The sequence below is a fragment of the Pseudophryne corroboree genome, chromosome 6 (assembly GCF_028390025.1).
Source record: "Pseudophryne corroboree isolate aPseCor3 chromosome 6, aPseCor3.hap2, whole genome shotgun sequence".
NCBI classification, from domain to species: Eukaryota; Metazoa; Chordata; class Amphibia; order Anura; family Myobatrachidae; genus Pseudophryne; species Pseudophryne corroboree.
Genome location: NC_086449.1, coordinates 754,286,625 through 754,358,713, shown reverse-complemented (window position 1 = coordinate 754,358,713; position 72,089 = coordinate 754,286,625). Strand labels below are relative to the sequence as shown.

Below are 72,089 nucleotides of genomic sequence, written 5' to 3'. Positions count from 1 at the left end.
CACATTTTTCATGGCTATTTTTGGGATTTAGCAAGTACTTCTGATTGGAAGCAGCAGTTCAGTTTTGGTCAATCTAGGCCAGGCACCCGATTTTTGTGCGTTTTTAGGACGTGTTAATGGTGCATTTGGGGAGTTTAGTACCTTCAGAAAGTTGGGAGGAGGGACACAAACGCATGACTTCACGCGTCCAAAATTAATAATAATTTTAAGGTATATGGGAAAGATGATTTCAAATTGGTTGAATTCTGAGTGATAGCTAGTGTAGGACAGGACGGAATGGAAAGGCTTTGGCAGAAGTTGGTCAGCAAAACATACTGTATTTGGCAATGGGTGGAAGTAACATTCCCTGTGTTTAGCATAACATATAACTTTAACTGAGCCAACAGGATACCCACTGCATATACTTCAATGAATAGTTCACCCTGCCCTTGGAAGTACCAGGCGAGGTAGCCATCTAGGTCACACTACATAGGCTACAGTGGGCAGGATGAGCAGTTCATGAAAGTATAACATGCGGTGGGAAATTACAGAGAAAGGGAAAAGCTAAAGTGAAGTCCATGATACAGCAGCAGTGGTGCAAGTATGCGGGTACGCTCGGGGTATGGAGTACTCTTAAGAATTTGGCAGAGGGTACTCAGTACCACCTGCCACACACTTTGCACCCGTGACCGCCATTGCCACAATTATAATGCGCCACAAAGCAACAAGACCATGGTGCTTGGCAGCATGACGGCGCCTCCCACTTTGTCAGGGTTACTGGGAGCGCAACGGTGATGTCATGATGTCACATCACGCTTCCTCCTCTCTCGGCTGTGGCTGGCGTGAAGAGAGGAGCCTGGGTGCACCTTCCCACAGTGTCCCTTGCTGGGAGCAGCAGTGCAGCTGTTTCCATTCACTCGACCCGTGTGACGCATCAGCACTGAGCGGCTTTTGTTCTTCACAGGCTGGGCTGCTGAGCCTGTCTCTGGCTTCACTGTGTGGGGTAATTACTTTCTAATGTAATATGGACACTACTATATATTTCTATTGTTATGGGGGGTATTACTATATATTTCTGTTATTATGAAGGCAATACTATATATTTCTATTGTGATGTGAGACACTACTATATATTTCTATTATTATGAGGGCAATACTATAAATTTCTATTGTAATGTGGGACACTACTATATATTTCTATTATACCAGGGGCACTACTACAGTACATTTTCCTGTTATAATGGAGACATTACTATATATTGATATTAAATTGGAGGCATTACTATATATATTTAATATACTGGGGGCATTACTATATATTTAAATTATACTGGGGGTATCACTGTATATTTCTATTCTACTACTGGAAGCATTACTATATACTTATAGCCTTGCCTCCAGAGTGCAAAGAAAAGGGGCTATGTTGTGTGGCCATGCCGCTAGTGGCATGTAGCCACTCCCACTAGTGGCATGTGGCCACGCCCCATCACAAGACATGACCACGCCCATTTTTGCCACTTAGTACTACTAGGAAAATATTTCTATTTGCGCCACTGTACAGAAGTAAGGAGAGACAGTGCTAAATATACATTTGCATGTAACAGACAGATGGCGGAAAATCGGGATAACACAGACTGTTGTAACATAGTGATAAATAAATGTTCTGATCCCATGGGAACAGTCCAGGCGGTATGAGAACATGTGGAGCCAACTAGTATTCTGTTGAAATATCCCTGCTGACCAGCGGTCATGGTAGATTTTACCTATGGATGCCCCCCCTCTTCCCCCCGCCACCACCACCTCTACCACCATCATCAGTGTACTGTTGTGTTGCTTTCTGTATCTGACGATTTGCATTGATAGATTATGAACAAAAAAATTCCAGTAATAAAAATAGTATATAAAAAAACCAACATATAACTGCATAATAAATATATAATTGCCAAATAAAAATGAGTTCTGAAGCTTTCTTTTAATTTAATACAAATTAATAGCATGCAATAATTGGAGTCCATTTGCACAAAGTGCATTTGCATGACACATGGTCAACAATGCTAAATGCAAAATGAGATTAGAGTTGCGCAGGTTATAAACAGTATGAAAATTAGTTTTCTTTAATACAAAAAAAGTATACAGGCTCCAATATTGTTCTTTATAATAATTACTGTCCGTACCCTTCTCCCATTTCCTAGCTATTGCATGGTAACTATATTTAATTAGTCAACTGAAAAGCAAAATCAACAGTGGCTTTGTATCTACAAGTTTAGTGAAAGTTACCACAAGCTTAGTAAATATTATTATTCTGTGTTACATTATAGCTATTGATATCTCTTTAATAAGAGGCATAGCCAGAGTTTTGTGGGTCCTATAGCAACATTTTGTAGGCGTTCCTGTCCCATTGCTCCTAGAGAGACACTTCTCCGCAGCAGGTGTTAATTTTATGTCCCATAACAGTGCCCTTGTTCATTTTCTGAGCCATAGTAGTGCCTTAGGTAATGTTACAGTATGTCACATTGTAGGGCTGCCAGTACATGTTATGCAACACAGTACCCCCAATATACAGTATATTATGGCATACAGTGCCCCCATTTCATATTATGCCATACTATAGTGCCTCCACTTCATGTTGTGCCATATTACACTGCCCCAGTTCATATTATGTAACATTATAAATTACGATTTCATTTTATACCACTTTACAATGAGCAGGTCCAGAGGCATAACTAGATACTGTATATTGTAGACCCCAAGACAAAAGCGTATAAGGGACCCTATGTACCACTCAGTGGTGAAAAATGTATATAATACATGTAACTGTGATAGGGAAGGTGGGGCCCTCTCAGCTCTGGGCCCCATAGCAGCTGCACTCCCTACACCTATGGTACCTACGCCCTTGTCTTCAATGCCTTTCATACAGTGCATGGGTGCTGCCTTAAGGGGGTGAATGGACAGTGCCGTTTTGAAAAAAAAACACCTGTGGAGGGGCAGCAATGAGGTTGCCAGGGGCATCACCAGAAAATCTTTTTCAGAATAATGCCTCCATAGGGACAAAGCTGCTAACGCCACCTGAAACAACCTTTACATAATACAGTCCTTATTGTGAATAATGTGGTATAATGTGAATAATGTAGTACTTAGCTGAAAGCAGGAGATACAGAGGAATATTTATCAAAGCTTGAAGAGAGAGATCATTTATCAAAGTGGAGATATAAATATAGTATTACAGGTTGAGTATCCCATATCCAAATATTCCGAAATACGGAATATTCCGAAATACAAACTTTTTTGAGTGAGAGTGAGATAGTGAAACTTTTGCTTTCTGATGGCTCAATGTACACAAACTTTGTTTTATACACAAAGTTATTAAAAATATTGTATTTAATGACCTTCAGGCTTTGTGTATAAGGTGTATATGAAACATAAATGAATTGTGTGAATGTAAACACACTTTGTTTAATGCACAAAGTTTAAAAAAAATATTGGCTAAAATTACCTTCAGGCTGTGTGTATAAGGCGTATATGTAACATAAATGCATTCTGTGCTTAGGTTTAGGTCCCATCACCATGATATCTCATTATGGTATGCAATTATTCCAAAATACGGAAAAATCCCATATCCAAAATACCTCTGGTCCCAAGCATTTTGTATAAGGGATACTCAACCTGTACTAACCAATCAGCTCCCAAATGTCATTTTTTCAAACATAGCCTTTAACATGACAGATGCTGATTGGTCAGTACTTTATAATGTATCCACTTTGATAAATCTCCCCTATAGGGGGGAATTCAAATGTTTGAAAAGTCGGTTGGGTGTCTGTTTTTTCCTGTCTATTAGATAGGAAAAAACAGACACCCAACTGACTTTTCAAACATTTGAATTCCACCCATAATATCTTTGCTTTTATCCTTTGGTATATAGTGGGGATAATCTTGTAGTAACTGCTGTTTCTGCATGATATATGGGGTCAATAATTTTGATAAACAGGCCCCTTAAGATTTTATTTATCAAACAGCGGAAAGCCCTATGCTGGTGAAAATGGATGCCTTTGCCAGCTAAAGGTCTTTTCCCAAATTATAAGTAGCATTTAACAACTGATTGCCATGACAACCCTTTCATTGATAAATATGTGTATATACTGTAAATATACACTAACAGGGCCATAAACATCTGCAGCATATCACCAGTACTAACATTACCAGTACCACTTTCAAAACATTTTTTTAGCGGAGTGAAACATAATGTGTAAGGTATGAAGTAAAATTTTTCGACTGTGACAGTAATGTAACAGGAATAACAAGCCATTTGCAGATGCAATTTCTTAAGAAGGGAGGCAGATCTATGGTACCAATAAATAACATATTATTTCATTGATTGAAATTTTATGTTTCTGTTAATGGTGTGCACATTATCTGGCATATAACAGAGTATGGGATTTGGGGGAGCAGATAGATATTTAATTAAATAAGGACTGCAGCATGTGAGCTATCAAAGAATGTTAGCTTACAGATTGAGAGCGTGATTTAAGATTTGTTTTAAATGCAGTAAGAAGAGGGATATAAAACACTGTTCGATACTCCCCCCCTTCCCACCTAACTAATTATCTGTTACTAGCCGTGTTCTCATTACGTGTTGGTGCAGAAAAACATAGGACGGTGCGGGGGGGATCCGGTCTCTAGGTCGACCACTATTGGTCGACAGTAACTAGGTCGACAGGGTTTCTAGGTCGACATGTTCTAGGTTGACAGATCAAAAGGTCTAAGCAAGGGAAAGGGGAAGAGGAAGGGAACTGTTGCACTGGAATAATAATATCTATCTCATGTAGTATATAGTTCGATACCCCTAATCTAAATACCATAACAATCAATAATACGGAAAGTGGGGGTGCTACCACAGATCAGGTAAGAGTACCTATATTGGAAAATAGAGGAAAAAAGAGAGAAAGGATCTGTTTCCGGTACAGGTCAAAAGGTCGACATGAGTTTTTCACGATTTTTTTCTTTTTCTGAACCTTTTCATACTTAACGATCCACGTGGACTACGATTGGAACTGTAATCTTGCCCGAAGCATGGCAAGCGAAGCGAGCCTTGTGAGGGGACGCCGTGCACTAATTGGGGTTACTGGTCACTCTGCAAAGAAAATGACACCAAAAAAACATAAAACACTCATGTTGACCTTTTGACCTGTTGACCTAGACCATGTCGACCTAAAGGCCCTATCGACCTAGATACCCTGTCGACCTAGTTACTGTCGACCAATAGTGGTCTACCTAGACACTGTCGACCTAGTTACTGTCAACCTAGAGACCGTATCCCTCCCGCACCGTCCTGTGTATTTCTGCACCAACACGCAATGAGAACTATCTACCTTCCATACCACACCCGGTGCAGGGACACCAGGGTGAGCGTCAGTACTTGAGTCATGGAGAATGTGTATTTAATGAATTCTTTAAAAAGATTGTTGTGTGATTTACTACTTATATTTATTGATACTGATACAGTATACTTGTGCAGTGGTGGGCATTCCTATCCAGTGCTTATAGTTTCATTTTAGTTTCTGCAGGGCTGCCCTCAGAAATTGTGGGGCCCGGGACTGACAAATTAGGTTGGCCCTCCTCTCTGTCCGGGCCTGGGTCTCCAATCCCAGCAGTCCCCCCCGATGGTGGCACTGTTTGGTAGCATATGCGCCCAATTTCCTTCCAACTCTTTGCATCTGTTGAATAGATCTGTAATTCTGTATATATATATATATATATATAGAGAGAGAGAGAGAGAGAGAGAGAGACCAAAATTATACTCTTCCCTTAGGCTCCATAAATGTCTAAAAACAAAGTTGGCAATTTCCATCCACACAGCATGCTAAGGTAAACAGTGGAAGAAAACGTGACACTGAAATGTTATTTTTAGTAGAACGACACCACCAAGCAAGGTGCTAATGAATAATACCCCCCAGCCCACATTACTAGCATGTAGCTCTCTCCTTCTCGGTAGTAGGGAGGTTGCTGCCTAATAGCTGCCCTGGAAACACGCACCCGCCCCCTTCTTCCTGGAGACGCCAGTGACAACAAATCAGTCAGGACATGAGGGGGCCGCAGCTATAGGGGGGACGGTACCCCCCCTCTGTCCGGGACCAGGATTACTGTCTTGGTAGTCCCCCCCCACTCCCTCCGATGGCAGCCATGAGCTTGTCTCCAGCAAGTTACCATAACTGTTCTTGATTCCAGCAGCAAGCTCACACTCCCTGAGTTTCCCCTGTAGGAACATGTTTAACGTTACGATGCTTGCGGTTAAAATGCTGTAAATATTATTTTAACCATATTGGGATCCCGCCGCCAGCTTTCTGGTGTCTACAGAGTTACTGTTGACATACTGTAGTGACTGCAGAAATTCTATACCAAACCCTTCACTTACTGATTCATATAAGTTGTTCCCATATTGATTTGAAACATTAATACAGGACCTCTGATTGGCCATCTCTACTACACATGAACCATTAATGGATTGCAATTCACTTCTCCAGCACTGGCTTATTATCACTGTAATACTGATCTGCCTTTCTGTGCAGAATCTCTGGGGGAAATTCAGAGTTGATCGCAGCAGCAAATTTGTTACGAGTTGGGCAAAACCATGGGGGTCATTCCGACCCATTTGCACGCATCGGTTCATGGCTGCAGTGCGAACGGGTCAGAAATGCACATGCGCGGCTCCCGCAATGCGCATCGTTGCCCAGCGACAGCCATCGCCCAGCGACAGTCGTCGCCGGGCAACGCCCAGAAGAAAGTGATCGCTAGCGCGATCGCAAGAAGATTGATAGCGGGGAAGCGTTCCGGGGGCGGATACTCAACAGTTTCTGGGAGTGGTGAGTTCAACGCAGGCGTGTCCAGGCTTTTGGAGGGCGGTTGTCTGACGTCAATTCCGGGACCTTCATCGCTGGATCCATCGCACAAGGTAAGTAACTGCAGGGCTAGTCTTGTTCTGCACAAAACTTTTTTAAGCATAGCAGGGCTGCACAAGCGATCACAGCCCCGCTATGCTAAAATACACTCCCCCATAGGCGGCGTCTACTTGATCGCACGAGCAGCAAAATGTTGCTACGTGCGCTCAACTCGGAATGACCCCCCTATGTACACTGCTGGTGTGGAAGATATAACATGTGCAGAGAGAGTTAGATTTGGATGGGTTATTTTTCGTTTCTGTGCAGGGTAAATAAATACTGGATGCTTTATTTTTACACTGCAATTTAGATTTCAGTTTGAACACTCTCTCTGCACATGTTATATCCCCCCCCCCCTCCCTGCAGTGCACATGGGGGGTAATTCTGAGTTGATCGCAGCAGCAAGTTTGTTAGCAATTGGGCAAAACCATGTGCACTGCAAGGGGGGGGGGGGGGGATATAACATTTGCAGAGACAGTTAGATTTGGGTGGGTTCTTTTGTTTCTGTGCAGGGTAAATACTGGCTGCTTTATTTTTACACTGCAAATTAGATTGCAGATTGAACACACCACACCCAAATCTAACTCTTTCTGCACATGTTATATCTGCCTCCCCTGCAGTGCACATGGTTTTGCCCAATTGCTATCAAAAATCCTGCTGCGATCAAATTGGAATTACCCCCCATGGTTTTGCCCAACTGCTAACGAATTTGCTGCTGCGATCAACTCTGAATTAGGCCCTCTGACCATTCTTTCTTCTAGTTAGCCTACAGTATTTTAGTCAGCCTCTAGGTGGAATCCATTACAAACAGAGCTTTATCAAATATAATGTATCACTGTTATTAATCTATGGGATTAGCAGCCACTGTGTTCACTATGGCTGGCATAGATATTAACAGTTTATGTATATAGTTGAAAGTGTAATAAAGAACAAGTGGAAATATGCAATGAGAGACCTAAGAAGCATAGACGTGGAGGTATTTCCATCTGTCATGGAAACAGACTGGCGTTAGGAACAGACGTGTGACTCCTTAGCTGTCCAGATGCTTGGTTAGCATAAACATGGCCTGTCAACAGTATCTCAAAGATGGTGTGAATATTGTTATTCTATTTTATTGTTATGAGTCATTTTTGGTACTTTTTTTTTTTTTTAAACAAGTTATGTTTTGCTACAAGATTTATCATTTGAACCCTCTAATAACTGCTGGCGCTTTATCTTAGGGAATCTAAACCATGAAGAAGGAGTATGAAAAACTCTGTGCCAGTAAAAGAATAAAATGAACAGGCTCTGCATAAAAAGCGGTTACATAGGAGGCCGTATTCAGACGGAGAAACTTCACGTGTGAGGCAGATGCTGGTTTCGATGGTGCAACTGGGAGTTTTGACCCACTGTCAAAAACGGAGACCTCTTCATATGCTGAGCCACCTTGAAGGGGGAATGAACACACTAAGTGGGGGAGAAATTGTAGCTCCTTGGCCAGGGGCAGATTTACACAACACCTTCTAATTTCAGTCACATGCATAAGTCGCTCTTTCGTTGGACACAAAGTTGGGAGGTACGCATAACACTTATTTAAAAGGCCTGCTGATGCGTTATTACAGGTAGGTGTCTCTTTAATTGAATACATTTATTAATTTAACTTACCACTGGATAGAGTAATATGCGAACAGTTTGAAAGTTTGAGGCCGCCCAAAATGGCCTATGTAATGTATCAGATTCCTTTTATTGCACTAGATTGAAGAGCAATAAGCAAGGGCATAGCCAGACCTTTGTGAACCCCATAGCAACATTTCGAAGGGACCCCTGTCCCAATGCTTCTAAATAGACACCTCTCTGCAGCAGTTCAGTTGGTGTCCTGGTTTATTTTATGCCCCATAGTAGTGCCTTAGTTCACATTAGGTCACTTTGTAGGGCTGCCAGTACACATTATTTAACATGGTACCACCAATTCACAGTGTCCCCAGTTCATATTATGCCACAATATAGTTAAACATGTAACTGTGAAAGGGAGAGTGGCCCCTGTCAGCTTTGGGCCCCATAGAAGCTGCATTCCCAGCACCTGTGGTAGCTATGCCCTTGTATATAACACATGTATCAGTGACAGGGACGGTTGGCCCCTCTCAGATTAGGGCCCCATAGAAGCTGCACTCCCTGCACCTGTGGTAGCTACACCCTTGTATATAACACATGTATTGGTGACAGGGTGGTTGTCCCCTCTCAGCTCTGGGCCCCTTAGCAGCTGCATTCCCTGCACCTGTGGTAGCTACACCCTTGTATATAACACATGTATTGGTGACAGGGAGGTTGTCCCCTCTCAGCTCTGGGCCCCATAGCAGCTGCACTCCCTACACCTATGGTGGCTATGCCCTTGACATTAAAGCAATATAACAAACATATTTATTAGAGTCCAGATTTAACTGGATGATCTGGTCACTTAAAAGTCCTTTGGATTATGACACTGTAACTCCAGGAACTTGAAAGAAGTTTCACATAACACAGAGATTCACAGACGAATGGTTGGGAAGAAATTATCTATTCTGGTATTCCTATTTTTACTTCATCCTTCTGAAGTAATGTGTACGTATCAGATTTAACCCATCTTCAGCAAAATCAGGTAAATAATTCATGCAATCAGGTAAGAGACTTCTTTCCACTCTACAGGGGACATCATCTTTTCGCTGTTTCCAAAAACATCAATGGGCCTTGAGTGTCAAAAAATGGTCCAGTCATGACAGGGGGCGTGGCCTGATGGGCTAGGGAGAAGGACGTGCCTTGGAACTGCTCCTACATGGCGTCCTAATAAAAACAAAACTACAACACCAAATAGCCCACCGGGTCTCCCCATACCCTCTACTATACCTCTGCTGCTGAAAGGGGGTCGGAGGAAGCGGGCTGCGGAGCCGGAGGACGCTCAGAGCGCCCTTGCAGGTTGCGGCCCACTTCATCCCCCTGAGCCGGGACCTCAATTTCACTAGGTGCCTGCCGCGGATCTCCAGGGCAACGGAACGGAGCCTCCCGTTCCGCTCGTTGCCGCGGCTACAGCGCTGCCTCTCCTGCTCCCCGGAGACTGTGACCTGGTGGTCCGGGTCCTGGCCTCCCCCTGCATCCACGCCAGCACTCACCCCTCACACGGAGCTCACTGGCCGGATGCTCCTGGACACTTCCCCGGGCTGTACACCACCCGGCGGCCATCTTTAGTGTGGGCAAACCTGCACTTCCAGCCAGCTCCTGCGGCTCCTACATGCTGATCGACTGGCCTGGTCTGGGAAGTTACACTGAACACTCCTGTCAACAACCTTACATGCCTTGTGATAGGGGTATGCTGGAAAGGGCATAAAGGTGCTCTAGCTCCCCATTCTAATACTTTCTTTGATTTATATTTCTGTTTATATTTTTTTTTCCTTTGTTTTATTTTATTTTATTTTAATTGGTTTTTTTTTTTGTTTGTTTTTTATATACCCATTTGGCTATTTTTATTTTTTCTTAATATTTGTCTCTCCTCTGGAAAATCCGTTTCCATATATACGCAACCGTCACTGCTGGGTGCTCGACATTATTGGTCACCTAACCTATACACAGTGAAGCCAGCTCTCTTGGAGTACATTTCTATACATTAAATAATCTGTAATGTCATAGGAACAGCTTTGGAGCTCCCCCAGCTGGTGAGAAATCATATTGCAGAGCATTTATTTCTATATACATTTTTTTTTTAATTCTTTTTTATTTATTTATTTATTTTATTTTCTCTCTCTACGTCTCTTACACCTTGTCATACGCTATTGCTATTTCAACACCACAAGTTCCTAAATATGGATAAGTACATGGCTAAAACTCCTAGAAACCCCCGAGGCTCACAAGCGAATAAAGGTTGGGGTCGGGACAACATTCCTGCAGATAGCCCTCAGTCACTGGCATCTGGTCTCAGCAATAGTCCTTTGGAACGCTCATCACTTACTACAACAAAGGATCCCACCAAATCTTTTACTACGCATGAGATTACTGACATACTGGCTTTGCTTCTGGATCAAAAATTGGCTCCCTTGAAGGATTCATTGGACTCCGCTCTTACCCAATTGAATCATCATGATCAACGTATATCGGAGGCGGAGCAAAGAATCTCAGACCTTGAGGATGATTTAACGACGGCCAGAACGGCGCTCACTGAACAGGATAAAATAGTGACGTCCATGCAAGAGAAACTTGAAGATTTAGAGAACAGAAATAGAAGAAGTAATGTGCGCCTTATAGGACTCCCGGAAACGGTGAAACCTTACGAACTTATGAACTTGGTCTCTCAGTGGTTGCCAAGGGAATTGGGATGTATATCTGATTCTGAATCACTGCTGATTGAACGTGTTCACCGTATCGGTCCGGATCGACAATCTACCAAGGATAGGCCTAGACCGGTTATCATGAAGTTTTTAAATTACGCTGATAAGGTCCGCCTGCTTGATGCTTATAGAAAACGTTCCACTCTCAAGTACCAAGAGTCCAAGATCCTACTTTTTCAGGACTTCTCATATATGGTGGCTGCAAAGAGACGAGAGTTTTCCCCGATATGCAAACGCATGTTCGAGATGGAGCTCCGGTTTGCTCTACTTTATCCGGCTAGGCTGAGGGTCACATACTCAGGAAAATCCTATTTCTTTGATACTCCGCAAGCTGCAAAAAACTTTGTGGACTAATTGGCTTCTTCACGTCCATCTAGGATGGATGATGCGGATTGACACTACAGAATTTCATCTTGTGGACATCTTTAAATTCATTGAACATTCAGGTTATGGATGACGGTTTATAGTTTGGAATGTTTTTGGTTTCTTGCAGGCTGTTTAATGCTTAGCTATGCTGTGATATTTCAAGGGTGTTGCTGGAGTCTTACAAGGACCAAACTTCTTGTTGAAAATCTCATATCTAGGTGTACCTTTACCTTTACCTCTTTCTTCTACGGCTCGCTCGCCCTCTTTTTCTTATTCTCTTTCTGCATCTCACTGATTTCCCTTCTTTTTTTTCTTCTTTTTCTTGTTCTTATCCTATTTTCTCAGCTTTTAAAATGCTCTAGTACTAAATGTCCGTCTAGTTCGAAATCCGTATTGTCACACGAGTATGATTGTGTCCTGCAATGTTCTGCAGGGCTGCTGCTCAGTCGGACATACTACTGGGTTCTTATAAGGTTAAAATGGTTTATGATGATTGTTGAAAATTTAATTGTGGTTAACACACATGATTTTTTCCTACTACATGTGATATGTTTACATTTCCCCCCATTGGGCCGGTATTCACCTCCCCCTTGTCCACTCGCTGGGACGGGTAAGGATTTTCCAAAGGAAGTTTATACTGTTATGACTTGGCCTAGGGTGGGTATTGGTTAAATGACAGCGACTGTAAATCCTTCTAAAACGATAAAAACGGCCCTTAAATTAGTAACATGGAATGTGGAGGGCTTAAATTCCCCTATAAAGAGGAAGAAGATTCTGACCCACCTAAAACGTTTACGACCGGATATAGTTTTATTACAAGAGACACACTGGAAGATTTCTGATCCCAATGTGGTAAGAGATACATGGATAGGAGATTTCAAAACAGCATCCTATACATCAAAACAAAGAGGGGTTATGATTATTTTTAGCAAATTTCTTGTTTATAATATTAGTGACAGCTTGGTAGACCCTGAGGGAAGGTATCTATTTTTAAAACTGACTATACATGGTATATCTTACACGATTGCTAATATTTATGCTCCCACGGGACCTAATGCCCTCTTTTTCACGGATATTTATAAAAAGTTGCAGGACTGGGCAGAAGGTGCTATTATTCTGGGTGGGGACTTTAACTGTGTTCAATTGACAGGACTGGACAGATCCACAGCTGCCACTACCCATGGCTCAGCTGCTCCCCTATCGCTTTCGTTGCTGAGTAATACGATGGGATTGTGTGATCCCTGGAGGTGCCAACATCCAGATTCTCGTGAGTATACGTTTTACTCACACCCTCATCATTCCTCGTCCAGATTAGATTATTGGCTGATCACGGATACTCTTTTGCAACAGGTAGTACACTCCCAGATAGATCCAATTCTCCTTTCTGACCATGCTCCGGTGTGGTTCACTATAAAGTTAAACACTCCAATACCACGTTCTTATAATTGGAAGTTTCCAGCTTATATGGAAAAATCTTTAGATTTCCGCCTACATCTTGAACAGTCATTTCTAAATTATAAAACTGATAATATGGAACATATCGGGGACATCAACCTATTTTGGTCCGCCTCGAAGCCGGTAATACGGGGTCAGATCATGGAGTATGTCTCCAGGAGACGCAAGGCACTGAATAATCAATTAAATGATCTTAGTCAAAATTTAACTAGAACTTATGATATACTCTCTTCACATTATTCACTTGAAAACCGCCAGGCTTATCTTACTGCTAAACAACAATACGATGCCCTATGCACTGAGCGGGCAAGCTTTTCTCATGATATTCGTAAAAACAAGTTTTTTAGAACTGGCAATAAATCGGGCAGGTTGTTGGCAAATTTGGTTCGGTCGTACTCTGCTCCTTCACGCATCACTCAACTGTCAACTGATCTCACCTCTAACGTTTTGGATACTCCTGCTATCTCGGAGGAATTCTTACATTACTACCAAATTTTGTATAAATCTCCTCCTGAGCATCCAATGGAGGGCCAGAGATTTTTGGATAAGGCAGGACTTCCGGTGTTGACGGAGGAAGAGAGAGAATCTCTGACGACGCCAATTCAGGAACCTGAAATATTATCTCTAATCAAATTGTTGAAAAAGGGGAAGTCCCCTGGGCCGGATGGTTTTGGGGCGGAGTATTACCGAATGCTGGCTCCTCACTTAATGCCTTATATGCTAGCTCTTTTTAATTCTATATTACAAGGGAATTCAGCCCCGACCGGGTTTGATGAGGCTAGAATAGTGGTCTTTCCGAAACCGGGAAAAGATCCCAAGTATGTCCAATCTTATAGGCCGATCTCCTTACTAAACCAGGACTTGAAATTATTTACCAAATTACTAGCGTTTAGACTTCAGCCCATTTTACAGCTAATTTTACACCCAGCTCAAAATGGGTTTGTTAGAAACAGAACTTCAGTACATAATATCCGTACTTTAATGGCAGCGATACATAGCTCGAGACAATCAAAGTCTCACAAAGCCCTTATAGTCAGTTGTGATGCAGACAAGGCATTTGACCGTGTCTCCTGGGCTCATATATTGCGAGTCCTACATGCCCAACATTTTGGTACTAAGTTTATTGATGTTTTTAAAACACTATATGCCACTCCACAAGCGTATATCACGATCAATGGATTAAACACAAAATCGTTTCAGTTATATAGGGGTACAAGACAGGGGTGCCCCCTCTCCCCCTTGTTATTTAATCTGGCTTTAGACCCGCTCATATGCACGTTCATAAGTGATGTATCTTGGAAAGGTATCGAAGTGGGCTCTCACACTATAAAGGTCTCCGCTTTTGCGGATGATCTTCTACTATATTTCAGTGACCCCATGACATCCTTTCCCTCACTATTGACCGCACTAGAGAATTTTAACTAAATATCAGGATTTTTAATTAATTTTGACAAGACTGAGGCACTGGCACTGGGTGGAGACGCGAGGGTGGGATAGGATGATGCGTTCCCATTTAAATGGGCGCATAACTACATAACATATCTTGGTATACGTGTATCATCTGATCCCTCAGAATTATACTCTTTAAACTTTTCTTATTATATTAATAGGATGATCGAGGACTTTACGAGATGGCAACATCTGCCAATTTCTTACTTGGGTAGGTGTCACTTGTATAAAATGGTGTCTTTTCCTCGCCTACTTTACCCGATACAGATGCTTCCGTTTTTGCTATTAAAAAAATAAGATTTTACTCACCGGTAAATCTAGTCCGTAGTGGATGCTGGGAACTCCGAAAGGACTATGGGGAATAGCGGCTCCGCAGGAGTCTGGGCACAACTAAAAGAAAGCTTTTAGACTACCTGGTGTGCACTGGCTCCTCCCACTATGACCCTCCTCCAAGTCTCAGTTAGGATACTGTGCCCGGAAGAGCTGACACAATAAGGAAGGATTTTAAATCCCGGGTAAGACTCATACCAGCCACACCAATCACACCGTACAACTCGTGATAACTATACCCAGTTAACAGTATGAATAACAACTGAGCCTCACTGAACAGATGGCTCAGAACAATAACCATTTAGTTAGGCAATAACTATATACAAGTATTGCAGACAATCCGCACTTGGGATGGGCGCCCAGCATCCACTACGGACTACGAGAAATAGAATTACCGGTGAGTAAATTCTTATTTTCTCTGACGTCCTAGTGGATGCTGGGAACTCCTTAAGGACCATGGGGATTATACCAAAGCTCCCAAACGGGCGGGAGAGTGCGGATGACTCTGCAGCACCGAATGAGCAAACTCAAGGTCCTCCTCAGCCAGGGTATCAAACTTGTAGAATTTTGCAAACGTGTTTGATCCCGACCAGGTAGCAGCTCGGCAAAGTTGTAAAGCCGAGACCCCTCGGGCAGCCGCCCAAGAAGAGCCCACCTTCCTCGTGGAATGGGTCTTCACAGATTTAGGATGCGGCAGTCCAGCCGCAGAATGTGCAAGTTGAATCGTGGAGAAGATCCAGCGAGCAATAGTCTGCTTAGAAGCAGGAGCACCCAGCTTGTTGGGTGCATGCAGGATAAACAGCGAGTCAGTCTTTCTGACTCTAGCCATCCTGGAAACATAGATTTTCAGGGCCCGGACTACATCCAGCAACTTGGAGGCCTCCAAGTCCCCAGTAGCCGCAGGCACCACAATAGGTTAGTTCAAATGAAACGCTGATACCACCTTAGGGAGGAATTGGGGACGCGTCCTCAATTCTGCTCTGTCCATATGGAAGATCAGATAGGGGCTTTTACAGGACAAAGCCGCCAATTCTGACACCCGCCTAGCCGAAGCCAAGGCCAATAACATGACCACTTTCCACGTGAGATATTTTAGATCCACGGTCTTTAGTGGCTCAAACCAATGTGATTTTAGGAAATTCAACACCACGTTGAGATCCCAGGGTGCCACTGGAGGCACAAAAGGGGGCTGAATATGCAGCACTCCTTTTACAAATGTCTGAACTTCAGGTAGTGAAGCTAGTTCTTTTTGTAAGAAAATCGACAGAGCCGATATCTGTACCTTAATGGAGCCTAATTTTAGGCCCATAGTCACTCCTGCCTGTAGGAAATGCATAAATCGACCCAGCTGAAATTCCTCTGTTGGGGCCTTATTGGCCTCACACCAAGCAACATATTTCCGCCATATGCGGTGATAATGTTTTACAGTTACATCTTTCCTGGCTTTAATCAGCGTAGGAATGACATCCTCCGGAATGCCCTTTTCCTTTAGGATCCGGTGTTCAACCGCCATGCCGTCAAACGCAGCCGCGGTAAGTCTTGGAACAGACAGGGCCCCTGCTGCAGCAGGTCCTGTCTGAGCGGCAGAGGCCATGGGTCCTATGAGATCATCTCTTGAAGTTCCGGGTACCACGCTCTTCTTGGCCAATCCGGAACCACGAGTATTGTCCTTACTCCTCGTTTTCTTATTATTCTCAGTACCTTTGGTATGAGAGGCAGAGGAGGGAACACATAAACCGACTGGTACACCCACGGTGTCACTAGAGCGTCCACCGCTATCGCCTGAGGGTCCCTTGACCTGGCGCAATATCTCTCTAGTTTTTTGTTTAGGCGGGACGCCATCATGTCCACCTGTGGCCGTTCCCAACGATTTACAATCAGTGTGAAGACTTCTGGATGAAGTCCCCACTCTCCCGGGTGGAGGTCGTGCCTGCTGAGGAAGTCTGCTTCCCAGTCCACTCCCGGAATGAACACTGCTGACAGTGCTAGCACGTGATTTTACGCCCATCGGAGAATCCTTGTGGCTACTGCCATTGCCGTCCTGCTTCTTGTGCCGCCCTATCGGTTTACATGGGTGACCGCCGTGATGTTGTCTGACTGGATCAGTACCGGCTGGTGTAGAAGCAGGGGTTTTGCCTGACTTAGGGCATTGTAAATGGCCCTTAGTTCTAGAATATTTATGTGTAGGGCAGTCTCCTGACTCGACCATAGTCCTTGGAAGTTTCTTCCCTGTGTGACTGCCCCCCAGCCTCGAAGGCTGGCATCCGTGGTCACCAGGACCCAGTCCTGTATGCCGAATCTGCAGCCCTCTAGAATATGAGCACTCTGCAGCCACCACAGCAGAGACACCCTGGTTCTTGGAGACAGGGTTATCAGCCGATGCATCTGAAGATGCGATCCGGACCATTGGTCCAACAGGTCCCACTGAAAGATTCTGGCATGGAACCTGCCGAAAGGAATTGCTTCGTAAGAAGCCACCATCTTTCCCAGGACTCGCGTGCAGTGATGCACCGACACCTGTTTTGGTTTCAGGAGGTTTCTGACTAGAGATGACAGCTCCTTGGCTTTTTCCTCCGGGAGAAACACTTTTTTCTGGACTGTGTCCAGAATCATTCCCAGGAACAGTAGACGTGTCGTCGGAACCAGCTGTGACTTTGGAATATTCAGAATCCAACCATGCTGGTGTAGCACCTCCTGAGATAGTGCTACTCCTACCAACAACTGCTCCCTGGATCTCGCCTTTATTAGGAGATCGTCCAAGTACGGGATAATTAAAACTCCCTTTTTTCGAAGGAGTATCATCATTTCCGCCATTACCTTGGTAAACACCCTCGGTGCCGTGGACAGACCAAACGGCAGCGTCTGGAATTGGTAATGGCAATTCTGTACCGCAAATCTGAGGTACTCCTGGTGAGGATTATAAATGGGGACATGCAGGTAAGCATCCTTGATGTCCAGGGATACCATGTAATCCCCCTCGTCTAGACTTGCAATAACCGCCCTGAGCGATTCCATCTTGAACTTGAATTTTTTTATGTATGTGTTCAAGGATTTCAAATTTAAAATGGGTCTCACCGAACCGTCCGGTTTCGGTACCACAAACAGTGTGGAATAGTAACCCCGTCCTTGTTGAAGTAGGGGCACCTTGACTATCACCTGCTGGGAATACAGCTTGTGAATTGCCTCTAGCACAGCCTCCCTCTCCGAGGGAGTTGTTGGCAAGGCAGATTTGAGGAAACGGCGTGGGGGAGACGCCTCGAATTCCAGCTTGTACCCCTGAGATACTACTTGAAAGATCCAGGGATCCACCTGTGAGCGAGCCCACTGATCGCTGAAATTTTTGAGGCGGCCCCCCACCGTACCTGGCTCCGCCTGTGGAGCCCCACCGTCATGCGGCGGACTTGGAAGAAGCGGGGGAGGACTTTTGCTCCTGGGAACCAGCTGTTTGTTGCAGCCTTTTTCCCCTACCTCTGCCTCTGGACAGAAAGGACCCGCCTTTTCCTCGCCTGTTTTTCTGGGTCCGAAAGGACTGTACCTGATAAAACGGTGCTTTTTTAGGCTGTGAGGGAACATGGGGTAAAAATGCTGACTTCCCAGCTGTTGCTGTGGAAACGAGGTCCGAGAGACCATCCCCGAATAACTCCTCACCCTTATAAGGCAAAACTTCCATGTGCCTTTTGGAATCTGCATCCCCTGTCCACTGCCGAGTCCATAAGCCTCTCCTAGCAGAAATGGACAATGCACTTATTTTAGATGCCAGCCGGCAGATCTCCCTCTGTGCATCTCTCATGTATAAGACTGAGTCTTTTATATGCTCTATGGTTAGCAGAATAGTGTCCCTGTCTAGGGTGTCAATATTTTCTGACAGGGAATCTGACCAGGCAGCGGCAGCACTGCACATCCATGCTGACGCAATAGCTGGTCTAAGTATAATGCCTGTGTGTGTATATACAGACTTCAGGATCGCCTCCTGCTTTCTATCCGCAGGCTCCTTCAGGGCGGCCGTATCCGGAGACGGAAGTGCCACCTTTTTAGACAAACGTGTGAGCGCTTTATCCACCCTAGGAGGTGTTTCCCAACGTGCCCTATCCTCTGGCGGGAAAGGGAACGCCATTAGTATTTTTTTTGAGATTATCAATCTTTTATCAGGGAAAGCCCACGCTTCTTCACACACTTCATTTAATTCTTCAGATGGGGGAAAAACTACGGGTAGTTTTTTCTCCCCAAACATAATACCCTTTTTAGTGGTACCTGGGTTTATATCTGAAATGTGTAACACCTCTTTCATTGCCTCAATCATGCAACGAATGGCCTTAGTGGACATTAGATTAGACTCATCGTCGTCGACACTGGTATCAGTATCCGTGTCGACATCTGCGTCTGCCATCTGAGGTAGCGGGCGTTTTAGAGCCCCTGATGGCCTTTGAGACACCTGGGCCGGCACGAGCTGAGAAGCTGGCTGTCCCGCATTTGGCATGTCGTCAAATTTTTTGTGTAAGGAGTCGACACTTGCACGTAATTCCTTCCATAAAACTATCCACTCAGGTGTCTGCCCTGCAGGGGGTGACATCACTTCTATAGGCATCTGCTCCGCCTCCACATAATTTTCCTCCTCAAACATGTCGACACAGCCGTACCGACACACCGCACACACACCGGGAATGCTCTAACAGAGGACACTACCCCACAGAAGCCCTTTGGGGAGACAGAGAGAGAGTATGCCAGCACACACCAGAGCGCTATATAATGCAGGGACTAACTGAATTATGTCCCCTATAGCTGCTATAATATTTACTGCGCCTAAATTTAGTGCCCCCCCTCTCTTTTTTACCCTTTTCTGTAGTGTAGACTGCAGGGGAGAGCCAGGGAGCTTCCTTCCAGCGGAACTGTGAGGGAAAAATGGCGCCAGTGTGCTGAGGGAGATAGCTCCGCCCCTTTTTCGCTGACTATTCTCCCGCTTTTTTAAGGATTCTGGCAGGGGTAATTATCACATATATAGCCTCTGGGGCTATATATTGTGATTGTTTTGCCAGCCAAGGTGTTTTTATTGCTGCTCAGGGCGCCCCCCCAGCGCCCTGCACCCTCAGTGACCGGAGTGTGAAGTGTGTATGAGGAGCAATGGCGCACAGCTGCAGTGCTGTGCGCTACCTTGGTGAAGACAGAAGTCTTCATGCCGCCGATTTTCCGGACTTCTTCTTGCTTCTGGCTCTGTAAGGGGGACGGCGGCGCGGCTCCGGGAACGAACACCAAGGCCAGTTCCATGCGGTCGATCCCTCTGGAGCTAATGGTGTTCAGTAGCCTAAGAAGCCCAAGCTAGCTGCAAGCAGGTAGGTTCGCTTCTTCTCCCCTTAGTCCCTCGTTGCAGTGAGCCTGTTGCCAGCAGGTCTCACTGTAAAATAAAAAACCTAAAATATACTTTCTTTCTAAGAGCTCAGGAGAGCCCCTAGTGTGCATCCAGCTCGGCCGGGCACAAAAATCTAACTGAGGCTTGGAGGAGGGTCATAGTGGGAGGAGCCAGTGCACACCAGGTAGTCTAAAAGCTTTCTTTTAGTTGTGCCCAGACTCCTGCGGAGCCGCTATTCCCCATGGTCCTTTCGGAGTTCCCAGCATCCACTAGGACGTTAGAGAAAAGATATACATACACTAAATAAAGCCATTACTAAATTTATATGGGCGAATAAGCGTCCTCGTATAGCGCTGTTCAAATTAAAACAACCACCCTCACTTGGAGGAGTTAATCTCCCCTGCCCGGAAGATTACTCCTTAGCAGCTAATTATAGATGCGCCCTAGATTGGATAGGTAACGGAGACAATTTTGTTAACAAGGCTCTGGAACAAGCTTTGTATCCCAGTTCTGATTTGTTACAGATACTACATTTTCCGAATTCTTCTATATTACAGGATATAAAATCAATTGATTCCATTATTATATGCTCCTTACAAGGCGTGGCATCAAATTAGAAAACGTTCTAAACTCACTCTGACTCATTCCTTGTTCCAGCCTTTATTTGGGAACCCGGCTTTTCAGGGAGGGGATGCGGGCAGGATTGTACGTGGTTGGCACCTCCAGGGACTCCGTTCATTGTTTAAATTTTTGAATGATGACTGTTCGGCGGTATTATCGCTGTCCCAATTACAAACTAGATACCCGACTTTGAAATTTCCCTTTTTTTGCATATTTTCAGATGCGTAGTTTTGCTACACACATTATGACGCACCTACAGCCCATTGATCGTACTTTTCTACTGGATGGCATTGTACGACGACGTTTAGACTCCCCCCATTCTACATCTTTAATATACTCTTACACCAGACGGAAGATTGACTATACTAAACTTACTGCGGGCATAGCTAAATGGAAGGATGTCTTTCCGGGAGTGGATTTGCACACTATTATTAAATGGTCTAATTTGCTTAATAAACAATTGGTATCTTCCTCTTATGCAGAGATGCATTTAAAAATTTTACATAGAGCTTACTATACCCCTAGGCTGCGATTCCTTACAGGGGCAGCAGACAATTCTCAATGTTTCAAATGCAAGTCCCCCGATGCTGATATTATACACTGTTTATGGTCTTGCCCAATTATACAATCATTCTGGGAACTAATACAGGTGTACATCGGGGTTAACCTGGGTATACCATTTACAATGACAATGGCATGGGCCCTTTGGAATTATGTAGAACAATACACTCCCGCTTTATCCAAGGGTACAAGACTGCTTCTGGCTCGCATTGCAGCAGCAGCAAAGAAAACAATACTATCTCAGTGGATACAAAAAGATCATATTCCTGTGTCTCTTGTGTTACCACGGTTAATATTTCTATTCCAAATGGATTGGACAGAATGTTCTCTAGATGTTGAATCTTGTGCTCCTAAGTTTTTTGCAATATGGCTGCCTTTTTTGATCACATTACCTGTGAACACCAAAGAAAGTATACGTAAAGTGGTACGGTTAACGACGTGGTATAATATGGCAACCCTCACCGATGGGTCACCACCGTTTTGAGCTTCTTTAGATAGGTCTTTTGCCGTTGGACTTTTAACACCTCACTTATAAATATAGTCATACATATGTATAATTGACTAATTTTGATGTACTGTATTTCATGATCATTAGGGTTTATACTATTTTGTTTCGCAATTTCCCACATTTAACATGTCACAATAATATACGGACAGTGGATTTCTATGTTCGCCTTTATTGATATGTATTAATACTGTTACATGTGTGTTACTTTTCTTCTCTTCAATAAACACAATTTTAAAAAAATGGTCCAGTAAATGTCATTTAACCCTTTGCCACCAACAGGAGCCATCTTCTCTGAATGGCATAGAAAAATGACCTAGAAAGAATGGATTTGTCCTTGCAATAGCCTGATTTACTTGTCATCTGCAAAAGAAAAAAAATTCACAAGTTAAAAATAACAATAAAAAAATGGCACTCGCTTGTAACGTAGTAAAAACATTTTCTCTGTAACGTGTCTGGCGGCAAAAATATGCTGCTGCCGTTTTAGAAAGTGAAATAGTTAATCTAATGAGATTCTCAGCCTCATTGCAGTCAATTAGGAGCAAGGGGTGTTTAATTGTCACGGGAACAGAAAGTGTGAATATCGGGCTTGGTGCCATATGGAGACAGCAAAATGAAACTTGAATGAGTGGCAGCTCAAACCTGTGGCGCTCTCATTAAATCCAGAAGCAGAACTCAGATTGATGTGTCAGCCTCCTACTGCTCTCTGCTACAGACTGACAGACACATAGTCACGCTCAAACGCTGGCACTGCCCCGTGTGCTGCAAAAAAGTCTAGTTTAAGGGAAAGCAAACCGGAGATTGAAAATGGGAAGGATACAGGTATTCTGCAAATAATGAACTAGTGGGAGATGAAGGAATAAGAAAAATCAAAATAACAGAAAGGCAAAGGGTTTGGGAAAGAAAAAGAAGTATGAATAAGCAGCCTGTGAAGAGGACCAGATGACAGGAAGTGATGGGAACTAAGTGAAGGAGAATGATGAAAGGACATTGCTGCCATTTGGAAGAGAACAAAACCCAACAACTAGTAAGCAAAGCATTAATTGAGATAAAATATCAGGATGGAGTGCCCTGCCATTAAGTGTATTTGTGTAAACAATCTTTCATAATATTCCTCACCTTTGTACAGTAAGAAATACAGTATCACTGAAGACATACTTTCCCAGAATATCCAAGAGAATCCCCAATTTCAGTAAGTCCTGGAACCCTGAAAATCCTGTATCCTGCCCACTTTTCCCTAGTGAAATTGGCTTGGGTGGAGCTCTATTACGGAACTGACAGTCAATTGTGCTATCATGGTCTCTCTGTGCCATGGTGCAAATCATAGCACTGAGCAGCAAGGGGTAAATTCATTATGAGCCAATTTGATGCCCCCAGGATCCCCAGAGGAGAAGTGAAACTTTCAGCAAATATGAGAAGTAGTAGCATGTTGTGGTGGTATAGTAATGATAAAATTCCCCGTGAACTAGGCTCTAACTACTAATGTACACAGGCCACTGTGCTCCATATTTGGAGCAGGGCAATGTAATATGTTTTGGCCAAAATTATGCTAAGCACCTCAGATTTACTCTGTGTTATTATATTGCAGTTTATTATAATTAGTCTGATTAGCAGTGTTCAGTATTTAGCGTGTGCACTTGCATTTTCTCTTTTATTCAATGTCATACAGTATAATGTTTTATATATAGCAATTGCATACAACACAGTCACTGTCAGTCTGGGCATTTAAGGCCCACTAGGAGATGATACGAGGCCTGTGAAGAGGTGCAGCCAGTCAAGAGAGAGTTTGAGGCATGACCAGCTATTACAGGGGTTGTTGTCAGTCCACAGATGACATGGGTGGCATGTAAATTAAAAAGTATACCTGGCAGATAAAGTCATACCATAATATCATAAACATGACATCTCTCTTAGCTGTAATGGACAGGGGCTTTTGTGTGTACATTATCAATAAAAACTTAATCTCCTTGTATGGACTATGCTCAGCCTGTCATGCACAGGACTTGAACTCACAACCTCATGCATCACAATCAGACTCTTAACACATGAGCTATTTGCTCCTGTGTAGCAAACCTAATAATTCTAATTATAAGTAAGCTACCTGTAACTCGCAGCATATACCACTGCAGATAAGCAAACAAATATAGGAAAAATAGTCAAGTTGCACTTTACAATACAGTGGTACAGTGCTATTTAGTTAAGTACGAATTGCCTACTGGAAAAATCCATGAAAGAAGAAAGGGCATTGTAAAGTATTATTTGCCTACTGGAAAATCCATGAAAGAAGGGGCATGGCTTCAGAAATCACATCATAGTGGCCCAACCCTCCATTGTGCAGTGCTGCATGTGTCTGCAGGGTACAGGACTAGAATTACGCAAATTCACCACAAAATGCATCAGTAAACCACTAGATTTGGGAGTGCGGAAGAGCTCGTTGAAATTCCAGAGTCTCCCAGTCTGAATAGCTGGACGTCAAATTTGGAAATGCAGAGAATTACTTATTGTATGGGAATCAGTATGTAAAGTCAGCGGACGGGATCAGCTTTCATAATACCGACGCTGGGATCCCGATGTGTGAAATCCCAACGGAGTAACTAGAAGCTATTTCCCCCTCTCCCCTACCCCCTAACTCTCTGGTCCTGCAGCCTAATCCTAAAAGTTAGTACCTGAAACTAACCACCCCCCGCAGTTGCCTAAAGTAACCTAACCCACATCCCTGCTGCCTAACCCTAAAAACCCCTTACTACAGCCTATCCCTAACCTGTCCCGCCCCCATAGCGTAACCCTACCCCCCCCCCCCCCGTGTTGCACCTAAACCTATATCCCCCCTTTCCCATCCCTAAACTTAACCGGTCGGCTGTACTTATGGATGGGATGCCGGCTGTTGGAATTCCGGCGTCAGTCTCCTGTCCCTTTCGGAGTTCCGGCATCGGGATTCCAATGAGAGTCAGAATCCCGACAGCCGGCATCTTGACTGCATCCCATTGTCTGTGGACCACTGATAAAATTTCCTCTTGTATAGAACATTTTTGTGCAGTGTCTTCAAGATTTTAATTGACAGTACTGCAGTACTTGAGAAAAGATCCACATTATATGATCTGCATTTAGCTGACTATTGTCATGATAATATGGCCGTATACCAAACAAACCAAGTGTATGAGAGGAACTCGCTCGCATGGCTTGTACTTAGTGATCCGGAAAATAACAAGTGCAGCAAATGTATTTAAATGCAATAAAATTATTTAAGCTAATTAAGAAAATAATTCCTCATATCCTAAAATACCATAACATGAAGAGAGAAACGCATTCTGTGGGAGACGTTAATGCTATTATCTAGCACTGGCAGTTTCCAGAGGTATGTGAATTAAGATGCTCATCCTGGCCATAAATCCTGCTTGTGTCTATTAGATATGTTTTGCAATTAATATTACTGTGCTATAGCTTTATAGCTTGAAGAGGCATATGCATAACATCATTTACAGGTTGCCATGCTAATACACTCAGTGGGATCTATAAGGTCACGACACAAAGTACACTTGCGGGATCATGTGCAGCATTCAATTTGGATCCTTTTCTGCTAAGCTGAATGGCAGCTATGCATGAATGTACAGTGGAAAGATAACAGTGAGTTCCAGTCAGAGAGAGGTTCTCAGAATTAGCAGCCTCCCGATCAATAGACGGCTCTCTGGTCTATAATGTGTTGTATTGGGCTGGGGAAGGCATTGCCCATCTCTCCTATACTGCTGTTATCAGCGCTAGATTTTATTATGAATAATATATTACAGATTCTACAACTCAAAACCAGGATTTTTGCCATCATTACGCATTTACAGTATTTCCAAGGCCATAAAATTGTCCTATCCTTGGATCTAGTGCCAGGAAATAGTGTTTTGGGTTTCCATGCCCTTGGGAAGGGATCTGGTCAAGATGCCGGCTGTCAGGTTTCTAGCAGCAGGAAATCTGATACCAGAATTCCGATACCCGTCAGAATCCTGACGCCGGAATCCCGAAAAGGTCAGGACACCGATGACGGAATCCTGACAGCCAGCATCCTGACCATGAGTATAGTGGAAGGATTAGGTTTAGGGCCGGGGGTGGGGGGTTATGTTTAGCTGCCACCCTGGGAGGTTAGGGTTAGGCTGCAGCAGGGGAGAGGTTAGGGTTAGGATGCGGGGAGTGGGGGGGGGGGGGGGGGTTAGGGTTCAGCACCACCAGGGGGAGGTTAGGTTTAGGCACTAAGGAAGACGTTAGGGATAGGCTGTGGGAAGGGCGGGTTAGGGGAGAGGGGAGAACATAGCTATCTCACCTAGAGATGAGCGGGTTCGGTTTCTCGGAAACCGAACCCCCCCGAACTTCAGCCTTTTTACACGGGTCCGAGGCAGACTCGGATCTTCCCGCCTTGCTCGGCTAACCCGAGCGCGCCCGAACGTCATCATCCCGCTGTCGGATTCTCGCGAGGCTCGTATTCTATCGCGAGACTCGGATTCTATATAAGGAGCTGCGCGTCGCCGCCATTTTCACACGTGCATTGAGATTGATAGGGAGAGGACGTGGCTGGCGTCCTCTCCGTTTAGAGTAGACTAGAGAGTAGAGAGTAGAGACACTTGATTTACTAATTTTGGGGAGCATATTAGGACGGAGTACTACTTGCTGATAGTGTGACCAGTGACCACCAGTTTAATTAATCCGTTCTCTGCCTGAAAAAAAACGATACACAGTGTGACACAGTCACATACCATATCTGTGCTCAGCCTCAGTGTGCCCTCAGTGTGCTGCATCATCTATGTAATACTGTATATCTGACTGTGCTGAGTGCTCACTGCTCACACAGCTTAATTGTGGGGGAGACTGGGGAGCAGTTATAGCAGGAGTACATATTTTAACAGTGCACACTTTTGCTGCCAGAGTGCCACTGCCAGTGCCAGTGTGACTGACCAGTGACCACTACTATTTGCTGATAGTGTGACCAGTGACCACCAGTTTAATTAATCCGTTCTCTGCCTGAAAAAAAACGATACACAGTGTGACACAGTCACATACCATATCTGTGCTCAGCCTCAGTGTGCCCTCAGTGTGCTGCATCATCTATGTAATACTGTATATCTGACTGTGCTGAGTGCTCACTGCTCACACAGCTTAATTGTGGGGGAGACTGGGGAGCAGTTATAGCAGGAGTACATATTTTAACAGTGCACACTTTTGCTGCCAGAGTGCCACTGCCAGTGCCAGTGTGACTGACCAGTGACCACTGACCACCAGTATATTGTGATTGTCTGCCTGAAAAAGTTAAACACTCGTCGTGTGGTGTTTTTATTCTATAAACGCATTCTGCTGACAGTGTCCAGCAGGTCCGTCATTATATAATATATACATGTCCGGCTGCAGTAGTGATATATATATATATTTTTTATATCATTATCATCCAGTCTATATTAGCAGCAGACGCAGTACGGTAGTCCACGGCTGTAGCTACCTCTGTGTCGGCAGTCGCTCGTCCATCCATAATTGTATACCACCTACCCGTGGTGTTTTTTTTTTTTTCTATCTTCTTGATACTAGTAGCTTACTTTAGGAGTCTGCAGTGCTGAGCTGACAGTGTCCAGCAGGTCCGTCATTATATAATATATACCTGTCCGGCTGCAGTAGTGATATATATATATATTTTTTATATCATTATCATCCAGTCTATATTAGCAGCAGACGCAGTACGGTAGTCCACGGCTGTAGCTACCTCTGTGTCGGCAGTCGCTAGTCCATCCATAATTGTATACCACCTACCTGTGGTGTTTTTTTTTTTTTCTATCTTCTTGATACTACTAGTAGCTTACTTTAGGAGTCTGCAGTGCTGAGCTGACAGTGTCCAGCAGGTCTGTCATTATATAATATATACCTGTCCGGCTGCAGTAGTGATATATATATATATTTTTTATATCATTATCATCCAGTCTATATTAGCAGCAGACGCAGTACGGTAGTCCACGGCTGTAGCTACCTCTGTGTCGGCAGTCGCTAGTCCATCCATAATTGTATACCACCTACCTGTGGTGTTTTTTTTTTTTTCTATCTTCTTGATACTACTAGTAGCTTACTTTAGGAGTCTGCAGTGCTGAGCTGACAGTGTCCAGCAGGTCCGTCATTATATAATATATACCTGTCCCGCTGCAGTAGTGATATATATATATATATATATTTTTTATATCATTATCATCCAGTCTATATTAGCAGCAGACGCAGTACGGTAGTCCACGGCTGTAGCTACCTCTGTGTCGGCAGTCGCTAGTCCATCCATAATTGTATACCACCTACCTGTGGTGTTTTTTTTTTTCTATCTTCTTGATACTACTAGTAGCTTACTTTAGGAGTCTGCAGTGCTGAGCTGACAGTGTCCAGCAGGTCCGTCATTATATAATATATACCTGTCCGGCTGCAGTAGTGATATATATATATATTTTTTAGATCATTATCATCCAGTCTATATTAGCAGCAGACGCAGTACGGTAGTCCACGGCTGTAGCTACCTCTGTGTCGGCAGTCGCTCGTCAATCCATAAGTATACTAGTATCCATCCATCTCCATTGTTTACCTGAGGTGCCTTTTAGTTGTGCCTATTAAAATATGGAGAACAAAAATGTTGAGGTTCCAAAAATAGGGAAAGATCAAGATCGACTTCCACCTCGTGCTGAAGCTGCTGCCACTAGTCATGGCCGAGACGATGAAATGCCAGCAACGTCGTCTGCCAAGGCCGATGCCCAATGTCATAGTACAGAGCATGTAAAATCCAAAACACCAAATATCAGTAAAAAAAGGACTCAAAAATCTAAAATAAAATTGTCGGAGGAGAAGCGTAAACTTGCCAATATGCCATTTACCACACGGAGTGGCAAGGAACGGCTGAGGCCCTGGCCTATGTTCATGGCTAGTGGTTCAGCTTCACATGAGGATGGAAGCACTCAGCCTCTCGCTAGAAAAATGAAAAGACTCAAGCTGGCAAAAGCACAGCAAAGAACTGTGCGTTCTTCGAAATCACAAATCCACAAGGAGAGTCCAATTGTGTCGTTTGCGATGCCTGACCTTCCCAACACTGGACGTGAAGAGCATGCGCCTTCCACCATTTGCACGCCCCCTGCAAGTGCTGGAAGGAGCACCCGCAGTCCAGTTCCTGATAGTCAGATTGAAGATGTCAGTGTTGAAGTACACCAGGATGAGGAGGATATGGGTGTTGCTGGCGCTGGGGAGGAAATTGACCAGGAGGATTCTGATGGTGAGGTGGTTTGTTTAAGTCAGGCACCCAGGGAGACACCTGTTGTCCGTGGGAGGAATAGGGCCATTGACATGCCTAGTGAAAATACCAAAAAAATCAGCTCTTCGGTGTGGAAGTATTTCAACAGAAATGCGGACAACATTTGTCAAGCGGTGTGTTGCCTTTGTCAAGCTGTAATAAGTAGGGGTAAGGACGTTAACCACCTCGGAACATCCTCCCTTATACGTCACCTGCAGCGCATTCATCATAAGTCAGTGACAAGTTCAAAAACTTTGGGCGACAGCGGAAGCAGTCCACTGACCAGTAAATCCCTTCCTCTTGTAACCAAGCTCACGCAAACCACCCCACCAACTCCCTCAGTGTCAATTTCCTCCTTCCCCAGGAATGCCAATAGTCCTGCAGGCCATGTCACTGGCAATTATGACAAGTCCTCTCCTGCCTGGGATTCCTCCGATGCATCCTTGCGTGTAACGCCTACTGCTGCTGGCGCTGCTGTTGTTGCTGCTGGGAGTCGATGGTCATCCCAGAGGGGAAGTCGTACTCGTAAGACCACTTTTACTACTTCCACCAAGCAATTGACTGTCCAACAGTCCTTTGCGAGGAAGATGAAATATCACAGCAGTCATCCTGCTGCAAAGTGGATAACTGAGGCCTTGGAATCCTGGGCGGTGAGAAACGTGGTTCCGGTATCCATCATTACTGCAGAGGCAACTAGAGACTTGTTGGAGGTACTGTGTCCCCGGTACCAAATACCATCTAGGTTCCATTTCTCTAGGCAGGCGATACCGAAAATGTACACAGACCTCAGAAAAAGACTCACCAGTGTCCTAAAAAATGCAGTAGTACCCAATGTCCACTTAACCACGGACATGTGGACAAGTGGAGCAGGGAAGGCTCAGGACTATATGACTGTGACAGCCCACTGGGTAGATGTATGGACTCCCACCGCAAGAACAGCAGCGGCGGCACCAGTAGCAGCATCTCGCAAACGCCAACTCTTTCCTAGGCAGGCTACGCTTTGTATCACCGCTTTCCAGAATACGCACACAGCTAAAAACCTCTTACGGCAACTGAGGAAGATCATCGCAGAATGGCTTACCCCAATTGGACTCTCCTGTGGATTTGTGGCATCGGACAACGCCAGCAATATTGTGTGTGCATTAAATATGGGCAAATTCCAGCACGTCCCATGTTTTGCACATACCTTGAATTTGGTGGTGCAGAATTATTTAAAAAACGAGAGGGGCGTGCAAGAGATGCTGTCGGTGGCCAGAAGAATTGCGGGACACTTTCGGCGTACAGGCACCACGTACAGAAGACTGGAGCACCACCAAAAACGCCTGAACCTGCCCTGCCATCATCTGAAGCAAGAAGTGGTAACGAGGTGGAATTCAACCCTCTATATGCTTCAGAGGTTGGAGGAGCAGCAAAAGGCCATTCAAGCCTATACAACTGAGCACGATATAGGAGGTGGAATGCACCTGTCTCAAGCGCAGTGGAGAATGATTTCAACGTTGTGCAAGGTTCTGCAACCTTTTGAACTTGCCACACGTGAAGTCAGTTCAGACACTGCCAGCCTGAGTCAGGTCATTCCCCTCATCAGGCTTTTGCAGAAGAAGCTGGAGACATTGAAGGAGGAGCTAACACAGAGCGATTCCGCTAGGCATGTGGGACTTGTGGATGGAGCCCTTAATTCGCTTAACAAGGATTCACGGGTGGTCAATCTGTTGAAATCAGAGCACTACATTTTGGCCACCGTGCTCGATCCTAGATTTAAAACCTACCTTGGATCTCTCTTTCCGGCAGACACAAGTCTGCTGGGGTTCAAAGAACTGCTGGTGACAAAATTGTCAAGTCAAGCGGAACGCGACCTGTCAACATCTCCTCCTTCACATTCTCCCGCAACTGGGGGTGCGAGGAAAAGGCTCAGAATTCCGAGCCCACCCGCTGGCGGTGATGCAGGGCAGTCTGGAGCGACTGCTGATGCTGACATCTGGTCCGGACTGAAGGACCTGACAACGATTACGGACATGTCGTCTACTGTCACTGCATATGATTCTCTCCCCATTGAAAGAATGGTGGAGGATTATATGAGTGACCGCATCCAAGTAGGCACGTCAGACAGTCCGTACTTATACTGGCAGGAAAAAGAGGCAATTTGGAGGCCCTTGCACAAACTGGCTTTATTCTACCTAAGTTGCCCTCCCACAAGTGTGTACTCCGAAAGAGTGTTTAGTGCCGCCGCTCACCTTGTCAGCAATCGGCGTACGAGGTTACATCCAGAAAATGTGGAGAAGATGATGTTCATTAAAATGAATTATAATCAATTCCTCCGTGGAGACATTGACCAGCAGCAATTGCCTCCACAAAGTAGTACACAGGGAGCTGAGATGCAGTGGGGACGAATTGATAATCTGTGAGGAGGAGGATGTACACGGTGATATATCGGAGGATGATGATGAGGTGGACATCTTGCCTCTGTAGAGCCAGTTTGTGCAAGGAGAGATTAATTGCTTCTTTTTTGGTGGGGGTCCAAACCAACCCGTCATTTCAGTCACAGTCGTGTGGCAGACCCTGTCACTGAAATGATGGGTTGGTTAAAGTGTGCATGTCCTGTTTATACAACATAAGGGTGGGTGGGAGGGCCCAAGGACAATTCCATCTTGCACCTCTTTTTTCTTTCATTTTTCTTTGCGTCATGTGCTGTTTGGGGGGTGTTTTTTGGAAGGGCCATCCTGCGTGACACTGCAGTGCCACTCCTAGATGGGCCAGGTGTTTGTGTCGGCCACTAGGGTCGCTTAGCTTACTCACACGCTACCTCATTGCGCCTCTTTTTTTCTTTGCGTCATGTGCTGTTTGGGGAGTGTTTTTTGGAAGGGCCATCCTGCGTGACACTGCAGTGCCACTCCTAGATGGGCCAGGTGTTTGTGTCGGCCACTAGGGTCGCTTAGCTTACTCACACAGCTACCTCATTGCGCCTCTTTTTTTCTTTGCGTCATGTGCTGTTTGGGGAGTGTTTTTTGGAAGGGCCATCCTGCGTGACACTGCAGTGCCACTCCTAGATGGGCCAGGTGTTTGTGTCGGCCACTAGGGTCGCTTAGCTTAGCCATCCAGCGACCTCGGTGCAAATTTTAGGACTAAAAATAATATTGTGAGGTGTGAGGTGTTCAGAATAGACTGAAAATGAGTGGAAATTATGGTTATTGAGGTTAATAATACTTTGGGATCAAAATGACCCCCAAATTCTATGATTTAAGCTGTTTTTTAGGGTTTTTTGAAAAAAACACCCGAATCCAAAACACACCCGAATCCGACCAAAAAAATTCGGTGAGGTTTTGCCAAAACGCGTTCGAACCCAAAACACGGCCGCGGAACCGAACCCAAAACCAAAACCCGAAAAATTTCCGGTGCTCATCACTAATTCTCACCCCTGCTGGGTTTTCAATTGTCAGGATGCCAGCGTCGGTATACTGAACGTCGGCATCCCGACCGCCTGTAACTCGAACCCAACCCCTTAAGAAACCATCGCTGGGTTACCACATCCTTTGTCATTCCAGCTGCCCTTCTGAAAACCCACCAAAAACACAAAGCTAGATTATAGATGAGGCACTTCCCTTTGGGGCCCTTACACAACAGGAGCCCCTACAAACTCATTAAACCCCTACTATGCAGCACTTTCCATCTGACCAGGCTTAAAGAGAACTAACTTCAAACAGTCAGTGTAGCTTGCTTGACCTGCAGTACAGCTGGATGGGGGCATGGGTGATACAAATGGACAATCTGGACAAACACTTTGGACAATTACATTTTAGTTGCAGGGTCCCCCCAAAAAATAACTCACCCTGGATTTCCATAAAGAATTTATGTGGAAACTGTTAAAAGTAGGAGAGTAAATAAGTGGTGGATTCCTTATCTATCAGCCTGGTCATACCCATCGTTAATTTTTCTTATATTACAGTATCTGACTTTGTAATTTTTGAATAAAACACATTCAGCATTTAGGATTGCGAGGAACAGACGTTGCTGAACCGTTTACACTGAACATATTGCTTGAAGAGCGATAAAGTGGAAAGAGATAAAGTACCAACCAATCAGCTCCTTACTGACATGTCACAGGATGTGTTTGAGAAATGACAGGAGCTGGTTGGTTGGTACTTTATCTTTCTCTACTTTATCCCTCTCCAAGTCTTAATACATAGACCCCTGAGTGTTCTAGACAGAGCCGGATTAAGAGGGGGGTCCCGGGGCTAAGTACCCCAGGCCCCCTTTTTCCAAAGGGCCCCCCCGTCGCCGCCGCAGATCGGAACAGAGATCCGATCTGCGGTATTGCGCTGCGCTCCCGGGAGCCGGCGCCACACGCAGCGGCAGGGCAGCTCAGCGATTGCTGTCCCTGGCGGCTCTGGCTCCCGGCTCCCGGCGGCGGCTCCACTGACTTCCCTGCCTGTGTGATGGAAGGACAGCTGAGCGACGGCTCAGCTGTCCAATAACATGAGGAGCAGCAGCCTGCGGCTCAGACATTGGCTGCTGCTGGGCGCGCAGGCTGCAGGGAAGGAGGAGAGAGGACAGCCGCGTGTGGACTCCGTGGAGGCAGCAGCCAGCCCAGCACCCATTCTCAGCCAGCTCTCAGAACGTAAGGCTGCATTACAGTATGTTCTGGGTTTTTATATATATATATATATATATATATATATATGTAAACAATATGAGTAAAGCGCCACATGTGGGGGAAAACAACACCTGAAATTAAATATACTTATATGTAAAAAACACTCCCTTATGAGTAATAGGGTGTCAGCCGTCCCCTAAACAGTTTTACAGCATTGGTGAGATGCTGTATAAGATTAGATAAGTATGGGTAGATAGGGGTGATGGCGACCAGCTGGTGTTTTTATATACCACAATACTTAGCGGACTAGTATCATAAATAGAGGACTGGATTAAGGAAAAAACTCCTTTTTATGTAAAAGAGAAATAACAATTTATTTTATCAATAAAAAATATATATATATATTTTACACTTGCTTTTCTAAAAGATACATATAAAACCGATTCCTCTACAGATATAAAAAATGTATTAAAACGGATTATATAGTAAAAAGCAATTGTATAGAATATTTTAAGACATAAAATGGAAAGAGATAAAAATGTTTTTTTTTTAAATTTTTGTAGTTAGTAAAAAGCAGCTTAACTTAGGGTGGAAGGTCATACAGGAGATCCCAACGCGTTTCGTCTATCTGACTTCATCAAGGGGTAGTGACTGAATGATCCCAGTGGGCTTAAATACCCACTGATGAGGAGCTACTGGTTATGACATCACTTCCTGTCTGTTATTGATGAGAAGATGTATTTTACATACAATTTATATTAAAACATAAAAAACAATGATGGAGCAGTATAATGAATGACATGGAGAGGCTTCCCATGTTTTTAGTGCAAAAACGAGTATTATAACTTTGTTTTAACAGTTTAAATGAGTAGTTTGTGTTAAAAGGCGCACTTCCGCCACACTTCCGGTTTCGGCGGGACTCCAGTGCGCATGCGCAGATGCCCCACTTCCGGTTTCGCGTCTCCGGAGTGCGCATGTGCAGACGCCGCACTTCCGGTTTTCGCGTCTCATTCACTGTGGGTGTTCGGGACTTCATGCCCCACTTCCGTTCTGACAGTTCAGACGTTTCTAGTCCCCACTTCCGGTTTGTAAGTCCGGAGTCACATGATGCTTGATCTTCTTGTGAGGGTGTTTGGGAGAGTTCTATGTTTGAGCGGTGGCCATTTTATTGAAGTCCCTATACGCGGACAAGTATTCTCCATACATATTTCCCATTGACATGAAATAAACGGAAATAAACATTCGTTAGTATCAATGTACTTTAGGTATTGTCAATAAAGAATCATGATACATTTCTTGCGTGGATTGTGTCCACTGTCCACTCTTATATGTGAGGCATAGTATTAGATTAATAAATGGCATTTTTCTTATAAAAAATGGCAGAAGGAAAAACGGACTTTATAATCTAGTTAAAATGTCATATGTTATTTATAAGCAGATTATGGATATTTTTTATATCATATATACATAACAGGTGCAACTGTGAGGATATCTATATTTACTAGTGCATATATTTAAACATCATATATGTGCTTTTGATGACAATTAGTGATCTGTGCTTAATTATGTGCTCAATTGGTAGGAGAATCATACGTATTGCATAAGTAAACATGTTTAGACACTTTCGAGTTTTTAAACCATTTTTTACAGTACTTTATCTTCCCAGGGGGTCACCCTCTTGGTACTGTTAAAGCCCAACACTGCTTAGCTTCCAAGATCGGACGGGCTTGGGCGTGGAGCCAGTGTGGTATGACTGTATCTTATTGGTTATGATAAACACACTCATTTCTGTGTCAAAATGTTTTTATTTTCATGCTCACGTATACATTAGTTTAGTGTTGTAACAGTCGTGAAATAAAATATGAAGATATCAATGACCTTATAGGAAGGGGGCAATTTCATAGCCCTCATTAAATCCTGCCGGGTGCATCGTGTTGAGCTGGTAAATCCAAAACATTTCTCTTTGGGACAGTTTAATCGCCAAGTCTCCGCCTCTTTCTCCAATTTGTACATGTTCTATTGCTTTAAACGATAGGTCTTCTGGGTTTGATTTATGTTCCAAAAGGAAATGTCTGTAGATGAGGTGGGTATCGAGCTTGTTTTTGATGCTCCTGATGTGTTCCTGAATTCTTATTTTGAGTATGCGCTTCGTTTTCCCCACATACTTCTTCTTGCATGTGCACTCCAATAAATAGATGACTGAGCTGCTGTTGCAATTGAGAAATTCCTTAATCTTGAATTCTTTAGCATTTCCGGAGTCAGAGAAAGTTTTCCTGTTTGGGTTGAAGAATTTGCAGATGTTGCATCGTCCGCATTTGAAAGATCCCGTGCACTTCATAAATGTTTGGGAGGTTTTTTCTTTGTTGGTGTTGCATAACATACTTGGTGCAAGGTGGTCTTTGAGACTTTTGGATTTGCGGAATACTATCTGTGGTTTTTCCGGCAGGATTTCCTTTAGTACAGGATCCATGAGCAGGATTTTCCAATGTTCCCTGAGGGATGTTTTAATATGATTCTCATGTTGGTTAAATGTGGTAATGAATGCAGTTGACTCCTTCGGGGCTTCCTTCTTTTTGTATTCTAGAAGGTCTTCTCTTTTTAGGGTGTTTGTTCTTACAGTAGCTTTGTCCAGTATTGATTTCGGGTATGACTTATCCTCAAAGCGTTTTCTGTAGATGGCTACCTGTTCATTGCAGTCCTCTTTCCTGCTACAGTTCCGTTTTATTCTATGGAACTGAGAATAAGGGATGTTATCCTTCCATGTTTTTGCGTGGCTGCTTTGATAATGTAGGTAGCTATTTTTGTCTACCCCTTTGATGAAGTTCCTGGTTACCACTGATGAGCCTTCGCCTATTAGTACAAGGTCCAAGTACTCTATAGAGGTTTTACTTGTATTGTACGTAAAGGTAAGATTCATATCATTGGTTTTTAAAAGATTAAAAAATTCCATAAAAAGTTCCAGACTGCCATCCCATATTATTAAAATGTCATCAATATAGCGTTTGTATAAAATCACATTATTTTTGTAAAATCGGGTATTGTACACATGAAGTTCCTCCCATTGTCCCATAAATAGGTTTGCGAAACTCGGTGCAAATATCGTACCCATCGCGGTCCCACAGCGTTGAAGATAAAAGCTCTCTAAGAATTTAAAATAATTTCGGCTTAAGATAAAATTCATCACATCACAGATAAAAGATCTTTGTGTAATTGTGAGGGTGGGGTCTTTGTCTAAAAACTCCTTGCAAGCCTTAATACCTTTAGAATGCTCGATGCACGTATACAGGGACTGGACATCTAAAGTAATCCATAAAAAGGTGTCCTTCCATTCAACTGATTTCATCAGGTTCAATACCATAGCGGTGTCTTTAAGGTAAGAAGGTAATTCCTTGACATATGGGTTTAAGAAGACATCCACATATTCAGATAGTTTCGATGTTAGGGAGTCAATACCAGCGACAATAGGTCTCCCTGGGGGATTCAAGAGGTTTTTATGAATCTTCGGTAAATAGTAGAAAATGGGGGTAATAGGACTAGATTGCATTAGGAATTGGAATTCTTCCTTTGTGATACTTCCATTCCGGAGTCCTTGTGTGAGGAGTGATCTCAACTCTTCTATATAGGCATCCTTGGGATCATTCTGTAGTAGTTCATAGGATGTGGTATCTCCTAATAGACGATGAGCTTCTTTCACATAGTTGTCTCGATCCAGAATAACTAGTCCTCCCCCTTTATCAGCCGGTTTTATCAATATTTCCGAATTTTTCTGTAGTTTCTTGAGTGCCTCTTTTTCTCTATTAGTGAGATTTTTTGTGGCCACTGGTGCAAGATTGGTGTCGCATAAATCTTTTTTCACCAAATCATAAAATATACTGATATGGTTGCCTTTAGATTCGATCGGATAGTATTTCGATTTGCGTTTCAACCCAGACCTTGATGCTTCCTCATAGTTCGTGATGATGGCATTGTCCTTACGTGCAAAATGTCTTTTGAGTGTAAGCTTACGGATAAATTTGTTTAGGTCTATAAATGTCTCAAATTTATTCAATTTCTCTGTGGGTGCGAATGAGAAACTACAGAAAAATTCGGAAATAGTGATAAAACCGGCTGATAAAGGGGGAGGACTAGTTATTCTGGATCGAGACAACTATGTGAAAGAAGCTCATCGTCTATTAGGAGATACCACATCCTATGAACTACTACAGAATGATCCCAAGGATGCCTATATAGAAGAGTTGAGATCACTCCTCACACAAGGACTCCGGAATGGAAGTATCACAAAGGAAGAATTCCAATTCCTAATGCAATCTAGTCCTATTACCCCCATTTTCTACTATTTACCGAAGATTCATAAAAACCTCTTGAATCCCCCAGGGAGACCTATTGTCGCTGGTATTGACTCCCTAACATCGAAACTATCTGAATATGTGGATGTCTTCTTAAACCCATATGTCAAGGAATTACCTTCTTACCTTAAAGACACCACTATGGTATTGAACCTGATGAAATCAGTTGAATGGAAGGACACCTTTTTATGGATTACTTTAGATGTCCAGTCCCTGTATACGTGCATCGAGCATTCTAAAGGTATTAAGGCTTGCAAGGAGTTTTTAGACAAAGACCCCACCCTCACAATTACACAAAGATCTTTTATCTGTGATGTGATGAATTTTATCTTAAGCCGAAATTATTTTAAATTCTTAGAGAGCTTTTATCTTCAACGCTGTGGGACCGCGATGGGTACGATATTTGCACCGAGTTTCGCAAACCTATTTATGGGACAATGGGAGGAACTTCATGTGTACAATACCCGATTTTACAAAAATAATGTGATTTTATACAAACGCTATATTGATGACATTTTAATAATATGGGATGGCAGTCTGGAACTTTTTATGGAATTTTTTAATCTTTTAAAAACCAATGATATGAATCTTACCTTTACGTACAATACAAGTAAAACCTCTATAGAGTACTTGGACCTTGTACTAATAGGCGAAGGCTCATCAGTGGTAACCAGGAACTTCATCAAAGGGGTAGACAAAAATAGCTACCTACATTATCAAAGCAGCCACGCAAAAACATGGAAGGATAACATCCCTTATTCTCAGTTCCATAGAATAAAACGGAACTGTAGCAGGAAAGAGGACTGCAATGAACAGGTAGCCATCTACAGAAAACGCTTTGAGGATAAGTCATACCCGAAATCAATACTGGACAAAGCTACTGTAAGAACAAACACCCTAAAAAGAGAAGACCTTCTAGAATACAAAAAGAAGGAAGCCCCGAAGGAGTCAACTGCATTCATTACCACATTTAACCAACATGAGAATCATATTAAAACATCCCTCAGGGAACATTGGAAAATCCTGCTCATGGATCCTGTACTAAAGGAAATCCTGCCGGAAAAACCACAGATAGTATTCCGCAAATCCAAAAGTCTCAAAGACCACCTTGCACCAAGTATGTTATGCAACACCAACAAAGAAAAAACCTCCCAAACATTTATGAAGTGCACGGGATCTTTCAAATGCGGACGATGCAACATCTGCAAATTCTTAAACCCAAACAGGAAAACTTTCTCTGACTCCGGAAATGCTAAAGAATTCAAGATTAAGGAATTTCTCAATTGCAACAGCAGCTCAGTCATCTATTTATTGGAGTGCACATGCAAGAAGAAGTATGTGGGGAAAACGAAGCGCATACTCAAAATAAGAATTCAGGAACACATCAGGAGCATCAAAAACAAGCTCGATACCCACCTCATCTACAGACATTTCCTTTTGGAACATAAATCAAACCCAGAAGACCTATCGTTTAAAGCAATAGAACATGTACAAATTGGAGAAAGAGGCGGAGACTTGGCGAATAAACTGTCCCAAAGAGAAATGTTTTGGATTTACCAGCTCAACACGATGCACCCGGCAGGATTTAATGAGGGCTATGAAATTGCCCCCTTCCTATAAGGTCATTGATATCTTCATATTTTATTTCACGACTGTTACAACACTAAACTAATGTATACGTGAGCATGAAAATAAAAACATTTTGACACAGAAATGAGTGTGTTTATCATAACCAATAAGATACAGTCATACCACACTGGCTCCACGCCCAAGCCCGTCCGATCTTGGAAGCTAAGCAGTGTTGGGCTTTAACAGTACCAAGAGGGTGACCCCCTGGGAAGATAAAGTACTGTAAAAAATGGTTTAAAAACTCGAAAGTGTCTAAACATGTTTACTTATGCAATACGTATGATTCTCCTACCAATTGAGCACATAATTAAGCACAGATCACTAATTGTCATCAAAAGCACATATATGATGTTTAAATATATGCACTAGTAAATATAGATATCCTCACAGTTGCACCTGTTATGTATATATGATATAAAAAATATCCATAATCTGCTTATAAATAACATATGACATTTTAACTAGATTATAAAGTCCGTTTTTCCTTCTGCCATTTTTTATAAGAAAAATGCCATTTATTAATCTAATACTATGCCTCACATATAAGAGTGGACAGTGGACACAATCCACGCAAGAAATGTATCATGATTCTTTATTGACAATACCTAAAGTACATTGATACTAACGAATGTTTATTTCCGTTTATTTCATGTCAATGGGAAATATGTATGGAGAATACTTGTCCGCGTATAGGGACTTCAATAAAATGGCCACCGCTCAAACATAGAACTCTCCCAAACACCCTCACAAGAAGATCAAGCATCATGTGACTCCGGACTTACAAACCGGAAGTGGGGACTAGAAACGTCTGAACTGTCAGAACGGAAGTGGGGCATGAAGTCCCGAACACCCACAGTGAATGAGACGCGAAAACCGGAAGTGCGGCGTCTGCACATGCGCACTCCGGAGACGCGAAACCGGAAGTGGGGCATCTGCGCATGCGCACTGGAGTCCCGCCGAAACCGGAAGTGTGGCGGAAGTGCGCCTTTTAACACAAACTACTCATTTAAACTGTTAAAACAAAGTTATAATACTCGTTTTTGCACTAAAAACATGGGAAGCCTCTCCATGTCATTCATTATACTGCTCCATCATTGTTTTTTATGTTTTAATATAAATTGTATGTAAAATACATCTTCTCATCAATAACAGACAGGAAGTGATGTCATAACCAGTAGCTCCTCATCAGTGGGTATTTAAGCCCACTGGGATCATTCAGTCACTACCCCTTGATGAAGTCAGATAGACGAAACGCGTTGGGATCTCCTGTATGACCTTCCACCCTAAGTTAAGCTGCTTTTTACTAACTACAAAAATTTAAAAAAAAAACATTTTTATCTCTTTCCATTTTATGTCTTAAAATATTCTATACAATTGCTTTTTACTATATAATCCGTTTTAATACATTTTTTATATCTGTAGAGGAATCGGTTTTATATGTATCTTTTAGAAAAGCAAGTGTAAAATATATATATATATTTTTTATTGATAAAATAAATTGTTATTTCTCTTTTACATAAAAAGGAGTTTTTTCCTTAATCCAGTCCTCTATTTATGATACTAGTCCGCTAAGTATTGTGGTATATAAAAACACCAGCTGGTCGCCATCACCCCTATCTACCCATACTTATCTAATCTTATACAGCATCTCACCAATGCTGTAAAACTGTTTAGGGGACGGCTGACACCCTATTACTCATAAGGGAGTGTTTTTTACATATAAGTATATTTAATTTCAGGTGTTGTTTTCCCCCACATGTGGCGCTTTACTCATATTGTTTACATTTAAGACTGGTCAACTGTTTAGCTGCCTGGTGCTGTGGTCTAAAAAACACCCAAAAATTATGTTCAGAATTAATGAACGCACCAACAAAAGAAATGACTGGTGCCAGAAAATATTTAGCGAAGACAAAGTGACTGACATCCCAACTCCCTCCAGGGACTTGGATGATCTGTTTTGGGACATGGAGAGACTCCTGGTAAAAGAAATTAAAACATGGTGGGACATAAAAGGTTTGGAACATTATATATCAGTCAACAGAGTACCGAGGGGACTGAGACTAGTGAAACAACCCACCATTGGAACATCTGATCCAGAATTCATGGAAAAATGGGACTCCACCCTACACACGTGCTCAATAAATTTAATGAAATTGTTGATTGCCGAAAGGAGAAAGAATGTCCCTTCCATTGAGAAAGACATAAAGGAGAAGGAAAGTGAACTAGAACCTCACAAAACCAAAGAGGACTACAGAATCAATGAACAGGTTCTTAATAAGAAATTAGAACGTATAGAGGAAGAAGTCATACGGGGTAAAGAAAAAAAGTTTCTTCGTGACAAAGAGGACTATGACAATGGTAAAACAAAGAATTGGAGCAGATTTACCGCTACGAATACACATAATCGTGGGAACCAAGTGTGGAAAACGGTACCACACAGAGGCAGATCTAACACCAGAAAGGATTCTCACCATACACAAAAGATCAAGACACAAAATAAATATTCTACTCTACGAAGATTAGGATCAACAGACGAAAAAGTTTTTTTATCACCACGCCTAGGAGCACGCCCAAAAAATACGTTGAGAGGCACATTACAAGAAGAATCAACACATGCATCCCCTTTAAAAAGGCCCCATGCAGAAGAAGAGGAAAACGGGGCGGCAGGAGGGAAAGAATACAACACCAAAAGGAGGAATGTACAGCACTAGTCCCTGAGGAGCAGGGCATCTTCAACATTTCGAAACATGCACTAACAAATTATGAAACTTCATTATTAAGTAAAGGTTTATCATTCGCACCCACAGAAAAATTGAATAAATTTGAGACATTTATAGACCTAAACAAATTTATCCGTAAGCTTACACTCAAAAGACATTTTGCACGTAAGGACAATGCCATCATCACGAACTATGAGGAAGCATCAAGGTCTGGGTTGAAACGCAAATCGAAATACTATCCGATCGAATCTAAAGGCAACCATATCAGTATATTTTATGATTTGGTGAAAAAAGATTTATGCGACACCAATCTTGCACCAGTGGCCACAAAAAATCTCACTAATAGAGAAAAAGAGGCACTCAAGAAACTACAGAAAAATTCGGAAATATTGATAAAACCGGCTGATAAAGGGGGAGGACTAGTTATTCTGGATCGAGACAACTATGTGAAAGAAGCTCATCGTCTATTAGGAGATACCACATCCTATGAACTACTACAGAATGATCCCAAGGATGCCTATATAGAAGAGTTGAGATCACTCCTCACACAAGGACTCCGGAATGGAAGTATCACAAAGGAAGAATTCCAATTCCTAATGCAATCTAGTCCTATTACCCCCATTTTCTACTATTTACCGAAGATTCATAAAAACCTCTTGAATCCCCCAGGGAGACCTATTGTCGCTGGTATTGACTCCCTAACATCGAAACTATCTGAATATGTGGATGTCTTCTTAAACCCATATGTCAAGGAATTACCTTCTTACCTTAAAGACACCACTATGGTATTGAACCTGATGAAATCAGTTGAATGGAAGGACACCTTTTTATGGATTACTTTAGATGTCCAGTCCCTGTATACGTGCATCGAGCATTCTAAAGGTATTAAGGCTTGCAAGGAGTTTTTAGACAAAGACCCCACCCTCACAATTACACAAAGATCTTTTATCTGTGATGTGATGAATTTTATCTTAAGCCGAAATTATTTTAAATTCTTAGAGAGCTTTTATCTTCAACGCTGTGGGACCGCGATGGGTACGATATTTGCACCGAGTTTCGCAAACCTATTTATGGGACAATGGGAGGAACTTCATGTGTACAATACCCGATTTTACAAAAATAATGTGATTTTATACAAACGCTATATTGATGACATTTTAATAATATGGGATGGCAGTCTGGAACTTTTTATGGAATTTTTTAATCTTTTAAAAACCAATGATATGAATCTTACCTTTACGTACAATACAAGTAAAACCTCTATAGAGTACTTGGACCTTGTACTAATAGGCGAAGGCTCATCAGTGGTAACCAGGAACTTCATCAAAGGGGTAGACAAAAATAGCTACCTACATTATCAAAGCAGCCACGCAAAAACATGGAAGGATAACATCCCTTATTCTCAGTTCCATAGAATAAAACGGAACTGTAGCAGGAAAGAGGACTGCAATGAACAGGTAGCCATCTACAGAAAACGCTTTGAGGATAAGTCATACCCGAAATCAATACTGGACAAAGCTACTGTAAGAACAAACACCCTAAAAAGAGAAGACCTTCTAGAATACAAAAAGAAGGAAGCCCCGAAGGAGTCAACTGCATTCATTACCACATTTAACCAACATGAGAATCATATTAAAACATCCCTCAGGGAACATTGGAAAATCCTGCTCATGGATCCTGTACTAAAGGAAATCCTGCCGGAAAAACCACAGATAGTATTCCGCAAATCCAAAAGTCTCAAAGACCACCTTGCACCAAGTATGTTATGCAACACCAACAAAGAAAAAACCTCCCAAACATTTATGAAGTGCACGGGATCTTTCAAATGCGGACGATGCAACATCTGCAAATTCTTAAACCCAAACAGGAAAACTTTCTCTGACTCCGGAAATGCTAAAGAATTCAAGATTAAGGAATTTCTCAATTGCAACAGCAGCTCAGTCATCTATTTATTGGAGTGCACATGCAAGAAGAAGTATGTGGGGAAAACGAAGCGCATACTCAAAATAAGAATTCAGGAACACATCAGGAGCATCAAAAACAAGCTCGATACCCACCTCATCTACAGACATTTCCTTTTGGAACATAAATCAAACCCAGAAGACCTATCGTTTAAAGCAATAGAACATGTACAAATTGGAGAAAGAGGCGGAGACTTGGCGAATAAACTGTCCCAAAGAGAAATGTTTTGGATTTACCAGCTCAACACGATGCACCCGGCAGGATTTAATGAGGGCTATGAAATTGCCCCCTTCCTATAAGGTCATTGATATCTTCATATTTTATTTCACGACTGTTACAACACTAAACTAATGTATACGTGAGCATGAAAATAAAAACATTTTGACACAGAAATGAGTGTGTTTATCATAACCAATAAGATACAGTCATACCACACTGGCTCCACGCCCAAGCCCGTCCGATCTTGGAAGCTAAGCAGTGTTGGGCTTTAACAGTACCAAGAGGGTGACCCCCTGGGAAGATAAAGTACTGTAAAAAATGGTTTAAAAACTCGAAAGTGTCTAAACATGTTTACTTATGCAATACGTATGATTCTCCTACCAATTGAGCACATAATTAAGCACAGATCACTAATTGTCATCAAAAGCACATATATGATGTTTAAATATATGCACTAGTAAATATAGATATCCTCACAGTTGCACCTGTTATGTATATATGATATAAAAAATATCCATAATCTGCTTATAAATAACATATGACATTTTAACTAGATTATAAAGTCCGTTTTTCCTTCTGCCATTTTTTATAAGAAAAATGCCATTTATTAATCTAATACTATGCCTCACATATAAGAGTGGACAGTGGACACAATCCACGCAAGAAATGTATCATGATTCTTTATTGACAATACCTAAAGTACATTGATACTAACGAATGTTTATTTCCGTTTATTTCATGTCAATGGGAAATATGTATGGAGAATACTTGTCCGCGTATAGGGACTTCAATAAAATGGCCACCGCTCAAACATAGAACTCTCCCAAACACCCTCACAAGAAGATCAAGCATCATGTGACTCCGGACTTACAAACCGGAAGTGGGGACTAGAAACGTCTGAACTGTCAGAACGGAAGTGGGGCATGAAGTCCCGAACACCCACAGTGAATGAGACGCGAAAACCGGAAGTGCGGCGTCTGCACATGCGCACTCCGGAGACGCGAAACCGGAAGTGGGGCATCTGCGCATGCGCACTGGAGTCCCGCCGAAACCGGAAGTGTGGCGGAAGTGCGCCTTTTAACACAAACTACTCATTTAAACTGTTAAAACAAAGTTATAATACTCGTTTTTGCACTAAAAACATGGGAAGCCTCTCCATGTCATTCATTATACTGCTCCATCATTGTTTTTTATGTTTTAATATAAATTGTATGTAAAATACATCTTCTCATCAATAACAGACAGGAAGTGATGTCATAACCAGTAGCTCCTCATCAGTGGGTATTTAAGCCCACTGGGATCATTCAGTCACTACCCCTTGATGAAGTCAGATAGACGAAACGCGTTGGGATCTCCTGTATGACCTTCCACCCTAAGTTAAGCTGCTTTTTACTAACTACAAAAATTAAAAAAAAAAACATTTTTATCTCTTTCCATTTTATGTCTTAAAATATTCTATACAATTGCTTTTTACTATATAATCCGTTTTAATACATTTTTTATATCTGTAGAGGAATCGGTTTTATATGTATCTTTTAGAAAAGCAAGTGTAAAATATATATATATATTTTTTATTGATAAAATAAATTGTTATTTCTCTTTTACATAAAAAGGAGTTTTTTCCTTAATCCAGTCCTCTATTTATGATACTAGTCCGCTAAGTATTGTGGTATATAAAAACACCAGCTGGTCGCCATCACCCCTATCTACCCATACTTATATATATATATATATATATATATATATATATATAGAAGATAGGGTGACGGCGGCACTCAGAGTCTTTCACAACGAGGTGAATCAAAGCAAATAGTGCATTTATTGTCAACGTTTCGGGGGACGGACCCCCTTCCTCAGGACACTGCAGTGTCCTGAGGTGGGGGTCCGTCCCCCGAAACGTTGACAATAAATGCACTATTTGCTTTGATTCACCTCGTTGTGAAAGACTCTGAGTGCCGCCGTCACCCTCTCTTCTGCATATTGGGGCCACCATACCCCTAGGAGGGCACCAGAGCGATACCCCTACGGGGACAGCGGAGTGCCGGGCTGCTTCCATGGACTATATATATATATATGTATATATATATATATATATATGTGTATATATGTATATATATAGGTATATGTATATATATGTATATGTATATATATATGTATATATTATATATATGTATATATGTGTGTGTATATATATATATATATGTGTGTATATATATATATTGTATATATATATATATATATATATATATTGTGTGTGCATATATATATATATATATGTATATATAAAGGTGTGTGTGTGTATATAATATATATATATATATACACACACACACGTGTGTATGTGTGTGTATGTATGTATATATATATATATATATATGTGTGTGTGTGTGAATATATATATATGTGTGTTGTGTATATATATATACGTGTGTATATATAATACATATATATATATGTATTATAGACATATTTATCATAGGCGTGCGCACGGGGGGGTGCCTGGTGCACACAGGTAACCCCTAATGTCCAGCACCCCCTCACACACGCCTGTAGCTGACTCATTACTGAGCATGCAGTTCTATTCCTGACTGTGACTACACTGTACGCCCGCACACGCTCTACGCCCGGCAGCACTGACAGCCCGCTCTCTACGGCCATCCGCCCGCACAGACTTCCTGCGTGCACACCCGCTCTCTACACCAGCGCCCGTCATCCACCCGACCCTTCCCTCTATACACTCGCCCTCTATGCCCGGTCAGCATGCCCGGCGACAGACATGCCGCTGCAGGGGCAGTAGAGGGTACATTTGTCAGCAGCACCTGCTACCGGAACACACATGTGAACAGGACTGCACCCACAAGTAATGTATAATGTGTGTTATATAATGTATTTGGAGGGGCACCATGTGTCACATAATGTGTTTGGGGGCACTGTGTATTATATAATGTGTTTGGAGGGTACTATGGGGTCTATTCAGGCCGGGCCGCAGCCGCTCATTCGCACGTGGCGTAATGTGAATTTTGCCTCATACCGTGTGACGTAATGTGAATTGCGGCTCATACAGTGTGGCGTAATGTGAATTGCGGCTCATACAGTGTGGCATAATGTGAATTTTATCTCTGGGTGTGTGGCGCAATGTATATTTTGGCTCATACTGTGTGGCGTAATGTAAATTTTGGCTCATACCATGTTACGTAATGTGAATTTTGTCTTATACCATGTGGCGTAATGTGATTTTTGGCTTATACCATGTGGCGTAATGTGAATTTTGGCTTATACCATGTGGCGTAATGTGAATTTCGTTTCATATCGTGTGGTGAAATGTTCATTTTGACTCATACTGTGTGGTGTAATGTGAATTTTGCACCAAGGCACACCACTCTCTGGTTCCGCCACTAGGTCAAGGATAGGTTGGGGAAGTGTAAGTAACGATAGGATGCAACGGCAGCTAGGACTCAGGGTTATGCCTTAGCGGACAGTCAGTACCGTCCAGTGGTCGCACCATTATGTTTCATTTTATTTCTCTGGGGTGTATTATATCTACTTGTATTATTAGGAACTAGGGAGAAATTAGATTACGACAACTGTATTAAAAAAACTTTGATTAAAAAATATTGTATATTATTGTTTTTGTGTAAAATATGCAATAATAATAATAAATATTCCATTTAAGATGGATTAGTCTGAAAGATTCTTTCAAATTTACAACCTAATTGTAATTTTCTTTGTAGTGATTGAAGACGCTATGATTTTAATTTTAAATCTTAGGGCCCCCCTGTCTTAAGTACCCCAGGCCCCCCGAGGCCTTAGTCCAGCTCTGGTTCTAGAGCATTACAAACTCAGCCTATAAAATGATATATCGAAACTGACAGGTTAGTACTTTATCTCTCTCCAAACTTTAATAAATCTACCCAAAAAAAATGACCTTTGGAAACCTGAAACACATAACTAGAACACACACCCATGTTTACTTAAGATAAAAGTGAACACTCCTTAAATTTGTAACTGGGCACCCAATTATTATAATATCCCTATATTGAAAACCTTAATTATGTTTTGAGAAAGTAGGAGGTTGATAAATACAAAAAAAAATCACCCTACTGTAAAACAATTTCCATGCCGCCCACTGTACATTGGTGCCTGTAGGTGGTGTCAGATCAGTACTCTAAAAGGCAGCGCTCTTGTACTGTAGCTACAAAAATGTCAGCATCCATAGAGCTTCATCACTCCCATGGTGCCAAAGGACAGTAAAGAGGGAATGATGTATACTTGTCGTCAGGGAGCTATCTAGCCAAAAAAAGAAAAAAAAACATAGCTTGAAGCTTGGTCAGATCTTCTGCTGGGCATAAACTCTACAATTATCTGCCTGTTCCGCCTGATGTCCGTGCATTGGCCAGATAATTGTAGCGTGTATGCAAGCGACAGATCCAGTAATATCGATCAGTCGGACAGAATGTCCCTCTGATTCGGTATTTTGAAAGTGTCCAGTCGGCCGCATCGTGCAGTGTATGCCCTGCCGCGGTCAACCAACAGACATTCCCCTGCTCCTTCACATAAGATAGAGTGCCGCTATATAGGGACATACACTCTGGGAGATCTTACAGTATATGCCTGTGATATCTGCACTGTCAGATAAAATGCCTGTCGATCTGACAGGCATTTTATCTGTACGTGTATGACCGGCATTAGTCGCTTCAATTGGACAGATGCTTATGAACTACAGTAATGCTAGCATTTTCTCTAGCTGAAAAACTTTTTTTTTTCCCATTATTTCTCTTTACAGTGACCAACTTGTGGTTAATATAGACCACAAAGATGATCACAGGATCCGGCTCCCAGCTTTGCTCTGCATGTCAGAGCAGAGGAGGAGCAGGGGAAAGGGGGGAAGCCTGCTTAATGCCATCTCCAGATAGCGTTGTTATCACAGGGCTCCCGGCCCCTCCTCCCCACACACACACCCACACAGTATTTTTACACAATTGCTCTTAGTAAATTTGAGCAGATACAATTTCCCATTACAAGAATGGGAAATGTGATCTGCTTACTTAATTAAAGGGCTTGGAGTATATTCAGGTGATACTAAACTATTGTGAAAAGACAGGGAAAACACCCTTTTTAACATTTTAGTCAAACTAATCTTGATAAATATGCCGTTAAGGGTAGACACTGCACAAAATGGCCGGGGTCATATCTGTTGAGACATGTAACTACCTGCTCTTGTTCCATATAAACATTTGGTTCTGTACAGCAAAACATGTCTGAATATAGGAATGCAGTATACCTAACAGTTTCTTCTAACACAAATTTCTTTTTTCCATTTTTCGGCTAAATAACACAGGAGAGATGTAATCATTAGGTGGGAAACTACATTTTTCTCATAGAAGTAAACACAAAGAGAAACATAGCAGAAAACAGCAAATGGGTGCGATCAGCCCGCAGATAAATCACAGGTTTGTTAGATTTGCATCACTATACATTTTAAGTGCAGCGGGAGGGCTAAGAAAAACACATTTAAGGCCAGGAATGCCATGGAAACATATTCTCTGTACTTTCTGCAAACTTTTATTAGGGAGGCACAATGGCAAACAAGTGTGACGTTTGAGGCGAGAGCCCAGCCGGCTAGGAGGCGGAGCCGTTCACTGCAGGTGAATATATACTCCGTGAAATCAAGGATTCTGTATTACAAGATAGAGGGTTATTGCTCATTTACTGCACACACTTTCTTTCAACAAATTACAACTGAATGCATTAAAGGGCAAAACCAACCTGGCCGGGTGGGCGTGCAGGAGGTAAGTAAATGGATCCAGGGGCTCATGGGCACCACACAGCCTGCACTGGCGATGCTCCCAGTGATGGAAACTTGGAAATCAGGGTCAATTGCTAGCTATGTGTGATAGTGGCGGTGCGGTGAAGTGCCTGCTGCCGTGCAGGTGTAGACTCACTACTTACCAGGCACCGCACCCTCTCACCTTCAGGTCGTGGAAACTCCGAAAGACCTGGAACTCCAAATGGATGCGGACACGATGACCTAGGGGGAAGGAGATTGCTGAGTGCCGTTCCTCCTAACTGCAGACCAAAACTCCCTCCGAAACTAAGGGAAATAGAGCTTTCGGGCTAGGTGAAGGTCATCCTCGGCACTCGGCCTCAGGTGTAAATTCAACCTTGCACCTGCGTGCAAGGTTCACCGTTCGCCCTGAAGGATGGAAGACAGATAGGGACAAACTCACACAAAAAGAGACACATGGACAGAGATGTTTCTCACCATCACACGTCTTGCACGCTGAACTTCTCCTTCCTCGCTTACATGTCCCTGTAAGGAGATAAGAACCACACTACCGTGCAGGGCCTACCTCTATCCTGGTGTAACACCGCTACACTAACTACAACAGCAGAGCCCTCAAACTAACTCTGTGTGTGTGGTGCAACAAAACTAAACCAACAATTCTACAACTTGGCCCTGCACGAAAACACAATACGAAACGATACGTGAAGATATGTTTGATGGTGCTGTCCCTTCAATGAACCGCCTCTCACTATGTCGCAGACCCTACCTATCCAGAGCTGGTCGGCTCTTCATTGTCCCTGGATGCTATTGCAGCTATGAGTGTGGAGCTGGACCGCTCCTCCACACAGGGGAAAAAACTACTTTAGATTACTGGGAAGTGGGCATCGTACAGCCTACCCACCTCCCCATACACTAATTTACCAGGGGCTCAGGCCCAGCGGGCCAGTCTACTTTAGGCACGTTGTGGTGGCCTGGGCCTAGCGCCCAGTACCTCCCTTATTCACCCACAGGGGGAGCACTTATTAACTGGGCCTAGTGCCCCCTAGCTGTGCCTGCCAACTACCCACGGGCCTAGTGCCCGCCTAATGTGGAGCCAGATGGGTGACTTGGGCCTAATGTCCAGGATCACCTTATTCCCCTAATGGGCCACACTTACACTAGGGCTTAATGCCCTCTATTGCAGGCACAGGCCTAATGCCTGATATTGGCCATGGGCCTAGTGCCCGCCTACTGTGCCCACAGGCCTGTGGCCTGACTGTCCCCATGGGCCTAATGCCCGATCTCTGGTGCTCTAGGGAGAGGGAAGGGGTGACAGGTGCCCTCACCGAGGGCCTACCTGTCCCAGTGGGAGAGGCACCAGGGGGGTGCTTTGTTTGCTGCTTTTCATTCCACCCCTGGTTGCCTGTCCGGTCCGCATCCTCACTCTTCTGCCGCTGTCCCATTCTGGCCTCCTATTTGCATCCAGCCTCCGGTGCCTGTCTTCTTTGTTGATCGCGGTGTCTTCTCTCTTCTGTTGCTGGATCTCTTCACCCGGCTTCTCTACGCTCCGGCTGCCGCGCTTCTTCTGCCACTCCCTGGAGGCGCCTGGGGCAGTTCTTCTGCCACTCTGATGTCAGGGGGGGGGGGGGGGCAGGCGCGGTGAGCTTCGATTGGCTCACTGCGGTCGCTTCCCATTGGCTGCCACTCCACGAGCCAAGATTGGCTCACGGAGGACACCAGTTTTGAAAGGCTGTGGGTGGCGCTTCCAATTGGCTGCCGAATTGGCGCCAAGTTTGAAGCGCCGCTTTCGCGGCACTGCCTGTCGCCGTACTTTGACCGGCACTGGGGTGGTGTGTCTTTCCCCAGCGCCTGTCAAAGTACACCTCCGCACCTTGCAGGGGACGCAGATCCACAGCACTCCACCGCTGCGGCCTCGATGTGCCCTGCAATACAGGGCACATCTCCAAATATGCAGTACAGAAATAAGTAGGATTTGTTGAAATTATCGCTGCTATAAATCTAGGAGCTATATCACTCACATGTGCCTGCAACTTTGACGGCAGATAAGAACCACTTGGCCCATCTAGTATGCCCCTTTTTTTTACCGGATTTTTATCTCAAACCTTATTTGATCCTTTTTTTTTGTAAGGATATGTCTATCCCATGCATGTATAAATTGCTCTACTGTCTTAGCCTCTACCACCTCTGATGGGAGGCTATTCCACTTGTCCACTACCCTTTCTGTGAAGTAATCTTTCCTTAAATTTCTCCTGAACCTCCCCCCCTGCAGTCTCAGTGCATGTCCTCGTGTCCTATTGCTTCTCTTTGTTTGAAGAATGTTTCCCTCCTGGACTTTGTTAAAACCCTTGCTATATTTGAAAGTTTCTATCATGTCCCCCCTCTCCCTTCTCTGCTCCAAACAATACATATTGAGGATTTTTTAGTCTCTCTGGGATTGTGACTGGGACTCACAGGCTATTACATGTGCTTCTGTGTGCAGGCAGATTTAACTAGTAACATTTTTCTTTAAGTAACCCAGGGCGGGATGTACTAAAGCAAAAATGCTGTAAAACCCCCGAAAACGGGGGTTTTACAACATTTTCATATTTACTAACACTCTACCGCCGCGTTTTTGGCGTCCAGGGTTATCGCCATCTCTGGATGGCGATACCCTATAGAAGCCTATGGGCTTCTTTTCGCCGACCGCCGCAACCCGCCGACACCGTCGACATCGCCACAGACGCCTCCCCCCCTCCCCCCCAGCTTACCTTCCTCCAGGCTGCCCTGGACCCGGAAGGTAATCTCCTCCTCCCCCTAGCAACGCAGCCGGACGTCCTTCCGGCTGCAGGGGGGAGGAGGCGCCGGGGGCAGCCTGCTGCTGCTTCCCGGCATCTAGCCTGTGTGGGGACCCCTGGGAGGTGACGGAGACCCCCCGCAAACCACCTAACAGGTATCTCGGGGGGGCCTCCGTCACCGCATCGCGATGTTGATCGCATATGTTGGTACATATGCGATCAACATCGCTGCGGTAACCGGCGAGGGGCGGCGATGTATGTTAATACATCCCGCCCCCAGAGAGTAACCTGGGCATTGAAAGTGACAGTAAACTGGTCCAGTTTTCCCATGTAGTATGTATAAGTTCTAAGGGCTGGATTCAATTATGCATTGGCAGCTCGCGTTTCACATTCTCCAGTCAGATACGGGAGGCTGATTCTGAATGCACCTCCATAGGATGTGAGTATAATCAGCCTTCTGACTGAGAGCCTAATTCATACCTGATTGCAGCAGCAACATCTTTCTCTAATGGGCAAAACCATGTGCCCTGCAGGTGAGGCAGACGTGCGGTGAGCTAAATGGCTCAGGAGGCACTGGCTAACCCCAGAGCCAGATTTACATGCAATATATGAGCCAAAGGGTACATCTGGGCATTATACACAGGTGTAGCATTATAAACTCCTGGAAATCTGGTGAGTTTTGATTAGAGATGTGCGGAAAGGATACATAGGTGAGGCACTGCCTCACCTGCCATAGACTTTTTACTCCAGAGTTTGGGCTATAAAAATTATTAGAATAATGCAAAGAAGATATTTCAAACAAATTATCAGTATTTTTCATATATTTTATTCGGTCTAAACGCTGGTTTAAACGTAAGTATGACAGGAAAGGCTCTGCCTCACCCCACTGCACGTCACTGCGAGATATAACATGTGCAGAGAGAGTTAGATTTGGGTGGGTTATTTTGTTTCTGTGCAGGGTAAATACTGGCTGCTTTAATTTTACACTGCAATTTATATTTCAGTTTGAACACACCACACCCAAATCTTACTCTCTCTGCACATGTTATATCTGCCCCACCATGGGCACATGATTTTGCCCATCAGAGAAATCATTTGCTGCTGCGATCAGGTCTGACTTAGGCCCTGAGACATAATGTGTGAAGCCATCGGAACTGTTCCTTGTCTGCTATAGGAATAGCTGAGCCTGCATAGAGGGCCTTATTCAGAGTTGATCGCAGCAGCAAATTTGTTAGTAGTTAGGCAAAACCAGCGGGGTAATTCCAAGTTGATCGCAGCAGGAAATTTTTTAGCAATTGGGCAAAACCATGTGCACTGCAGGGGGGGCAGATATAACATTTGCAGAGAGAGTTAGATTTGGGTGTGGTGTGTTCAATCTGTAATCTAATTTGCAGTGTAAAAATAAAGCAGCCAGTATTTACCCTGCACAGAAATAAAATAACCCACCCAAATCTAACTTTCTCTGCACATGTTATATCTGCCCCCCCTGCAGTGCACATGGTTTTGCCCAATTGCTAACTTTCTTGCTGCTGCGATCAACTCAGAATTACCCCCCAGGTGCGGAGGTGTACTTTGACATGCACAGTTCTGACCTGATTGTAGCTCTGCAAAAAACACTAGCGAGCGATTAGGTCTGAATTACCCCCATGTGCACTGCAGGTGGGGCAGGTATAACATGTGCAGAGAGAGTTAGATTTGGGTGGGGTGTGTTCAAACTGAAATCTAAATTGCTGTGTAAAAGTAAAGCAGCCAGTATTTACCCTGCACAGAAACAAAATAACCCACCCAAATCTAACTGTCTCTGCAAATGTTATATCTGCCTCCCCTGCAGTGCACATGGGGGTAATTTAGACCTAATCGCTCGCTAGCGTTTTTTGCCGAGCTACAATCAGGTCAGAACTGCGCATGTGTATGCACCGAAATGCTCAGGCGCGCTGCACAGGTACAAAGCAGTTCGTTGCTCTGCGATGGTTTGTGCGAAGAATCCATTCGCACGGGCGATCGCAAGGTGATTGACAGGAAGAAGGCGTTTGTGGGTGTCAACTGACCGTTTTCTGGGAGTGGTTGGAAAAATGCAGGCGTGTCCAAGCATTTGCAGGGAGGGTTTCTGACGTCAATTCCGGTCCCGGACAGGCTGAAGTGTTGGCAGCGGCTGAGTAAGTCCTGGGCTACTCAGAGACTGCACAAAATCGGCTGCACATGCGATTGCATACTTGCACAGCTACAATACACTCCCTGGTGGGCGGCGACTATGTGAACGCAGGACTGCAAAAAAAAACCTAGGGAGCGATCAGGTCTGAATCAGCCCCATGGTTTTGCCCAACTGCTAACAAATTTGCTGCTGCGATCAACTCTGAATTACCCCCTGAGATTTATGAATCACACATTTTCTGCCACCAAAGGGGTAATTACCAAGTAAAGGCATTCCTTGTTTTCCCTTTCCATGGTCTGCAATCAATTTTATTATAACCTTAGAGGGATGTAGTATGAGTGGCCGGCGGCCAGGATCCAGGGGGCCAGCATACCGGCGCCGGGATCCCGCCCGCGGCATACCGACAGCTGGGCGAGCGCTAATGAGCCCCTTGCGGGCTCGTTGCGCTCGCCACGCTGTGGCCACTTTATTTATTCTCCCTCCAGGAGGGATCATGCACCCCCAAGAGGGAGAATATGTGTCGGCATGCCGGCGGTCGGGATCCTGGCGCCGGTATGCTGGTCGCCGGAATCCCGGCCAGCGGCATACTGAGGACCACCCCCTTAGAGAGATTGGCTGCTATCTTGAATAACTCAGAGACACTTCCCCTCAGTCTTGTGCCTGAATTTACTTTGTTGTATAAATTATTTTTTATCCCTTTTAGAACCTACTGAACTTTTTAATAATGACCCTGAGCCACCTACTAAAACATTGCTTTATTTTTCAAATTTCTTGTCTGATTATGTTACTGTCTTTGTATATTACTAGGTGACTCATCGCGCTCTATGGGCGCTCTTCACACCGTTGCAAGGGGCGTAGCCACTTGTGACGGGAAGGGGGCGGGGGAGTGGTGGTCGCGGATGGGGGAGGGGGTCCGGATTGGCTGTTGGTGGGGGAGTGGGTGCCTCAGGTGGTGGAGGGCAGGTGTGGGGCTGTTGTGAATGGGGGAGGGGTTCCGGAGGTGCTGCGGGTGGGGTAGGGACTGGTGCCATGGGTGGTGTAGGGGGTCCTGACACCATTTTATGACCCACACACAATAATGCCTCTTACAAATGATGCCACAGAGTAAGGCTTCTAATTACTTTTAAATTACATGCCTGTTGTCAGGGGTCTCTTGCTCATTGCCATGGGTTTTATGCGCATTGCCAGGGGTTTAATGTCCATTGTCAGGGGTTTCATGCGCGTTGCCAGGGGTTGCATGCGCATTGCCATTGGTTTAATGTCCGTTGCCAGGAGTTTATTGTCCGTTGCCAGGGGTTTAATGGGCGTTGCCAGGGGTTTAATGTCCATTGTCAGGGGTTTCATGCGCGTTGCCAGGGGTTAAATGTCCATTCCCAGGGGTTTAATGTACATTGCCAGGAGTCTCCTGCGCGCAGCCCCAGTAAAGTATGGGAGGGTGGATGCGGGCATAATTAATTATACTGCTAGCCTCCACATAGATGCGCTGGGGGTTGCGGAAGCGTTTCCGTACATTGCAGTGTAAAAACAAAAACCTTGAACTGGCCGCCGCTGAGGAGACAGGCGCTAGATGTGACCTCTGGTGTCAAATGTGACCTCTAGCGGTTGTCCTTGGCGGCGGACATTTTTGGTGGTTCTTTTAACACAGCAGTGTACGGAAGTGCTTCCGCAGCCTCCAGCACGTCTCAAACTACTGCGGGGGTGCGGCGGCTAGCGTTACTGGGTGGCTGGTTCCATGGGTGCTCCTCATTGCCCGTGGGTGCTCAGGCCTGGGAGCACCCATGGATATATTAGCCCAGTTCTGTGACTCTGACTCTGCCCAGTGTTGTGACTCCGCCCAGCGTTATACACTGATATATCTTGACACCGGGATCCCAACCAGCACAATCCTGACATATTCTCCCTCTGTGGGTGTCCATGACACCGATAGAGGGAGAATAAATTAGTGTGCTGAGCGTAGTGAGGCACCATGCCCGCAGCGTGGTGAGCGCAGTGAGCCCACAAGGGGCTGCGTTGCGCTCTCCCCCCTGTCGGGATTCTGCCAGTCAGGATCCCGGTGTCGGTATTCTGACCGCCGGGATCCCGTCCGGTGGGATCAAGTACTGATCCCACATAGGAGATGGATGATGAAATCCCTGGGGCTCATTCTGAGTCACAGGCAAAGTGGTTGTAGTGGCGGGCATCTGCACATTACAACTGAAGGATCCTCTTCTTTGACAAGTCCGCATTCTCAGAAGGTCTTCAGGGCAGTGAACCTTGTACATCCCAGGTTAAGACTTGTAGAACTCTCCAGCAGGTCTCCTAGCCTATAATAGATGCTTTACCCTTAAGGCGCCATATGCCTACTGGTACTGGGATGCCACCAGGACTTATGCCACTGGAGGTAGTACAAGCTTAACCTGGAATGGCGGTATAGAAGAAGACAATAAAACTAAACTAAAAGATGAAGACTAGGAAATACAAGGCAAGAGAAAAGACAACACTGCGGAGAGGAAGGAGACCAAAAGCATGAGAAATATGTTTGGCGTGTTTGCTGTATGTAAAAAAACTTGCTGGTCCATGCGAGTCAGACTCAGCCCAACTACAGGTAAATATTACCAGTAAAAGTTGCAGAGACAAGTCGAATGCTTCCAAACAGTGCCCTAAGGGCCTGATTCAGACCTGATCACTATTGTACGATATAGCACAGCGTCCGATTATCACATGCATATGCACCGCAATGCGCAGGCATGATGCTAAACAGCGACAGGACGGTGCAAACATTTCTATCGCAAGGCGTTCGCATGGTGATTGACAGGAAGCGGACGTTTGTGGGTGGTGACTGACCATTTTCTGGGAGGGTGTGTGACGTCAGCCCCGGACCCGATCAGCCTGTTTATATCGCATTGTAGGAGTAGGTCCTGGACTACGCACAGACTGCACAGTATGGAAAATTAATTTGATGGTGAGTGAGTTGCGCACGGATTTGCAGAAGGCCACTGTCTGGCAAAGTTTTCACACGGCGTACACATGAATTCGCACACTTGCACGGGGCGGGTTTTCACTCTCCCTGGGCGGCGAATATCTGATCGCAGCCCTCTGCAAATTTGCAGCACAGCTATCATGTCTGAATTAGGCCCTAAATACTTATGCGAGTTCTAGCAACCTAATGTTTCACAGATAGGGTTCTTACACCATACTTATTACATGAGTGATGCAAATATATGTCAAATATTCTACAGTATGTGATATTGTATACCTCCCTACTGGGTTCTCCAAGGACCGAGTAGCAATGCAACTAGCATTATCGTGACCCTGGCCTCAGCTAAGCAATGCCGCAGATCATGTCACGCAACGGTGGTGGAGGGGCTCATTAACCCAAATCACTGCAAATCACGTTACTACAGGTCCCAGTGAATCCTGGATTCTTGGGCATGCTGGTTATTGCAGTTCTACAAGTGATAGCATGTTATCGCAGCCACGGGAACAATATGATGGTATTTGTAGTTCTCCAAGCAGCAGCATACATAAACAATTTGGGCATTATAGGGCTTGCTGGGATTGGCAGCTCACCTTAAAAAAAACATTATTACATTTTTTTCAATTTTTTAATACATTTTATTACCCTATGCCCCTGGCAATACATTTATTTTGCAGGCCATATACCCCTAGGTAGAGCCCTGCTTAAGGCTAGGCCTGTGCTTAACAGGCTAGGGGGTCTATTTACTAAGCCTTGGATGGAGATAAAGTGGATGGAGATAAGGTATCAGCCAATCAGCTCCTAACTGTCATGTCACAGGCTAGGTTTGAAAAATGACAGGAGTTGATGGGCTGGTACTGTATCTCTGTCCAGTTTATCTCCATCCAAGCAGTGACGTGCAGTCAGGGGAGGCAGTGCCTCCCCTGTGATTAAGTATTAAAATAATAAAAAGAAGATACTTATGACACATATTCTGTGTCATAAGTATCTTCTTTATTGAATCCTAATAATTTTACTGCTTTAAAGCAGTTTGGGAGGCACTGACAGCAGGTGCCTCCTGTGGATAAAGGGAACGGGGACAGTACGGGGGGCGGAGCCTAGCACTGGGCTGTAAAAGCCCATGAAAAAACTTAGGGAAAGCGGCACTGTTCCAAGTGCCTCGCTGACAGGGACACCACCCCCATGTCAGCGAGGCACCTGTGATTGGACAGCGGATCCAGGGCTGGATCCGCTTGTCCAATCACCCACATGCGGCGCTGGAGGCGGCGGGTCCCGGCGTTAATGATAGCCGGGAGTAGCGGTGGGCAGTGTGTCTGCGGCTTCCCCCCCCCCTTCCCGTCCTCCTGCTCCCGCTCACCTTACCAGCGGCAGCGGCGGTCCTGCGGAGTGTGCAGCTCCCCCCCCCCCCGTCCTCCCCCTCTGGCTCCGTCCTCCTGGCTCCCGATCACCTGACAGGCAGCAGCGGTGGCTTGTGCGGCTGTCCTCCTCCCGCCAGCTCCAGCAGCAGCAGCAGCAGGTTAGTTCCGTGTCTCTCTTCTCTTCTGCTCCTTTCTCTCTTTCTCTTTTCTCTCTCTCTCTCTCTCTCTCTCTCTCTCTCTCTTTCTTCTTTCCCCCTCCTGTGGATCATATGTAAGTATAATGTTCATTTTTACAGGTACCCCTTTGGATTCTACTAAGTGGACGTGATCGGCATGGGATGTAGGTAAGTAATCTCTCTCATTTTTACAGGTACCCTATTGGATTCTACTGGACAAGTGGACGTGACCGGCGTGGGATGTAGGTAAGTATGTGTGAGTGTGTCAGTGTGTTTTAATAAAATTTTACTGTCACAGTGTGTGTGTTTGTGCTTTTATTTGGGTATTTTTGTTGTTGTAGAACTACAGGTACCAGCGAGCCCGTTATTTCCCCGCCTGCTGGTACTTGAGGTTCTCCAAGTACCAGCAAGTGGGGGAGGCTTGCTGGGCCTTGTAGTACCACAACAAAAAACAATATTCTTTTTTTACACACATGGCTATCAGCCCGGCACCCACCGCCCAGGGGAGCTGGGGACAGCCTCGGGCTTCACCCCTGGCCCTTGGGTGTCTGGAGGGCGGGACCCCTTGATTTAAGGGGTCCCCACTCCTCCAGGGTACCACGGCCAGAGGTGACTAGTTGGGGGGTAAAGCCACGGCCGCAGGGACCAATATAAAAGTGTCCCCCGGCTGTGGCATTATCTCTCTGGCTAGTGGAGCCCGGTGCTGGTTTTAAAAATACGGGGGACCCCTACATCCTTTGTCCCCCGTATTTTTGGAACCAGGACCGGACTAAGAGCCCGGTGCTGGTTGTTTAAATACGGGGAACCCCTGTCCAATTTTTTTCCCAATATTTAAACAACCAGGACTGGCTCAAAGAGCCCGAGGCTGGTTATAATTAGGAGGGGGGACCCCACACATTTTTTTTAACCCATTCAGACCCTTCTCCATTAAGTTAATGGAAGCCCTGGATAACAAAATTGCATTCATGTCCTCCTCCCACTCCCTTCCCAGTCCCAAACACTAATTGTATTTTATTTTCTATAAAAATGTACACTATATCACAAGTATGATGAGCAGGCAGTGGGCATTGGCGGCATCGGACTGAGATAGAAATTAGTGGCGGAGGGCTGGGTCAGTTGATTGTGGGCGAGTTTGTAAGCCATTTGCGGTGGCAGCGGGTACCGGCTCAGAGGCAGTAGCGGGCATTGGCTCGGCGGTGGTAGGGGTCATCGGCAGGATTCGGCGGACATTATGGCTGCAGTGCCTCACTAGCCACTGACCTCACCGCACGGCACTGCATCCAAGGCTTGGTACATAGGGTATCTGGACTCCAGGTCAACACCAATTAGGTGGACACCACTTAGGTCGACACCAATTGGTCGACACACCTTAGGTCGTCACCAGAAATAGGTCAACGCGGACAAAAGGTTGACATGAACAAGGTCGACATTTCACATTTTAAAAAAAAAAATTGAACTTTTTCATACTTTACGATCCATGTGGACTACAATTGGGAAGATCATGTGAGTTTGAACTTTGAGTTTATGTGTGTATTTGTATGTATGTATGGATGTGTGTTTGCGCGCTGGTGTATGTACAGTATGTATGTATGTATGTATGTATGTATGTATGTATGTGTGCTTGTGTACAGTATATCTGTGTTTGTGTATGTATATATGAATGCGTGCTATATATATATATATATATATATATTTAAAATAAATAAATAAATATATATATATATATATATATATATATATATATATATATATATAGAGCACACATTCATATATACATACACAACCACGGAAACCCCCCTCGCTAAATCCTGCTTTTGTCCCTGCATCTCTGCACCGCAAATACACATTGACGATAACTAAATAACCTTCATAAATAAATGTGTGAGTTCCGCATCAGTAATGTAAAAGAAATGGTTTTGTGTTTATTCTAATATATAAGTAAATTACAGAGGACGTGAGTTTCCGTCTATATGGGTGATGGGAAAGTATTTCAAGAGTCAACATCCTAAAAGTTCATTGAGTGAAAAGGCTGACCCAAAACAGTGCAGGAAAATATCTGCCAGAGCAAAGTGACAAACAGGGGTGGGGCTTCATCTATTCCCACATTCTGCTTTACTGGTACGTGCTGTCAGATCCCAACTGGGGCAGTGTGGTCTGTGATGGGATTATTACATCTCTAATGAATGGAACATGTTAGTAGTACAGCTTGAAACTTCTGTCACGGACTTAGATGAGTGAATTCACAATTTTTACTAACACTATAATATATTTGTTTCAATGCCCATTTGCAACATTATTACTGTATAACTATAAGGGATAACATTACTGAATATTCCATTTATACAGGTTGTGATTTTATGGCCACTTCAGAAGTGTGTGCATGCAGTACTCAGGTTAAACAAATGAGGCTCCTAGGTAGGTAATAGTCTTAGGTAAAGGGCCTCTGGTGTAAATTCCCTCACATTACTGCAATCACCCTTACTGTTCTTGTCACCCCATTTTCCGTAGAAGAGGCACATACTTAAGGATCCGCGTTGAGGTCAATCATTACGGAGGAAACATTATCACAGACACACCCTACTGCTACCACCAGAATCTACTCTGTATTATACATACTGTAGTCTCTAGAATGTTCTTTGTATTGCATGGAAGTTACAGGGATGCTGTCTGTATTTTATGGCAGTCACTAAAACGCACTCTCTATTTTGTGACCATTATTAGAATGCTGTCTGTGTTGTATATTGGTCACTTTAAATTGTATGGCCGCCACTGATGGAAATTAAACATAGAAACATGGAATTTGATGACAGACAAGAACCACCTGGTCTAACTAGTCTGCCCTAAACACATGTACATAGTTACACGCCAGGGTTAATTTTTTTTTTTTTTTTGTCTGGAGCTAATTAACCTAATGTACATTTTCGTATTGTCGGAGGAAACTGGAGTACCTGGAGGAAACCCACGCAACTATGAGGAGAATATACAAACTCCACACAGTTAGGGCTAATGGTAGATAGACAATATGTAGTCACCTTCATACAACACACAGAGCATATCTGTATATCATTCCTGCCATACCTGCCTACTCTCCCGGAATGGCCAGGAGGACAATAGAAAATCGTGTGGCGCTCCCGGCTCCCCGAAAGAGTAAGCAAGTCTCCCGGCACGCCGCCACCTGACCGCAAACCCCGCAGCCATTCACAACGTCCCTCAGCAGGGGTGGACCGATGACGTTATTCGTGGTGAATCGCGTCATCGTGGCACCGCCCCTGCCTCACAATGCCTGTGATCTTGGCATTGTAAAGTGGGGGCGGGTCTACAATGACATGATTTTGTGGACACGCCCCTTACCCCACCCATACCCAGCATCACGCCCCCAGTATGCTGCACCACACACACCCCAACTGTGCCGAGCTGGCTGCCTCCTCCCAGAGGGGGCATCCCGAACATTTGCAAGTATGCTGTATTTGTGTCATAACCTTGGTTCCCAAATTGGAATGCTGCTGTCTTACTGTGATTTGCTGCCAGGCTTCCTGTTATTGCACGCTCAATCAATGCCATGTTTAGTCCAGGCTGCCCATCCCAGTCCACCCCAATTTTCACCCCACAATTTATCAGACCGACTCCACACAGCTCCATCACTGCTCTAATGGGAAAAGTCCAGATTAGGTCTGTGGGCAATATAAGTAAGGTTGTGTTATCAGCACTATGGGGGTCATTCCGAGTTGTTTGCTCGCTAGCTGCTTTTAGCAGCATTGCACACGCTAGGCCGCCGCCCTCTGGGAGTGTATCTTATCTTAGCAGAATAGCAAACGAAAGATTAGCAGAATTGCGAATAGAAATTTCTTAGCAGTTTCTGAGTAGCTCGAGACTTACTCCTACATTGCGATCAGCTCAGCCCGTTTCGTTCCTGGTTTGACGTCACAAACACGCCCTGCGTTCGGCCAGCCACTCCCCCGTTTCTCCAGACACTCACGCGTTTTATCCTGGCATGCCTGCGTTTTTCCGCACACTCCCAGAAAACGGTCAGTTTCCGCCCAGAAACACCCACTTCCTGTCAATCACACTCCGATCACTTCAATGATGAAAATTCTTCGTTCGGACGTGAGTAAATCTACTAAGTTTTGTGCTAAAATACTTAGCGCATGCGCACTGCCTACCATGCGCATGCGCTTTTTTGCCTTAATCGATCCGTTGCGAAAATCGTCAACGAGCGAACAACTCGGAATGACCCCCTATGTGCATTATGAATTTATGATCTATGCTTTTGTGAACAATTACAGTTTACAGTCAGCTGTTTTCAGACTAATATAAAAAGTCACGGATCTTTAAATACTACCAACATCAATGAAAAAGATTTGCTCTAGTTTTGCTAACAAGAGACTCTGATGAATACCTCTAAATGGACTTTATTTGAATTTTAATGCTTTAGCGCTGAAAAGGCCACCGATGCCCAGAAAACCTTAATTCAGGTCAGCGGGGAAACAATATGCATGTTCTGTCTGAGCCGCTAATGGACTCTCTACCATAGACCCTCACTGTGAGATGATGTATTTAACACTGCAGCTGCTGTATGTGAATTTATAAATCATCTTCCTTTCCCACACAGGGCCTAATTCAGAGTTGATCGCAGCAGCAAATTTGTTAGCAGTTGGGCAAAACCAAGGGGGTCATTCCGAGTTGATCGCTCGCTAGCTGTTTTTAGCAGCCGTGCAAACGCTATGCCGCCGCCCACTGGGAGTGTATTTTAGCTTAGCAGAAGTGCGAACGTACAGTATGTATCGCAGAGCGGCTACAAAGTTTTTTTGTGCAGTTTCAGAGTAGCTCAAAACCTACTCAGCGCTTGCGATCACTTCAGACTGTTAAGTTCCTGTTTTGACGTCACAAACACGGCCAGCGTTCGCCCAGCCATGCCTGCGTTTTTCCTGCCACGCCTGTGTTTTTCCGAACACTCCCTGAAAACGGTCAGTTGTCACCCAGAAACGCCCACTTCATGTCAATCACTCTGCGGCCACCAGTGCGACTGAAATGCTTCGCTAGACCCTGTGCAAAACTACATTGTTCGTTGTGCCCGTACGAAGCACGTGCGCATTTCACCGCATGCGCAGAAATGCAGTTTTTTAGCCTAATTGCTGCGCTGCGAACAAATGCAGCTAGCGATCAACTCGGAATGACCACCTATGTGCACTGCAGGTGGGGCAGATATAAAATGTGCAGAGAGAGATAAACTTGGGTGGGGTGTGTTCAAACCGAAATCTAAATTGCAGTGTTAAAATAAAGCAGCCAGTATTTACCCTGCACAGAAACAATATAACCCACCCAAATCTAACTCTCTGCAAATGTTATATCTGCCTCCCTCCTGCAGTGCACATGGTTTTGCCCAACTGCTAACAAATTTGCTGCTGCGATCAACTCTGAATTACCCCCATAGTCTGTCGGAAAATGGGACATTTCCAGCTTAGAGGAGGTTAAGAAAAAACTTTAAAACTGGGCTGGAATGAATTAAGAAGTCATGAAAATATGCAACTGATATTCTCCAGTGTCCAGAGCAATACCATACATGTCCATGTAAATAAGCTTCACTATTTATAGCTTTAAAAGGCTTTTTTTATGTACAAAAAAAAAATGGATTTACACCCCCTCCGTGGGAAACGGATGGTTCTTCTATTGGGAATATACATTTGTAAACACTGAGATTTTGTAGTCCAAATATTTCCCACAGCAAAAAAAAAAAAAAGTTTACAAGACACATTATAATTCCCTTAAGACACCCTAGCTCGAAGAAAAAAAACATATTTATTGCGTGTATAATAATAATAATAATAATAATAATAATTTTATTTAAATAGTAGATACCTGTGTCAGAATGTCAACAGGTTCTGAGTGTCAACATGGATGTAAGGTCAACAAAAAAAATGTTGACAATCACAAATGCCGCCATTGTTACAATGTCAATATGTTCATGAGGGATGTGGGCAAAATCCTGGCACTCGGGAGACTGACAGTGGAATCCTGTATCCAGAAAGATCCTGTCAGTAATTAGGGTTAGGCACTAGGGGGAGTGTTAGGGTTAGGCTACGGGAGTGGGGAGATTAGGGTTAGGTTGCATATGGGGGGAGTTAGAGTTAGGCTGTGGGAGAAGGCGGATAGGGATAGGCAGGGGTTAAAGTGAGCCGGAACGGGGCGGGAACTGCGTTCCGTCAGTTCCACTTGGAGACGGAACGCAGCTCCGCCTCCTCCGGCTCACCTCACCCGGTGTGTGCCAGCGCCGCAGGGAGATGCCGGGCGCTCACTGAGATTATGTTACCAGCGGGCACCCGGCTCTCTCTTCGCAGCGGAAGCCGGCGGCAGGAGCTCACTGCTTAGCTCCGGCTCTGTCAGTGCGCGCTATGAGAGAGACGTGATGACGTCTCTCTCATAGTGCTGGGGAGCCGGACGCCAGGAGGATCACAGCGATCTGGAGCGGGGCTTGGTAAGTATGGTGGGTTTTTTATTTTTAAACATGTGTGACTACTACTGGGGGCATAACTACAGGGGGGCTAAACTACAGGGGGGGTAAACTACAAGGGTGCAAATTACAGGGGGGCATTACTACTGGGGGCTAAACTACAAGGGGCTAAACTACTGGGGGCATTACTACTTTGGCAAACTACTGGGGGCAAACTACATGGGGCTAAACTACAGGGGCTAACTACAAGGGGGAAAGCTACGGGGGGTATTACTACTTGGGGCAAACTACTGGGTGCCAACTACATGGGCCTAAACTACAGGGGTGCATTACTACTGGGGGCATAATGACAGGGGCACATTACTACTGGGGGCATAACTACAGAGGCGCATTACTACTGGGGGCATAATTACAGGGGCGCATTACTACTGGGGGCATAACTACAGGGGCACATTACTACTGGGGGCATAACTACAGGGGCGCATTACTACTGAGGGCATAACAACAGGGGCATTACTACTGGGGTCATTAATAGTGAGGGCAATTACTACTGGGATCATTACTACTGAGGGCAATTACTACTGGCGGCAAACTACATTGGGCTAAACTACAGTGGCTAAACAACTGGGGGCATTACTACAGACGACATTACTACTGAGGGCAATACTACACATGGACATTACCATTAAAGGCATTACTAATAGGGGCACTACTAATGAGGGCATTGTAAAGAGGGCACTTCATAAGGGGCAACACTCCTGGGGACATAAGGGGCAGTGGACATTGCATAAGGAGCACTACTACTGTGGGCATTGTAAAAGGGGCACTACTGCTGTGGGCATTGTGTATTATGGGGTGCTACTACTCTCGGCATTATGTGTATTGGGGTGCTACTACTGTGGGCATTATTACTATTGTGTGATCACGCCCCTTTCTTGTTGAAACCACACCCCTTTTGCACGCGCAATACCTTTATTTCATGGGAGATGGGGGGAGGTGGGGGAGTTCCACCTCCTCTCTAGGACCTCTTTAAGCACTGGGGATAGGCTACAGGAAGGGGAGGGCTAGGGTTAGCTTGTTGGCGGAGGGCAGTTAAGGTTAAGGTGTGGGGGAGATTAGGGCTAACTTGTGTGGGGGGGCAATTATGGTTAGGCTGTGGGAGAGCGCAGTTAGGGTTAGTCTAGCAAGGGGTAGGTTAGGGTTAGGCCCTAGGCAAGGGCTAGGGTTATCCAGTTTGGGTTTGGTTAGCGTTAAGCTGCGGGTGGGGTGGGGTGGGTTAGGGTTAGGGGTAGGATTAAAATACTTACGGGGATCCTCCATTTATCTGACAAATGACACCTAAAAAATAAATGAATTAACTCTGTAAGTACTTGCACACAGGATTACAGTTCAGCGTTATGCTTAAGTTTAGGGATAAGGTTAAATGTCAGGGTCAGTCTAAAATATGCAAGAAACTGTATATCGGCATCCTGGTGTCGACATTATAAATATGGTGACATTTTAACCATGTCAACATATTGCTTGTCCATGGCGATATTCTGACTTTTGACATTCTGAACTTTTCGATATTCTGAATGTTATCATTCTCAGTGCCGACATTTGATTCTATACCTGTGTGTCTTTGACTAATGACACCTAAAGAATAAATTCATTAATTCTGTTGTCCGTGCATATAGAGAGATGTCGCACAGTAGCTTTTCACTGTACAGTGAAAGCACAGATTGCCGGATTGTGAGTGGGATGCAAATGCAAATGTGTCCGGATCCTGCGTATATCTGCAAGCTGCACAGACACTGTACCATGCACAGGCACACAGACGTAGAATGAATAAGAGGACGGATGACGGATTGCTCGGTCCATCATCGCAGCAGTCTTTCCGAGAGATGGACGGCAGCTGAGCAGCTACCATGCAGTTGCATGGCAGATCTGATCCATCTTATGAGAGTGTCTTGGGACTCTGCAGTGACGGCTCGGAAAGTGGGGCTGCAGCACAGTCCAAAAATAAAATAGGGGAGCCATACCAACTGCCAGTGAGTCCTGGCTGGCGATGTGTTGCAGCGTTTGGGGTGGCAGTTGGTGTGGCTCTCCTATTTGAGTGCAGGGACTGTGCACAGAAAAACAGAGGGCAGTTCAGCCATCCACATGAACAAGGACAGATATTCGGCTTAGAGGGGTGGATATTTGCATAAGTATACTGTAAGTTAGCAAGCAGGCTGTCACGGCTGTATGGTAAAGTGGCTGCAGATGTGTTGACTCAATATCAGGCCCAGAATCTAATCATTGTAAATGTAAATAATATATTTCCATAAATAAACAAAGAGAACGTCCCACATGCACTTTAGGCTGCTTACCCAATGTTTTCTATATACTAAGTCTGACTTGCGTTATTAATCAACTGCAAAGCATTCAGCTACACATTAAAATAATACTTATACTCAACCTGCAATTAAGAGTTTGTGCTCACATGTCACATGTCATGCAGTTGTGTTGCAGCACTTTTTTGGGGGACGATGTCTGTTCCAAACATAGAAAACATAGAAACATAGAATTTGACGACAGATAAGAACCATTTGGCCCATCAAGTCTGCCACTTTTTTTTTTTACCATATTATTTATCTCAAACCTTATTTGATCCTTTTTTCTTTGTAAGGATATCCTTATGTCTATCCCAAGCATGTTTACATTGCTCTACTATCTTAGCCTCTACCAGATGGGAGTCTATTCCACTTGTCCACTATCCTTTTGTTACGTAATTTTTCCTCAAATTTCCCCTAAACCTCCCCCCCCCCCTCCAGTCTCAGTGCATGTCCTCGTGTCCTATTGCTTCTCTTCATTTGGAGAATGTTACCCTCCTGGACTTTGTTAAAACCTTTGATATATATGAAAGTTTCTATCATATCCCCTTTCCCTTCTCTGCTCCAAACTATACATTTTGAGATTTCTTTGTCTTTCTGGGTATGTTTTGTGATGTAGGCCATGCACCATTTTAGTTGCCCTTCTTTGTACAGTCTCTAATGTATTAATATTGGAGGGATGCTCCCTGAAGTGAATTTAAAATGTCCCTACTTCTAGTGGAACTAGCAACAGACACCTCCCAGTTTACATCAGGAAGATTAAAGTCCCCCATGATTATTACCTCTCCTTTTAGTTTTAATGCCATTTTAGTCCTGCAATAGGTTCTTGTCCAGTTCCTCTTCCGGCCCAGGTGGCCTGTATATCACTTCTTATTAACCCTTATTAACTTTCACCTGTGTGCTGACCAGGGGTAGCCGACCTGTGCCGGCATGATGGGGTCCTGCACCCCGGACCACAAATAGTTTTTTCTTACACAGAATTACCCCTCCCTTTTAGCACCTGACTGATATTACATCTGATTGAGCAGCTTTCCAATATTTGTGCATTGTATTTAGAGAGGCATGGATGGGTCAGCATTAGGAGGGATTGCTGACTCCAGAGTGCCATTGGAGAAGCCAGGGGTATCTCCAGGTAAGCTGGCTCTCAGATGCTGTAGTAGCCATTATCATGTGGCCTTACACTGGGCATTTAGACCCAGACATATATGTAATTATTTATGGGGTGGGTGTGGGGTGCGGTGGCCCCTGTGTCGGTATGGCTGGGTGGCTTCAGGTCGGCACACCCTAACACTTTATTAACACTCATGATTTCCCCTATCACTTTGTATATATTTTTGTATTTTAATCACACTTCACTTATATAGCACTTCTGTGCTTCTTATTAACCCTTATTAACTTTCACCTGTGTGCTGACCTGGGGTAGCCGACCTGTGCCGGCATGATGGGGTCCTGCACCCCGGACCCATACCTAGGATTAGGGACCTCCAGTGACGGAGAAGCCTTGTCGATCGGCCTGGGGGCTTAACCCTATATCTGCAGATATACGCAACTAAGATCTCCGTATTATATGATTTATTATGTAGTATTATTACTCACTCAGTATGCATTAGGGAACACAAATTGTTTTTTCTTACACAGAATTACCCTTCCCTTTTAGCACCTGACTGATATTACATCTGATTGAGCAGCTTTCCAATATTTGTGGCCTGTATATCACGCCAATATGAATAATAGACTTCTCCCCTGTTTCTATGGTCACCCAAAGGGCCTCAGTTTTTTCTTCAGTACCTTGTATTAAGGTAGTATTTATGTTTTTTTTTTTTACATACATTGCTACCCCTCCTCCGTTTTTCCAATTCTGTCCTTCCTAAATAAAGTATATCCCGGTATAGCTATGTCCCAGTCATGATTTTCATTGCACCATGACTCTGTAATTGCCACAATATCTAGATCATCCCTTGTCATTACTGCAATTAGTTCTGGGATTTTATTTCCTAGTCTCCTAGCATTTGCACGCATAGCTTTTAGAGTTTTGTTTGTGCTTTTTCTGTTCCTAGCTATGTTCTTCTCTCTGCCTATGTTTATTTGGTTTTGATCTGAATTATCTTCTGTTGCTGTGGATATGCTTCCTATTCCCTTTGCCTGCAGAAACAATACCTTTGTGTTGGGGGAGCAGATTGCTTTATCCCTATTTGGTTCACTGCCCCCCTCTGTTAGTTTAAATAGTTCTTGATGAAGCACTGTGAAGCACAATAGTACTATGTGACTGCACTGTGTACATATCTGTTAGAGCTCTAACAAGCTTTGAGCTTCATGTTTGCAAATGATTTCCATGGTCTATTCTTTATTATAGCCAATAATGTCAATAAACCTTTGCCCTACAAGTGCACTGAAATGTATCATAATCCTTTATTGATATGGTGCCACAAGGGGTCCGCAGTGCATTAAAATACATAAACTGAAATAGTATAAACAAATCAATATAACAGTGACATATAGTACAAAACATAGTAGCACATGGACAAGGTTTATAAGCATTGCTGCAACAGCAATCATAATACACAAATAAGCAGCGCTGCTGTTGATGGCTGTGGGGAGGGGATGATAGTATAAGTGAGGGAAGGAAAAGCACATGAGGGAAGAGGGCCCTGCTTGTGGGAGCTTACAGTCTAAAGGACCATCACTGTATGGGATGTATTCAAAATGTTGACAATGACAATGTCAATATTCATAATGTCAACACCACAATTTAGACAGTTATGATGTCAACATTGTTTAAATGGGCACCCAGCAGGTGTTTGCAGTACTGGAGTGCCACCAGCTGGTGTTGCCAGAGGGGAAGACCGGGTAAGGAGCCGAGGCCATCTGTTTGGCATTACTCGAGCTACCAGGTGCTGCCTGCAAGGAGGTGTAAGTAGTGGCGCCGAGTGGGAGGGAATGGGTACCGGGCCTGGGCTTGTTGGAGTGGCCGGGGCTGCAATGGGATACGGTCGTTAGGTCGACACAGCTTAGGTCGACTGTCATTAGGTCGACCACTGAAGGTCGACATGCATTAGGTCAACATGGTCAACAGGTCGACATGATCATTAGGTCGACATGTACTAGGTCGACAGGTCAAAGGGTCGACATGGGTTTTCCACTTTTTTTTCCATTTTTTGGATTTTATCATACTTAACGATCCACGTGGACTATGATTGGAATGGTAACCTGTGCCGAGCAAAGCAGTAGTGGGGTGAGGCACCTTGCCAGAAGCATGGTGAGCGAAGCGAGCCATGCGAGGGGACACGGTGCACTAATTAGGGTTTCCCCGTCACTTTCCGAAGAAAACAACGCCAAAAAAAGTTTTTAAAAAAAACGTGTCGACCTTTTGACATGTCGACCTAGCACATGTCAACCTAATAACCATGTAGACATATTGTCCCTGTTGACCTAATGCATGTTGACCTTCCGTGGTCAACCTAATTACTGTC

At 44.1% G+C, this 72,089-nt stretch overlaps 3 pseudogenes; 2 read left to right on the top strand and 1 right to left on the bottom strand.

The window, feature by feature from the left end:
- Window positions 1-35,381: 35,381 nt before the first annotated feature.
- On the bottom strand, window positions 35,382-35,501 carry LOC134936896 (5S ribosomal RNA; annotated as a pseudogene).
- Window positions 35,502-39,824: 4,323 nt separating this feature from the next.
- LOC134936895 (5S ribosomal RNA) lies at window positions 39,825-39,944 on the top strand (annotated as a pseudogene).
- A 4,870-nt stretch (window positions 39,945-44,814) lies between these two features.
- LOC134936894 (5S ribosomal RNA) lies at window positions 44,815-44,934 on the top strand (annotated as a pseudogene).
- The last annotated feature ends 27,155 nt before the right edge of the window (window positions 44,935-72,089 follow it).